At 46.5% G+C, this 60948-nt stretch overlaps 1 protein-coding gene and 1 non-coding gene across 3 annotated transcripts; one reads left to right on the top strand and one right to left on the bottom strand.

Annotated features, from left to right (window-relative positions):
- The first annotated feature begins 15021 nt into the window (after positions 1–15021).
- arhgef3 (Rho guanine nucleotide exchange factor (GEF) 3) lies at positions 15022–60741 on the top strand. 2 transcript variants are annotated; one of them, XM_036531325.1, is made up of 11 exons: positions 15022–15261; positions 19246–19308; positions 47600–47707; positions 49961–50131; positions 51469–51531; positions 52228–52324; positions 52670–52746; positions 55996–56253; positions 57220–57390; positions 59813–59999; positions 60245–60741. In XM_036531325.1, exons 1-11 carry the CDS (start codon positions 15229–15231, stop codon positions 60571–60573), a joined length of 1557 nt encoding a protein of 518 aa, XP_036387218.1. In that variant the 5' UTR covers positions 15022–15228; the 3' UTR covers positions 60574–60741. The 2 variants fall into 2 exon arrangements, with proteins under 2 accessions (XP_036387218.1, XP_036387217.1); XM_036531324.1 differs by lacking the exons at positions 15022–15261; positions 19246–19308 and adding an exon at positions 39510–39783.
- trnag-ucc lies at positions 24420–24491 on the bottom strand. The gene has a single exon. It is a non-coding gene; the product is annotated as a tRNA-Gly (tRNA).
- Positions 60742–60948: the final 207 nt, after the last annotated feature.

The following is a 60948-nucleotide window of genomic DNA, read 5'->3' on the forward strand; positions in this document are numbered from 1 at the left end:
GCTGTTTGGGTTTTACATTAATGTTTGGAAAAAAAGCAGAAAACCCACTTTAATTAAGTTACTCTGTTATCATGGTCTGAGCAGCATGTCAGCTGATCCGCCCAGGCGTCCTCAGCCATGGCGGATGGAGGGAGGGAGAGAGGGAAAGGAGAACAGATTCATTAATGAATCATCATGGCGACGGCACTTCGCCACAGTTGTGTTTCTGATTCACCCCCAAAGGTCACGATTGAGTGATTGAATGATGAATGAGAACTAAACGATGCCCTTGCTGTTTTGAATGGACAGAGGAGATGATACAAACACTTCCGATCCACACCTAGAGAAGATACCAGTTTCTTGTGTGTCAGTGTCAGTGCTGTGGCTGTTCTCTTCTTCAGGGTGACTGTTCTGCTTTGCCAATATGAGGAATTGACAGATGTCGTCGTCCCTCCCCCACACACAGACACACACACACACACACACACACACACACACACACACACACACACACACACACACACACCATGAAGAGGGAGGACCAAACCAGGGGAGCCGTTTCAGATCCCGCCCCCTCTCTTGTAAATAACACTCTGGTCTCCCTGCTTTGTTCTGCAGCGGGGGCTTTTTGTGGTCATGCTGAAACCCAGCTCTTGAAGGTGTGTCACATGATCCAGACGGAGGCTTAACTCTTAAGCACAGCTCTTTTCATGTGGGGGTTCACATGTGGCAGTGTTTACGGTGCGTTTAAAGGCTGGGGGGGGGTTTCTTAAAAAAAAAAAAAAAAAAACGAACAAAGTGTGTAATTAAAGGACGAGTCCCCCTAATTGGTCATGGGTTCTGGCGCTGCAGGGCCATCCAAGCTGGTCCAGCACGCCCATATTGCCATCTCCTAAGAGCACGACGGCATGCACCAGGTCCTGTGTGCTGTCCCTGTTTCACATGACCTCAGCAGTGTCCCCCTGCTCTCTCATTCTCCCTCTGCTGTGTTATTACCGGGGCTGTGAGATCACCACAACGTGATCTACTCAACCGCCACCCTCAGGCTGACCGACCCTGCCATTCTTGGAAGTCTGTGCGATTCGTTTGTTCCTTCGGAATTATTTAAGGAAACCCATGATTTGATTTATTTAATCCCCAGCAATTTATAGCCCCCCCCCCTTCATCTTTCCTAGACATGCAACGTCTTTTAGCGCATTGGCATGCTGCTGCCATGGCCTGTTGCCTTGACAGCGCGTTCATTCACTAAGACGCTGGATTAAAAATGTGGGTGTGATCGTCTCCTGTGCTGTACCTGACACCTGAGGGCCATAAAATGCTTGTTACATAATAAAAACAAACTGTTCCCATCCAAAGATATGTTTTGATGTTGCGCCTTGTAATTTATTTGCTTAGAGTGTCTCTGTAACATACCAGTGAACTGTAGCAGTTGGCTGTAATTTGGTTCTATCGCCACTAGGTGGGGTTAGGGGTCCAGTAAGACTGGAAGACTGCTACCGAAGTCCACTGAGAATGTAGATATTGAAAAGCTTGTTCACCTCAGATGGTGCAACTTGAAAGGGTCTGTTTTGTTTCTCCCCCAGCTGACACCAAATGTATCCCTATTTTCAGCAGTCCTCCTTCGACAATCCATTTTCTGGACACTGTATATTTATGATATCGAGACCATTTACTCTCAGTTACACAAATTCCGAGGAAGGCTTTTAAAATCCGCTTATCTCATTGTTGAGTGCTTTCCTTAAAACAAATATTCACTTTTGCAAAAAGCCATGTGTAAATATTATTTATCTCTATGAAATGTTCCATTATCTTACACTTAAGGCAGATGAATGTAATCTCAACCTGAGGAAAGAAGACTGCCGAACACAGGATGAGAAAACATGACAATAGTATGTAGGAACACTGGAGCTGTTTCCTGAGGCCCTGAATCTACATCTGAATCTCTGTTGCTGTGGAGTGGGGCTCATTAGGGTCAGTCCATATATGGCCAACTTCCTGTAAGAAATATTCTGAAGATCTGGCTGGCTGTGTTATAATAGGCTGATTGCTTATTCTAGTGTCAGTTTTTAATTTTTCTTCCGCTTCATTTTTCATTTTAGCCTCCTCTTCTGCTGTGGAAAGGAGTGACTTGGCGTTTCAGCTGAGATTTTACTTCTCAGCCCTCAGTAGAGGGGTTTTAAATGGATTAGCGTGTGGCTTTTTCTGTGCTGGGGATTTCGCGCTCCGCGGCGCTTTCCAGGAGCCGTGTGACGCGCTGCCTGCGGCAGGACGCAGGGCGCAGACCGGAGCCCTGACTAACGCTGGTGACAAACGCTCATGCATCCCAGGGCCGGGACATCAAGCGCCGCCGCGTGGAAGGAAGTCCCGCTCTGACTGCGCCTCACGCTTCCTGTGACACACACCGTCGTGGACGCGCCCCGGCGCTCAGCTGTCATTCAGTCACACAGCTCTCTCTCTCTGCAGGGCGGCTCCTTCCCTGTATCCCAGGACTGGCTAACGTGCAATGCCCCCCCCCTCCCCCCGATCCTGAGCACCCGGTCACCAGCTGCAGGGTGTGGGACAACAGCAGATTATGAGCGCAGTTCTATATTTCGGCAGAGCACCGCCGCCCTCTGAAAGGCCTGCATCCGCCAGGGCGGTCATTGTTCTGGCCAAACTGCGTGAGGTGGTAGCTGGGAGAGGAGAGTAGGGGAGGGGGTGGGAGGGGGATTTGGGGGCTTTCCAGTCGGGCTATCCCAGAGGATGTGAGCTATCATCATCGCTCGTGTTAAACCGGTGCCTCTGCTCAGCGTGAAGTTACACGAGAGTGCAGAAATCCCACGGGACGACATGCAGGAGATTAGTTAAGGGCTGAGTGCCCGTCAGGCTCGCCCATACCTTCGGGGGCTCTCTGAGAGCAGATAAGGAGGTGCGCTGAGTTCGCCCGGGGCAGATGGAAACTGCAGTAGGCTCAGAGATAGCTGGGTGATCCACTGTGTTTTCAAAAATTTTGTTTAAGTTTGGCGTGTGTGACTTGTGGCTGGGGCGGGCTGGGAGAGCGGTTACAGTACGCCAAACAAAATATTTCAGTCAAATGCATTCTTGCCTCCCCACCTCAGCTGTACGGTGAGTGTTCTGGTGCACAGCAGCTGTCTTTGTGCCACCCAGGTGGTGGTGGTGCCTGAGGTGTGAGCTTACTTTTCCCGCGCCGTAAAGCATTTTGACATCCACGAAAGTGGACGTGGAAAGAAATTCGCTGTCGTCGTTGCTGTTGCAATTTGTTTGTTTCCAAAGCGTTTTCACGCGTACCAGGTTAGCTGATGTTGCGTCTGTGGTGTCTTGTATGGGCTTATCTTTAGGTGCAAAGTCCTACCCCTGTGCTCACCATATGTTTTTGAGAGGACAGGGGCTTAGTCGCACACAGGCATGTGTATCAGACAGGACAGGAGGGCTTACCTCATACGCATCTGCGCAGGGAATGTAGAAAATGGTGATTTATCCCGGCGTTCGGTGTGCCGCGGCGGAACTGGATGGAGGTGGAATGCCGTCACCTTGGTGACCCAGATGGATCGTTCGAAGAATCTGAGAGCGTGCTCCTCCCCTCCGTCGAGGGGGAAGCGTAGAGGGCAGGGCGTTGACGGGTGAAGCTCTGCAGACGTGCCTGACTGAGCCCAGGGTGCTCTGTGGGTCTGCTGCAGTGTCTGTACCTGCAGCTGATTTGGTGCAGCTGAGGCTGGGCTGGAATGCCAGAATGCTGAGCGTTCTAGGTGTTCTGGTCTGCAAGGCATTCCTCTGCACATGTGCTTGTGGTGAAAGCTGGACCCTCCATGTGTGCATCTGACTGGGAAAGTAAGAAGCCATCCATCACCACACAGGAGGACCAAAGTCTTTTGCTGTGAGAAAAGTTTTAAATACTATGATGTGTACAAAATTACTACTTATGGATGCACTTTTGGACATCTGGTTATGGCTCTGCAGTCATGTCAGGAAGCATTTTTGTAATTTCCCAGTGCGCTTAGTTTAGGCCTACGAGTCCAGTAATGGCTGCCCCAAATTACAACTGGCCTGATTGGCACACTGACCCAGACCTTTTAAACATCAACATCAAAGGACTCTCCTAGCTCTCTGACCTTTCCGATGACTCTTCTCACAGGCTGTGACTCACTGTGCTGTGTAAATGCGCATTGCATTCCCTCGTGCCTTTGATGTGTTCTGAATCACCACCAAAATCATGACGTTCCCAAACAGTCCGCCTTCACCTGTCTCTGTCAGCGGAGCTCCATTAGGGGTTAGAGCCATTAGGGCCCTGTGTTTATGGAGATGGAGCTGGAGGAAGCTTCCCCACTGTGGTTAATGGAGTGTTGAGGCCAAAGTGGCCTTCTCTCTGGCTTTTCCCTAAACCCTCTGGTGAATGCGATCCCCTGGTGCTAGGTTTGCCTAGACAGGTGATCTGTGGAGGAATAATTCCGTCCTTTTCATTTCCTCTTTCTTCCTTTCTCTCCCCAGGCAGATGCTGCAAAAAAAGAGCTCCTTCTCTCTCTTCCCGTCGACCAATGGTTGGGCCTTCCGAGGGGTGAGTGGCGACCCGAAACACCCGAAACCTCATTTAGACTCACTAATGCTGCATGTGAGGCTTTTTGCCTGTGCTTTGCCTTGTTTGTGTGGAAAAGGCCCATTGTCATGTGAATACACATACACGGACACACAGGAACACACACACACATACCCCCACGTACATATACACAAACACACACACATGCATATACAGGCAAACACACACATATACACACATGCAAAGAGAGATGCACATGCATACACACACACACACACACACACACACACACACACACTGAAGCGAAAGCGTAAAAGCACTGAGAAGACGAAGGCGAGAGTGTGCAGGACAGGGAGGCTGGTTTCCTCCTTCCTGTTCCTGGGTCTGGCTGAGGGGGCGGTGAGGGCTCTCACTGCCCAGCCAGGCCTGTTTCACAGAGGAAGCAGCCCCCTCACATAGGGGCAAGCGGTCCAGCAACATGCCGCTGCTCCTTGGAGACACCTGTGGGGTCTTGCACCTCTGACCGCAAACACACAGATGTTCTAAGAAATACACTAGCAGAATGTTTCGGTCTCACACTGAGCGGTGGTCTGCTTTTTCAGTTTCGTTGCATATCATGTTTGTACAGTTTTGGCAGCGTGTAGCCTTTTAGGCCCAAGGCTGTAGCCATGTTTGGACCACACAACAGCGAGCTGATGGCTTTTTGATTATTTGACTGATATTGATATTTTTGCTGCCATGGCTTCAGTTGTGTGGTGCTCCGTGTTCACTGGGAGGGACTGCCGTGAGTAAATTAAAGACCATCCATGCTGAGCTAACTCTCGGAGCCTGTGGGAGGGCCCACACGCTGTGTGTCCATTTCAGCTCTGATTTTTTTTTTTTCCTGCAGTGGGTTGCAGTGACCTCACCACCATTATCGCCCCTGTATGTCCAGCAGAATGTCCAGCTAGGATCCCTCCACTCAATTCCTTCACCTTGGCAACGCTTGATCAGGGGGGTGGGTGATGACGGCCTCGGTGCCGCTGGTGGGCCATTGAGTGCTGTTGGCTGTCAGCTGGGGCCGCTTTACTGCCTGTGATTGTCACCATAATGGATGTAATTGTGGGGGGGTGGTCCTGCTGGGGTTGCTATGGTGACGGGCTGTGTTGGTTGTGGGTGTAATTAGGTTGTGTGGCCCCTGGGAGAGCGTACTGTTTACAGTAAACACAGTCCTTGTGCCGTGGTACGTCTCTGCCTGCTACTCATTAGCCCCATTCACAACGCTGCCCTAACGGGGAGGAGCGCTGAGCTTCATTCAGATGTTTTTGGTAACATCCTCTATCCCGCTCATTACTGCCTATGAGTGCTCCTTGTGTGGTGCTTTCAGGGCTCCACTCTCAAAGTGCAGGCGTGAAAACTATGATTCCTGGAAAAATCGTGTTAGCCAATAATTTTACAAACAGTGAGAAATACCATTAGCAGCAACGTGATGACAGAAGTGTGCCCTAAAATGAGAGGATTATTGGTTACTGTGATGTAATGGCTACGCTCAGTTTGCCATAGCAACGCATCAGTTAGTAAGCCCCGTTCTGAAAACCTCTTGCTTTGAAATGTGCTCTCTTTCTCATTGGCTGAGGAAAATGTGCTCTAGGGAGAGGAGTACTCGCTGCGTTGCTCTTAACCAGCGATTTCTTACAATGATGCATGCTCAAAAATGCTCATTCGGGAATGTGATGTAGGCTTTTGTTTCCAAAAACTGTCCCCTCTGTACAATCCATTATTCCTGTTTTTTTTTGCCAGGAGTACTGATTAGTCCAATAAACTAAGGCGTTTGAGGGAAACCAGAGCATCTTGTGAAGGGGAGACCGCCCTGGTTGAGAACACCACTCTATGGTAGTGTCCTCTCCGGTGATTTGACCCAGAGTCGAGGGCACCCTGGGCAAAGGCATCTCTCCCCTCTATGCAACTCACTCCTCTGTGACGTGGCTTCAGGCTCCTAAGAGCCTAGCGTGCTGAACCCTTGACCTTCTCACACACCAAATGAGGATTCCTCACATTTTCCCTGTTGCCGCCAGAGCCTGTACCAACCGTGCCGTGTGCCAAGGATGTTACTATGCTTGCAGTCTGCTTTATTGTTATAAGGAGGGTTTTGGAAATGATGTCACAAGAGAGAATTGTAAACCAACTTCAGGTATGTGAGGTACACATCCCTGCTGCCAGTTTTACGCAGAGCCGCTGTGTTCTCAGAAGGCCACAGGCGTTTCCTCAAGCTGCAATGCCTCAGAGAGGCTGCAACCCAGCCGTCTGAAGAACGACTCTGTCAAGCCTCTCACTGGACGTGAACATAGGAACAGAGCGTTCTGCTTGTGTCAGGTTGACATTGGACCGAGGAGCGATGGAAGGGGTGTCACCGGCGGGGTCGGGGCTGAGTTATTGCCCACCTCTGACACGCTGCTGTTCATTCTCACACACAGCGCTTGCATGGGGACTCCGCCGCGGCCCTCGGGAAGAACACAGTGTAACAGGAAACACTTCTCACCTCAGAGCACCACCCGGGCCAGCAGGCTGGAGATGTCACTCCGTGTTTTTGACTCCCTACTTTCAGTGTTCTTATTCAGTATCATCTTACACTTCTTCCCCTCTGGAATGCAGTTTTCAGCCTCTGCGCTAAAAAAAAATGCACACAAGCCTCTTTCATATGTTTTTTTGCTGTCAAGCCTTAGGAACTCTGCTATGTATTATGAGTAGTAGTAATGAGAGCAGTGTAGTCATCCTAAAAATTTTGAAGTCTGCAAACACATCATTCATCAAGACCACATGTATGTCTATGAAAGATCATTGTAGCATGCTGACATGCAGGAAGTCTTCAAAAACCTAATGATTATTTATTGAATGTCCTCCTTTGAGAAGATGCTGTAATCAGACATAAGCCTAAACCAGGCCTATTTTCAGCTCCTCCAGACCCTGAGAACAGCAGGAATCTCAGGTCTCCGCCGGCATTGGATTCTTTCCTGCTTAATTTAGATAAGAGATCCAATCCCGTGTGTCCTCCTGGTCCTAATCAGTTAAGAGGAAAGTGCCTGTGGGAACCTGGCCATGGCAGGGCTGTTGCCTCTTGATACTGTGGCCCACATCTGATGGGGAAGAAACGTCTTCCAGTATCCAGCCTTGTGTTGACTGATATGGCTGTCTTTATCACCTGTGCAAGCATTAATGGATCAGCTGACAGCCTGTGAGTGGACCCAGAGCTGGGTGGAGGACACCCCTGCGCTGACGCTCCAGTAACGTCACAGACAGGGTGTCCTGGGGAAGTCCCGCCCACATTGAGGGAGTTCAGGGTCTCGGTTCCCTGCCCCCCCCCCCCCCCCCTTGCAAGTCCTGCCCTCTCGTGGACCTGCACATCACACCGAACCCCCCCCCCCCCCCAGTGTGCGGGCCGTGGCCAGGAGCAGACACTGAGTCTGGCCCAGCGAGTGGCCAACACAAACACACGACGCCTGCCTCCCCACACCCTGAGATCAGCAGAGGAATCCGGGACAACAGTAGAAAAAAAAAAAAAAACAACTCAGCTCATCCTCCGGCTGCAGGTCTCTCGGCCCTCCACTGAAACCTGCTGACTGCCAGGCGTGCCAGAAGCACGGCATTCCTGATACCCTGCAAGGACAAGGTTTACTAAAGAGGCAGCCTGCTGGATGTAATATTAAGCAGAGCCCTCAAATGGTTCTCTGCTAATATACACTCAAATTAAAGAAGGACAGCCATATGTCCGTGTGTTATTGTACCTCCTGCCAAAGTGTAACGTTGAGGCAATTTATACCGTAACATTTGGATGGGTTCTGCCAAGGATTTCACATTTCTCATTTAATAGTCCCGGGCTGCTGTAATATGCTCTTATTTCTGTTGTTGCTCAGTGCTCAAAATCCTGCACTTTAGATCATGTTCAACAACACAGCTTTGAAGAGACTTATACAAAGCAGAAAGCCTCCTAGCACTATGTATACCTTTTGTGCCTCGTAATTAGCTGAGCATTAAATAGGGCTCGAATATTGCATGTGTACTGACTGCGTTGGAGGAGCTTTTTTGAAAGCGGGTGAAAAATGTGAAGCTGGAACATGATGTTTCAAGGCAGGTTTTTAATGATCAGCCCTCATGCCTCCTGGCCCTGTGTGTCTACACTCTCTGACAATGTCAAATATTCTAGAAATGTCGACCGGAGACAGGGTCTCAGATACTGTGCCTTTGAAGAGATATCAAAGTGCTTTATTGCATCCGTTAAAGTAGTGAATCTTAGAAGCAGGCTTTTTCTCCCAGGATGAAACCTTGAATTAAATCAGTAATTACAGGCTTGGAGAATGACGAGATCTGTTGTAGCAGCCCGCCTCTCTCCAAAGAGCAGAATCTCCTAGCATCTTCAGTGGCTTTCTGAGGCTCATATTGTATGTAACTTTACCGAGTCAGCACACCCTGGCCAGGTAGTACTTAAATCAGTCTGTCAGTAAGCATTATGTTATTATCTGAACTTGTACTTTGTAATTGGTGCCTGGTGTTTAAGTTGTAAAATGCTCTTTGTACTTTCATCTATTGATGCTCTGTCCATCACCCTGAGGGGGGGGGTCCTGTCAAATAAATAAATTAATAAAAGGAACAGTGGTATGAGGCTGTGGAATCCAAGTTCCATAGTCTGTGCCATGCATAAAAATTTCCATCTATGAGTGTTGAAAATATTCAATACTTATCCCCCCATCCCCTCAAACAAAGCAGGAATGGTAATGAGTTTTTCTGCATCCAGGGCACCTGCCCGAATCTTGCTTATTGTTATTTATTAGATTAGCTGACCCCTTCAGATGATGCTGGAGTGAATTGTACAGCTCACAGTTTACATAATCACCTTAATCCATATTTCTCTGTCCTACAAAATTGAAAAGTATGCTAAGCTTGAATCTTGGTGCTCCTCACTCTTTATCCCTGAAACAAAATTGTGCTGGTGGCCAGCATGGTGCTTGTGCAGTGGTGTGTGCAGGATGGTGTTGATGTTCGAAGCATCACCTCCCTTGACCTCTCCCGGCGCTTATCTGGTATCCTTCTTTCACCCGCCTCAGCCAGTAACAGACACACAGAGTTTCCGTCAGCTGACGAAGTGAACCCTCGCAGAGCAATCAGAGAGGCCCAGATCAATATCTCTCTCTCAGCTACCAGGGACATTTTTGGAGCTTTTTTTTTATTCTGAACAATTTTTTGATTGCAAGTTTTTTATGCGTTATTGTTTCTGGGGTTTTGTTTTGGTTGGCCCGATTAAAATCGTTCCAATGACTTTGCTAAACACTGGTTTACATTGGCAGCTGTGAGCCGATGGTATCAAGGGCCCATTGTACAAGTGGCCCAGGGCAAGTGCACGGAAAGCCAAGTGCAGCACGATGCCGGCTGGGAGATGTGTTCAGTAACAGAGCGCGGCCTGTGGAATGGTTTAGGCAATGCGTTCACTCTTGGAGTTCACCTGACACTCTGGTCAGGTAGATGCTCTTTGGTAACGGGCAGTTTTCAGAGCCTATTGTCATATTCTTTGAGGCATTTTAAGAGAGGTTTGCTTTTTGAGTACAAATCTGCAGTTAAGTGGTGGGTTTTGCCAGGATTATATAGGGAGCTGGTGGCTCTACATCACAGTAATGTCTTAATGAGCATTCCCAGAACTAATGGAGACGGATTTAGTTACACTGCAGTTGCCTCTACCTTCAGTTTAGCATTCAGGTCTTTGGAACTGCCTCTCGAATTTGAAAATTTGATGACCCCAAGCCAAGCAAATGAGGCTGGGTTTCCTTCACTCGTCAGTACAATACAGCACTTGGCAGATGACTCAGTCCTGTGATTAGCAAGGCAGACCGTCTCTAGGTCTGTCTGTGTTGCTGCAGTCTTTCCGTCAGCTTGTAACGGACAGTGTGTCCATTACACCCACCTGGCTTCTCATCAAAGCCTTTTGTCTAACGAAACCCTGGACCTGACCTTAACCAACTGTTTTGCGCTGTTTTTTTTTTTTCTAAAAAGCCCTGTGGAAAAGCAGCCAAGTTAGTATGAAAAGAAAAGCATTAACCTCTCTAAAAGATGCGATATCTTTAACAAAGGCTGAGTTCTCGAAACAGATAAGCCCTCTAAGCACGCAACATCTAAAATATTCTTACTCAGGAGCTGCTCTCTGCCAACATGTGACATGAAAGTTAGATATAAATTACAGAGGAAAAAAAAACGAACTTCTCTTTGGGGCCTGGGGAGTATCTGCCTCTTCTAGTCATGTTGTTTCAAACAGTGTGCAATGGAGGACATCGAGGGAAAGGAATCATTTTTGCTGTTAATGTGACAGACCCATTTTAAATTAGAGTATACATCATTTGCTGCAGTACTGTGTGAAAAATTCAGTTTTTCTCTGGGGGAAAAAAGGCACAACATGCACTATATTATACTCCTTTACCCATGTGGGACACCACAGATTTCACAAGCAAATGGGACAGTGAGCCCTTTCAGTGGCAAAAAGAGGTTCTTTTTTCTAGAATAATGCTAGGTTTTGGTGATGGATTAGGGGGAAAGCATAAGATGAGAGATCACGAAATATCTTTTTTTTACCTTGCATTATTTGCAGGTTTCCTGCTGAGCCCTTGTATAAGTTATCACTTCCCTGGAGACTGGCTATGTACTGAGGTTTACGAGTACTTTCCACCCAGCGGTGTTCAACTGCATCCTTCCTGAGTTTACTTACTCGCTGGGTGTGGTCTATCTGACCCCTGCCTCTGCATGAGGTCAGCGATGAAGGCTGACCTTTGTGACATCACATACAATGGAGTCAATTCCACTGCAGCATACAGTCCAGTTTCTACCTCCTGTTGCGAAGTTGTTAACAAAAGTTGTTTCCTGATAGGTGGCTATGGAGACACACTCTTTTGACCCATTCGCTTTACCTGGTCCTGTTGTCATTCCACAGATTTGTCAATGAATTTAAAAACCACAGCTGTGGAGGTCGAGATAGAGCTTTAACACACTGAAGCCATTGAATGACTCACAATTACAAAGACGATTGGCCAGACTGTTTTAGAGGCTGTAGCTTAGGAAACCGGTGCTCTGTATTGCTCTGTCTCCTGAGTATTTATCACTGCAGCGAATATGCATATGCATGATACTAATACCAGCTTGCAGGGGTGGGAACAAAGGTAAGGACAGCACAGTTATGCCTGACATCAGTTCGCATTTATGTTCATACAGTCAAGCCGCCTCTACTTCAAAGGCATAGCATGGCATTTTGACAGGTGATCACTCCTGTGGCTGGTGGCTCGGATTGCACGTTTATGTAATATTTTGCACAATCATCCCGTCTTCCCTGGGGTTGCACTGATATGGCATTCTGAAGACAGCGCGTTGTCGTGCTCTCTTCCTAGTCTTGAGTAACGCTGAGCTAAAGAGTACTCTCCCCCCCTCTGGCAAAAACAAGACCATCAATCACAAGAACGTTCTTAATTCCTAACTACGACTCTGACACTCTGCTTACAAAATACCATGTTGTCCAAGTAATACTTTGTTTCAACCGAAGTAAACAGATGTTGCAAATAGTCATAAATCAAGTTAGTAACTTTCTACCCAATAATATCTATTAATAGATTTTCATCTTCGGGCAACCATAGTGGCCTAAGAGGCACTTGTGTGCAGCATGGATCACATGAAGGACACAGGGACCAAGCCCTCAACAGTAACGGAGCACATGATGTTGGTGCGGTTTGAAAGTGGTCTATGGAAAGAGAAGGTCACAGAGATGTTTGTCGAAGAACATCAACATACATCAGAGGGTTCAATGTCTCCCTTTGTTCTCTCTGACAGTAGTTCGAAATGTGGTGAGTGGTGATTCCAGTGGTCTTCCACATACAGACCCCAGAGAAACAGAGGTGTTTGGCTCCTAGTGACGCTTGCCGATTTTTTTAACAGATCTCATTGGGATATATCATATTGTGCGCTCATCATAAATACTGTTTTTAGTCATGTCTGAAAAGGTACTTTTCTGTTCCACCCTGCTCCTGCCCACACTCGCTCATTTGCTCACTCACACATTCACACGCTCACATACTCATGCATGCACACATGCACAACCACATGCATTTTGGAGCACAAATAACCTGAGTGTAGGCTGTTTTCTGTAATCAGAACTGGAGACTTCCTAGTGCCGTTTCGAGTGAACCTTGGAACTCAGTCTGCTCGCTATGAGGTTCAAACTCAGAGTTCTAAAGTAGATTGTGGCTTTGAAAAGGAAGATGCACCATTGTTTTAGGCAGATATTTATCTGGAAATCAGATTATGTGTTGAGTGGCACATACTTGTTTTTTTTTTTTACCAGTAGTTGTTTTACTGCTTGTGTACAGCTCTGGCAAGGTGGTTTTACATTTTTAGTGCTTCGATTTTTCTGGGAAGAAAAGTGTGGACTAACCTGAATAAAGAAGGTGTTCTGGGGTTCAGCTTTGTGTTTTTCTTGTATCCAGGAAATGCCTCACGGAAGTCACTTTGTTTCCAGGAAATGTGATTCACAGGGGCTTCCTAGCTTCCTGTTCTCACAAGCAAACTCTAAAACCAAAAACATTGTACTTACACCGTTAATGAACCATGACGCTTTTCAGCTTTTCCAAAAGAGGTTGTAATGGATGTACAGGGAAAGTACTGTTAAATACATCAATTTAATATTAGCCAGTAGATATATTTATAGAAATATTAATTAATAAGTGCATAAATTATTCATAGTTCATGAATCAGATGAATGATTAATTATGCCAGTTGTACAGCTGTTAAACCTTAAGACCTCAGTTTTAAATGGTATTTTTTGAACATCTAGAGTAACATTTCCTTGCACACATGACCTAGGGTTAACTTCCTTTGATTGCGCTTGTTGTGCTTTTTATGTTTTTTGATAATGGTAAGATTGTTCAAGTTCAAATCCTCTATGAATGTCAAAAAAGGAAGTCATATGGTTCTTACAGTTGTTAAATATTGTAGAAAATGCATTAATTGGTCATTTGTGTGCCTCAACACAAAAAATAGCTTGAATCAGTCTGTATGTGTTAAACTGGACACTCGCTGTATTTGTAATAAACAGTTACGCTAAGTTCCTTTGTCTCATGGTGAATAGCCATAAAGAGTTTTGGGTCTAAGGAGAATGTTTCTCCCTTTGCTGTTACTGATGGGAAGAAAATGGATGCTCAGAAAAAAACTTCTGAGCTTTTCTGGTTCCCATTTGGTTAAAATTCCATGGGTACCATTCCATAACCATTTCTTATAGTACAACAATATGTGACCTCCACAGTCTGCAGGAAAGCTGTGTTTTAACAACCTTATCAACTGTACAGTTTCTTTATACAAGAAAATGAGGAGCCAACAGTGAAATGAAATGACCTGAGACTGCGAGAGGCTTCTCCTTAGGTTAATGTAGATGGTAGTTACTAAAGCATAAACAAAAAGCTTTAGAGTGATTCGTGACTGCTTGATTTTAAAATCTATGTTAACGCTGAGCTGACAATATCTAATGCTGTGTATTGCTGTAGCAGCCTGTTTCCAGTCTCCACAGCATGGCTGCAGTGCCGTGCAAAGCTTGGCACTTGTAGTAGAACTGTTCTTCTCTACACATGGCTGCTTTCACCTCATAAATATCAGCCTCACTGTTTGCTGCACCTAAATTGCCTTACATTATAGGGGGTTGGGATTAGACCAAGGTTCACCTGGTTTTGAAAATCCCATATCTCGTCATTTATTTTTTGAGGGATTTTATCACCTTTGCCTGTCCAAAACTGTTTATTTTACTTAGATAATGTGAGCATTTTTTTTTGTAGTCAGGCCTCGGTGGCAGAACAGTATTCTGTATCACTCCTGCATATACAGTATTTCCCTACACTTGACTGAATTACACTCTTGGTTAGAGATTATCCCTCATACGCTTGCTGCAGACAGTATCTCCCGGCTATGTAATTAAGGCTGCCATTAGTCTGAGCAGACGATGGCATGTCCTTTTTCGTCTGGTTATAAATGTTTCTGTCGTCATAGCCATCTCCCGTAAGCGTCCTCCACATCATTTTTCCCACAGGCCGATTTAACTGGTGATGGATGACAGCTACGCTATCGTAAGACCTGTCCGTAGAATGATGACTTTTCAGAACAGAAATGACGTTCTGCGTTTGTGCCTTTGGAATAACCCTCACGAAACGTGCAGCTGTGGCGGACTTTGCGCTCTCGAAGCAAGCGGCCTCCCAAGTTCTCAAAGTTCAGTATTGACATCAAGCGCAGCTAACAGAGCCCATTGTGGGTGATGTTATCTGGAGAGAGAGAGAGAGAGAGCGGCAGAACTTCTCTCTGGAAAGGGGAACGCCTCAGCTCCAGCACACACACACTCTCTCTCACACACACACACACACACACATACACGCAAGCACACTCTCTCTCTCTCTCTCTCTCTCTCGCTCACACACACACACACACACACAAACATATACACTCCAGACAACAAAAAAAAGCGAGGCTGTCTGAGACAGCAGCCCCAGTATAGCTGCAGCTGAGTTTCCCCTGCACATCCTGTTGTGGAGCAGCGCGGCTGCAGTCAGGACCCGCCGCCCGCTCCTTCCCAGGCCCCTGTGAGCGAGGACAGGGCCCGGCTCTGAGACGCTGTCCCCCCTCCCCACGTAGCGGAAAGAAAGACACTGACGCGAGCGGGAACGTCCCAGCGGTCCCTGATGATGGGGTGCTGCCTCTTCGTGCACCACAGGGTGAGTGAGGAGCAGAGGGGGCTGCGCTCGGGCAGGGGGGGCAGCGTCACGGCTGGAGGTCCAAGTCGCATGCGTGCGGTTACGTCTGCGTCTGTGTGTCTCTCAGAGGAGCTCTGTCCGTGTCCCTTGGGCCAGTCGTATTTGGAACTGGAGGTTGCTCAATTGTTGGTGTCTTTACTCTATTGATTAGGTGTTGTTTTAAGAGTGGCAAAAAAAGGTGTTGAGCTTTTCCAGTCTGAGATGATGAAAGGATATTGACTGGTGGCATTTTGTGTGTTGTGTGTTTCACAATTACTTAAGAAGCTTATGTCTTAAGACTGAACCGCCCTTTGCACCATGGCAGGGACTGAGCAAAGGATGAGCAAAGACCGTTTGCTGGCTGTAGTGAGCTTTATTGATCTTTTCATCAGGATTCGCATCTAATGAAAAGCATAAACTTAAATGCTAGTGCAAATAAGTTAATGTAACATTAGCTGGCCAATAAATTGGTAAATTAAGGTTACGCAATCATGTAATCATTTTCTTTAATGCAGTTTGCGTGCAGCGCTTGTGACAGAATTACTTAATAGTCTTATGGACTTGTGTGCGAAACTTGGTGGGATGGAAAAAGTCCATCTCAGTACATCATTTTTTGTCTGAATTTATTTTACAGTTTTTACCATAGTCTCCCATTGCTGCTTCTGCATACCCTGGACAGGTCTTCCCTCTCCTGTAAACAGTAGAAGCACAGGGTATTGTCATGGTTTCTTATATAGGGTTCATTAAACACACTGGCTGTCTGTTCCACAATTTAAACAGTGGTATTAATTATAATATAGCGTAATTATGATGCATTATCTGCGTATGCATATGTGATAGTTTTATTTATGCAATCAGCTATGAAGCAATGTTGAAACATTGCTATGAAACATGTTATGTTATGTTTTTTCCTGTTTGAGGGTAGCATTCAATTAACACTTAATGCAGTCTCTTACACAGTTGTCATAAAATTCTACTGTGCGTTCATGTTAATATGTCAACTCTGCAAAAAATAGCTGCCAGTACATTTTTGGTTAATTATCATGAGTTACTGAAAGGAGAGCAGGACAATAGTGTATTTGTGCATAACTGAACATTTTAATGGTTATTACTGGTGGCGTATTTGTGTGTGTGTGTGTGTGTGTGTGTTTATATAATTCCTCTTCTGCTCGGGTCTTCCTCCTTACAGCTTCTGAGAACTACATGTGTTGCTAACAAAGGTGTCTGTTTACTTTGTGTAGTATGGCAAACATGCTTATTTCCTCAGTCCTGGAGACTGAAAAGTAGCATCAGTATTCAGTCCTGACTTAGGTAGCTATTTGGACAGTGGAGTAAAGGCACCATCTGCTCTCTGTCAGTGGTGAAAGATTCAGGTCACCTATAGTTCTGAACAGGAAGTGGTACGCTGGCATGCGGCTGCACCTGCTGAAGATCACTCCTTCTCGTTGCAGAGATCAGCTCAGTGAAACCAAAAATCAGTTACAATGCTCAGCTTTGCAGTGTGAAACCACACTGAGAGAAACCTCTTCTCACTTAAAATGTATTAATATTGTTTCATTTCTTCTCACAGTATTGTGTTCATCTGTGTCTGCAATTAAGGCTTCAGTTGCATTTTCCCTTGAACTTCATGTTGCTATAAAAACAATGACTATTTTCCTTTCTCAGAAGTAAGCTATTGTCGGTGTCTGGCTGAACCACATGGGGGTTGGTGCAGATGTGTTTGTAGGAAGTGTGATCTCCTTAAGATATGCAGGTGTATCTGCCTGTTCCCTTTAATCCCCAAGACTCAATTCATTAAAACTCAAAACACAATACTTCCTCAAAAACACAAGATAGAATACAAAAAAAGGCTGGCCTCCTGTGAAATATGCTGTTAAGGGTGTCAGTATTTGAGGGCATCAGCAGAGGGTTCCATTGTCCAGTGATGTAATTTGTGAATTAGACCACATCCTCAGAGCATTATGGGAAGTGGCCATGTTTGTTTTAAGTGGAAGCCTGTCATTAGACTTAATTTCCCACAGTTCTTGTTGATTGAAGTGTCTCCCATGGCCTAGGTACTGGCGTCATTGCATTTGCATTCATGTATCGCAGGTCCCATTGCCATTATCACTGAGTAGAGCAATCATTTTCGTAAAGAGGAGAAACAATTGAGTTTGTGATGCGCAAGCCGCCGTGCATGCTGCACACGCATACATACGTCAGTGCTCTTGAACTCCTCACCTGCATTTAGGACGTTTGCACCTGAGGGAAAACCTGGGGAGTGTCCCAGTTACTATTGGTGAGTCAGCCTCAAGAGCGCACCCAGGGGTGTCTGGGACAGAGAGGTGGAGCTCTGTGACGGACTGCATGGATTTCTGCCATCGCCTCTCTCTGTGCACTACAGCACAGTCCAGATGCCGGTACTCCTCACCTTCCCTTCCACGCCATTAATCTCCCAGCAAAGCAACGGCAGAGATGGCTATCTGTATGATATGAGTCACCTCTGAATCCCTCTCTGGTTTCACTCTGAGTGAGCTTAGGCAGAGGCGTCGACTCCCAAAGCTGTAGTGGCATGCAGATCATGCTGTTGCCTCCACCTCTTGTCTCCAATAGTGGGTGAATTCTGCCCCATCGGGGGAAGACACACAAAGACCCACACAACGCTCACTGGGAACAGTGGTTGTCATGGAAAATAAGCATACTCATAGAAAGAATTGCTTGCTGAAACCCATGCATGGACTAAATTTGCAAGTAAAGAAAAACAGCGGATGGTATCAATTTAGATAAACTGGTCTATTAAGTGCCCTTAATAGCAGTAATGTTTGTCTAAACCACAGGGGAGAAACCTAAGCCATTAAAAGCTCCAGTGATTGGTCATTAATCTTGCAGGGGGAAATTAACTCACTGTACACTAAGACTTTGATTAGGTCTGGAACTCAGACATATTCAGTAGATTATCCAGACCCTGGGTCTTTTTGTGAGCCTCCAATGAGACCAAAGAGATATACATGCCAATTTTAAGTTTCGGTAGCCTTTTTTTTTAGCCTCAAGCAAACAGTAATAAAATTTTGAAGATGATGTTGTACCCCAGAATTTACATTAAGGAATGTTTTGGACAACAAACATTCATAACCAGGATGGAAGTCCTGTTTTTTCCTTCCCACAGAGTTTATACATTATTATTCCACACCACCTCTCTCTGACTCCTTTTCTGTGTGTGTGTGTGTGTGTGTGTGTGTGTGTGATTGTGTATAAGACAGAGAGAGTGTGTGTGGGTGTATGCAGATGTGGTTAATATATTCATCTTGTCATTCTTTGTTTTACAAGTACTTGTTTGTTTCTATGCTGGAATGTTAACCATTGTGCAACAAACTGAGCTTATACCAATAAAAATGAGCTTCAGCTTTTGAATAATAATGTAATAAAATTAGTGTGGCGTTTGCACAGCAAACACAGCTCAACATCACCAGTTTGGGAGCGGTCAAGCAAGGCCACTGAGTGACATTAGTGTGACCTGCTGTTCACTTTGCTAAAAAAAGAAAATCAATGTTTGCGGCCTCACATCGCTTGATTTCTTTCAGGCCTCTGCTGGCCCGTTTCAACAATGTTATCTAGTAGCGGAATGTTATTGAGAAAGTAAGAGGCTGAAAATATCTAGGAGCTATTGAACCGACAGATAAAAACACACAACTCTGGCCGGTTGAGGATTGTACGGTCGTGCCAAAAAACGATCAGCGAGAGAAGAATGTCTGCTCAGTCCACACTATGCTTAATCACGCTGGAAGTCTTGGAAACGCTCCCCGTGTGTTGACATATTCTGCACGCTTTTAAAATGAATGTGTTGGCCAGCATTCTCCATATTGCCTTGCAGGTACCTGCGCTTCTTGGGAATCTTACTGAGGGCTCTTGAGTGAAAAGGCCGCCAGCAGCTGTTTAACACAGAAAGGTGTTTGACTCGCACTGAGCTCTTTCTCTGTGTGTTTGCAGAAGAAACGGAAACAGAGGAGAAGGGATGCCGACTCCCTCAGCCTGTGCAGCCTGGACATCAATGTAAGTACAGCTCCATCACTGGGCTTCATCTCCTTCTGGACGCTCACCTGTGGACAGATGCTTGCACATTTCCTCCGATTTAACATTTTGGGTCACGGGCGCAGAATTCTGCCCGAGTGTCTTATAAACAGGCTTAATTGCTTTCCAAAGTGTCTTTAAAGGCAGGTGAAGGCATCGGGTTTTTAATATAAAACGCTTCAATACCCACAATAGTTTGTGCTTGGCTGTCAATAGCAATTTACAGCAATTTATAGAAATTTACAATGTGAAGCATTTGGAAATTGCTGAAAGTTATGAGCAAATTATTTGCAGGTTACCTAAAGAGTTCAAACTGGTACAAAATCATCATCTTTTAGATTGAGTCCCAGGTTTGTGTTTATAGTATTTATAACAATGCGTAATATGATTGCCTTTGTGTGGTACATATACACAGAACCCCTTCCAATTCAAGTCAAATAGGCAATAGGCAAATTAAATCTGTTATTTTCTGTTCAGTTCTAATCTAACTGCAGACTATATTTCCTCAGTTCAGGCCCTACCTTATATGCTCTACACACCAAAAAAAAAAAAAAAAAAACACAGGAAATGGCTGTTTCAGACATGACATCTCGGATAAACAACCGGTTTTTTTCCTCCATCAGCTCCGTTTGTTATTTTTAACGTTTTGAGTCCCATCCAATCCCAGCGCCGCTGCTGATTGCTGTTTATCAGCCAATGGGCTGTAGTGCGAGATGGACAAGAGAGGCTGATGATGGAGCGCCTTCGCCTTGCACAGCCTTTATTAGGACACACACACGGACTCCAATTTTTCTAAAGGTCAGGCAATTTACATGGCTATTTCCCTCCCCGCTCCGAAGCTGCCGTGTTCCCACACTAAATGGTAGATGCAATTTCCAGATATTAATAGAGCCATCTTTTTTTTCATTTTGTTTTTTTGCCTTTTTTTTTTTTTTGAGAAGTTCAGAATCCTGGTTATTCATTGCTTTGCCTATGGACACCTAACCAGTCAATCAGAGTGCTGTTCTCAGCTGAACAGAGAATCTTATAGCTTTATTTTACTGTGAGGATTTGACTTGAGGAGAATGTCTTTCGCTTAAGTCTTTTGGTCTCTGAGTTTGAACGCGTCTCGTTGCAACACTGGCAGGACACCCCCCACCTCCAACCTTTTTTTAAGGCAGTAGTCTATGGGCGGCTTCTGGAAGTGGTTGGCAGGAAACTGTTTTTTTTTTTTTTTTAAACAATAACGAGGAGGACACCACTGTTTAAATCTGAAGTAATATACACCCAGTTTTCACCAGAATGTCCCTCGGTGTAAATGAGCAGGTAAACAAGCTGTAGATAAGGGCAGCTGCTAAGCCATGGAGCAGATGGGTTCAATAAATGGACCAGGGCTAAGAGGTGGGATTCATGATGATGCGTAGAGGATTAATGGTGTAGGATATTGCTCCATTAAACTTGGAGCAGAGAACCCCCCCCCCCCCCCCCCCCCCCACTAACACATTCTCATCTGGCCCATTTAAGTCTTAGACGGCAACAGCTGCATCTTTGTAATTGATAAACTGGAAAGGACAGGCATTCCGTTCCTGTGATGTATGACGTAGGACATGCAGGTTTATTTATGCATGTACATCACAGACCATACTATAAGGCAGTCCTTTCTTACATGAAATTGCTCATGGCTTACATTTCTCCACTATAGTCATCCTCCTACAGCAATTCCATTTTAATATAGACCCAGAGTCGGTCTAACTGCAGTGTGCTCTGCCCCTGAGGAGTAAAAGCCAGTGCTTCGTTTTTTAATGACTTGCACAATATTGCATTTGCCTGCTGCTAAAATAAACACAGTTGTATTAGTATAGTAAAAAGTTTAGATTTCTGAATTTAGTTATTCAATGAACAACATGCATTGTGGTTTAGAAAGAATCCTGGCTGCAGTCTCCTAATCTTGGATCCCAACAAGAGCATTATGGTAAGGGAACACTGTGTTTACTGTGTGTTTTTACAACCTTTTTTAGTTTTAATTTCCTTTCGGTGCATTCCAGTCTAACTTAATTCTGTGCAGCAAGAGTATACATTAATTACATATCCGCTTTATCACAACATTACCAAGAGGCTGGAATGCATGCCAAAAATGAAAATGTTTGTGCGATATTTTTAGCACTGTGCACAGTGCACAGACAGAACTGGCAGTACAAGCACTGTACAACCAAGTACTATCTGCTGTTTGGTCAACAATGACCAACTGAGATCTCAAATATTTGTACAAAAAAAGACAAAAACTACTAAATGAAGAAGCTTATTCAGGAGCCTGACTATTGAATGACAACTTTTTCTCCAAAATTACTACCTTATGGACAGAACTCTCCTCTACATAATAACAGCTGGGGGGGAAGGTTCAGCCTTACCCTAATAAAATGTTATGTGTCTCAAAGTAAACAACCTAACAATGGAGATGCTGAAATTAGGAATCTGAAGGTGGAAGCTGAACATTATGATATTTACATTCCCATATCTCTGTGTACACTTCTATGCCCAATGGGTTTAAGAGGAAAGCTACCAGAAGATAGACCAGGTCTGATGTCAAGCGAGTGTTCCCAGTGACAATAGCTTATGAGTGTTGAACTCCCAGCATGCCTGGACAGAAACACTGTGGAATCTGCTTCAGGACTTCTTCACCCAAGTGTTTCGGCAGCATGAGGCCGATGGTGTGAAAGGCAGGATCAGAGCTGCTCTGAGTGACAGAAAGGAGAGGGACAGTGATGGATGGATGCTTCATCACTGGGGTCTGGAAATGATGGGTGTTGGGGCTCAGGTCTGTCGTGCATTTGTACAGTATCTGAATGAGACAATAGTACACTAGTACACTCTGATGTCACTGGCCATTGTTCATGCTGGACTTCGCCCTCACTTAGCAGATGACTCAAATGGCCAGATTAGTCAGACTAAAATATTCTTTTTTCTATTTGTCTCATTGTGGTTGCAAGCCATTGTTTGTTCTGGGGTTTTCAACGGGGTCATTTTTTGTCATTGGTTTCGCTGGGATTTGATATTTCCTCATGTTATTCTGAGCCAAATGAGGAAAGGGCTGCACACTCATAGTCCTTTATGAGAATACCTTTGAAGACATTTGTACACTGACCCAATTTCACTCAGTCAACCACATCTGTGCCAGGTTCAGGCTGGGGTGTTCGGTATGTTAGCATTTGTTTCCTTTTGTCTGAGTCTTCTCACCCAGTTTGATATGTTCAAACATTTTGGGCTGATGTTGTTCAAAGTCAAGGCAAACTTGAAAGGATGGACGATTTTGCTTTCCTTTGCCTTTGCTTTTCCTTTACTAGTTCTGGTCCAATAATGAAAATTGAAAACTAAAATTCAAGGCAGTAGTTGTGGTTCTCAATTTCAAAGTAAGGGCAGTTGCACACACAATTCTTATTTTTAAAAATTGAATTTTAGTAACTTTATGTTGGTACAGATGTAAGGACTAGTGTTTGAAACAGACAAGAAGCAAAACTGAAATATAAACTACACCTCCTCCCAAGCATTTACGCAACTTTGGTTTAATGTTTACCGTTTTAAATAAATGTTTTTCATTCAGTTCATTAGTAAATTGTGTAAATAATATACTAAGGTGTAAGTAATGAAAATCATGAATGTGAGTGCATTCCTGTTGTTACATTACAGCGTATATCTTGCTGCCACACCAGTTGCTTTGTTCTGGTCTGGAACTCTGTCCTCAGAAAGGGCTTTGAGCCAGCAGTTAACATCTGCCCAGACAATGGTTTGATTATTGAAATAAAGCTTTTGAGTGGTTATTGGTTACTCCCACAAATGTATAAGATGAGATAAGACAAGAGGGTTCAGGGCTCCAGACTGCGACCATTTTTGTAGACAGTGTGACTAAATTTTATAACTAGGCGTTTCAGTGCGACTTGCAAATATGCCCCCCATTATTTTTTTTAAATCATCGTTGTATACAGGGCTCCAGACTGCGACCAAAAGACCATTTTTTGAGAGTGTGCGAGTTAAACTTTCTCATGGTCACATTAGTGCGAGTGCATGATGATCATTAGGCTGTTTTGGTGCCCTTCCGGCATTGGGTACTGCCTTAGCCATTGTGGTTGAAAGTAGTACTTTTTCTTCTTCACTGGCTCAGTCGGTCTCTCCCTGCCTGCACTTTCATCATCAGGTGATGGAATGCGCAAAGCAATCCATTTAGCTGTTCCAAAGATGAAGTGGTCTGTAGCTGATTATTTTAACCCTTTCGCAAGTAACTTATTTTATGCTATGTAGTGCGTGTGTTACGTTACATGGTTCGTTATATTTTCATTAGCGTTATTAAGTTTCTCATAGTTTTCACCACAGCATTTGCTATATTATGTTAAATTGCTGTTTCCTCCAAGCTAAAATTAGCTAGAATTTTTCAGATCTCGTATTCTAATCGCACTGGTTTTAGCATACGCGCTAAATGGCTAATCACACCAGTGTGACCACATGCACGAAAGGGTTAAAAACGAAATGAAGAGAGAGGAGGAGGCTTTTGGAAAGGGAGAGCCATTGAGAGGTCCACACTCAGTCACAACTGATGATGAGAGTGCAGGTGCAGGCAGGGAGAGACCGACTGAGCCAGTGAAGAAGAAAAAGTAGCAAATATCAAGTCTCGAGTCACTGTCTTTACATCAATGCAAAACTAGAGTATGCAAATTAAGACAACTATTCATCAGCATGCAAGGTCATACCATGCTGTACGAAAAAAAAAAGGTGCAACCAAATCATGTGCTGGTGCGACCAACTGAGAAAGTTGGTAGCATCAGTGCTACCAGTGGAAAAGTTAGTCTGGAGCTCTGGGGTTGTATTGTCATTGTCCAGGACAACAAAATTACAGTTGCTACCCCGTGTCTGACAGGACAACATACAACACGACCTTAAAATCAACAAGAATGTATGCAAAATGTATAAAATATGAGGAGTGTATTAAAAAAAATCTGTGCATTTACAGGAACAATCATCAAGAGTATGTAGAAATGTCCATGTAATACACTTGAAATTGTAATATAATTGTAATGTACTCCACAACTGTTACCCTAAAATCTCTGTTGCACGCATAAATTGCTTGCGTTGGCCGGGAATCGAACCCGGGTCAACTGCTTGGAAGGCAGCTATGCTAACCACTATACCACCAACGCTGCACATAAGTATCAGTTTAGAAAACAATGAAAAAAGACTATGAGACTTTATGACTATAAAATGCATATAAAAATAAACATAAATATAACCACTATATAACTGTACAATGCCTGACTAGAGACTTTCTAATGAAAAATGTATTTTGCCCCTTGCTGTCATAGAGTCTTACTTTGATTTTGCTTTCATCATGGCCTTGTTGTTGGTGCAATGTGCCTTACACTGTTTAAATGTCCTTTTCCAAAATTCCACAAGTTTTATTCCAGAATCTGCTTACATTTTCCTGTTAGAGGACATTGTGTCAGTGTGTAAGCACATTTACATTTATTGCTAGCTGCTTCGTGGAAATGATCCGTTTTGCTGCAGGGCTGGCCCTCATATTAACCTTGTTTAATTACAAGAAGAGGGGTCAGTTAATGGCATCCCCTGCTATTAGCCGGACTGTCTGCTGATGGGAAAATAGGAGCTAGAGAAACCAGGGACGTACACCCCACCCTTCCCTCCCCGGCCCCCTGATATTTAATTTTTCTGCCCACTCAGCAAAGTCCTATTGACAGCTTCACATGGGAGAGCCATGTGACCTGCAGCCTTCCCCAGCATCATGCAGTGAACATGCGAGCGTGGGTACAGTAAGGAGTGGGTCAGAGTCTGGGTGCGGAAGGCCTGGCTGTGGGACTGTGTAGGGAGCAGAGCAGGGGCGGGAGAGAGGAGACACGTGCCTACTTGGCGTCTGTTCAGTTTTGTGAGTGACCAGCCTGGATGGAGGAGGGGGGGGGGGGGGGGCGGCTGTAGCAACAGGGGCTGGCATGGGTGTGGGCAAGGGGCGCTGAAATGGCAGCTAGTGCTATTGTGTTTCATGTCACTGAACGTTTGTTCCCCGTTATGAGAAAAACAAGGTATCGATTGCTATCAAGGGCAAAACATGTCGGCAGCCGGCAAGTTGCGTGACGCCTTTAAAGAGTGCTTGTACTGAGCCAATTAGTGTTCCCTCCAGCACAGTACTTGTTTTTAGTTATGAGGTTGCATCTGTTGCATCTGTAGGACACTTAATGAGAGTGGAAATAGCAAACCCTGAATCCATATGGTATTCCATTTCAGTCCAAATGAATATGAGCTCTTCAGAAACATGCTGCTTCTTGAGTACCATTGGAATTGCCTTTGATCTGTGATAAACACAATAGGTTCATTACTCAGTTTCATTTTTTTTTCCTTCGTCATCTGAAGTTGACAAATTACTTGTCAAAAAAAGAAAATACTAACTTTACAAAGAGAAATGCAATAGCACTCATCATTCAATTTTTTGCTGTAGTGATTTTGCTACTTCTCAATCTTTGATGTACTAGCTTAAATTGGAATTCAGACCGACCAGACACGTAGCAAAGCGAATATAAAACATAGACCAAACAAGCTACATCCTGCTGTGTTTAATATTTGAAGACAACTTTTGAAAACGGATGAGAAAAAGAAGCATATTCAGGATACTGAGCACGAGGTGAGCAATTTTCAGGTTTAAGCTTGCTTCATGTTTTAGAGGTAAGAGCCTCTATGACAGTTGTGCTTTGCTAACAAATGGATTAACAAGGAAGGCAATTAGAGTAAAAGAATTATAAAGCAGGGATGCAGCATGTCTTGTTCCTGTGGAGGTCATGGCCACCAGCTCTAGTCCACCCCCACCCCCACCCCAGCTAGCCAGCAGCTGGACAGGGTCTCCCGTTCTCTCTTTCACATGTCTGTAAAATGTCTGTGCCCCGAAGCTGTCCATCTGTCCTGCGCCAGTGAGCCCTGAGCAGGCGGGCCACACAGCACCTGCGGGCTTCCACCTGCGACACCTTTACCGCAGCCCTGGAGTTCACCTTGGAGATGTGCACGGTGTGTGTGTGTGTGTGTGTGTGTGAGAGACTGTGCAGCCAAGCAGATGGACTGGCTGGAGGTCATGCAGCAGCTGCTCCGGAAGCCAGCGTCTGTCCTGCAGGAGAGACAGAGAGAGGCGAAAATGCAAACCTCACAGATCCCAGGCACCCCTCGGTTTACCACCACCGGAAAAACAATATTTTATTCACTTGCAGAATATCGCTCCCTTTTGTGGTTCTTGTTCTCGTCCAGTACAGCATCCGTGTCTCCATAGTTGATGTGTCGCCTAATATTGAATGAAGCGCCTGACACATCATCTTTGAGAGCAACCTGTCTTGTCCTTCAAAGGAGTCTTATTTTGTCTTGTCCTTTCTCTTTTTGGGGCGAACTGATCCACATCCTGTGACCCCAAGGTCTGCAGACACCTGTGGGATTGCTGGCCAAGATTTTAGCTGAGTCGTTTGAGGAAATCTCTGAATTCCGGCGTGGGAATTGATTTAACCTGAATTATAAGACTTAAATGGGGTTGTTATTAGAGTAGCAGTAAAGTGGATCTGGCTACTTCTGACATGCACATGCCAGGTCGGTGAAAAGACTTTACCAACACGGAAACAATGCTAATGACTAAATGTTTGTAGAGCAGTCCATAAGCTAGTGTGAAAGTTCAGAAACATTACTGTTGGGTGTTTTTGCAGGGTGAAAATTGTTGTGTCAGACACTCACAGCTGTGGGTAAATACTAGATGTGGTTTGGGAGGAGGTGTAGTTTATCTTTCAGCTTTGCTTCTTGCCTGTTTCAAACACTAGTCCTTACATCTGTACCATCATAATGTATTGTGTACTCAGTATATCACATAGTGTTAGCATAATCTTTGTGCCAACAAAATGTCTGCCATCAGTGGATTAAAATGTCACAAATAGGCTGACTGCACAGTTGGGAAAATACTGTTGAAGTGGATTGAAACTTTAGCCCCAAATTCAGTGGCAAGGACTACATAGTTTTGAGTGTGGGAGGTGATGATTTTTTCACCTTTCTGCTATCCTACGGCTGTGTAACCGTATCCTTGCTAGGGAATGGCCTCTCTCACCCAGGTGAGATTATCTGTCTACATTTGTATTTAACAGGGTTATTGTTGGCCCTCTCAGACGTGTTGAAGGACACAGGGGGATGATGAGTAAAGAGCTTAACACTTGAGCAAGAAACAACAGACCAGGGTCCTAACCACACAAACAACTATCCAGACAAGATACTTCAACCCAGCAATAACAACAGAAACGGCATTAAAAGGAAGTGTGACATTTTAAAAGCAATGTAGGCCAAATCAGTGATTGATTGATTGTTTATTTATTTATTATTTTAATTTTTGTTTAGGGAATTTGTTCTTGTTCCAATTAAAATGGGTCTCCACCTACATTTTTCCAGTTGCATTTTACAAATGCAGAGAGCTGTATCTAACTCTGAATGTGCAATGTAATGTAATGAGCCTGTCTCATTCACTCAGTCCCATACCCATGGCTCCCAAACCAAAAAGGATATAATTTATTTATTCTAGCCTGCCTATTCAAACCTGATTTTGCCATGTGACAAAGGGGTGTGTGTATGTTTAATTTCCATGTAACTTTCTATGCAACCTTAAAATGGCTGAACCTTAAAGCACCGTATTCAAAATCCATCAACTATCCTATCAACTTTGTATGTCTAGCTGTTGTATGCCTGATGTCCTTGTACACTTCATGATTTCTGTTGCAAAGAAAAGCAGAGCAGTTTGGCCTAGTGGTCTATGCTGGAAGAGCCTGGATTTCAGTAGTTTCAGTAGTTACTGTCACCAGCCATCACGTGGACTACAGCTGAGCCAAAGGGAAAGGGAACTTGAGCAGGGCACTGCGGGCGCTCCTGTAAACAGGCTTGTTTTAATAAAAAGCACAGATTTCTCACCCCTGATATGAGTTGCTGTGAAAGAGGTGCTGAAAAGGACCCCCCCCCTCCCAGAACCTCTCAGGTTTCCTGCCGTTTGGCCCGGCCAGCGTTGTGTACGGGACAGGAAGGCGGGCGGACACCTGGCCAAGAACGAGCCCCGGTCACCGGGGAGGCACGCGCTCATCTCGTGCTGCCCCTCACAGCCGCTGCCTCAGCAGGGTCCGCCCTGGGGCTCCCCGGCGCTGATTGACGAGCCCCAAACGTGAGCTGGCAGGCTGCCCTCCGTAGGACCCTGCCCGGGTTAGTGCTGACGGACGGGGATATCGCACCTTGACCTCCACACATCGCAAAGCTCTCACAGTCATCACTCTGGGATTGGTGGATGTACCTGGTTGGGGGGGGTCAGGTGTCACAAGTGAACGGGCAGAACTTTCCATCCAGTTCAGAATGATAGTGGAAATAAGGCAACTTCCATTGATTGCCCGTAGAGGTTATGAGGTAACGTGATAAACAGCCTCAAGTGATACATTTGCAGAGTGGCTCCTTCAGTTTTTTTGTGTGAGATGTTGGGTAGAATTGATGGGACAAATTTAGCATTCTATCAATGGTTCTTTTGCCCCCACAGGTGAACTTGCAATTCACTCCACAATTTTAAAATCTGACTCTTGGTTGAAAAGCCTATCATGCTAGCTGTTAAATTTCATGAGACAGTGTTTCCCTGTCTTCAGGTAATATAAATAAAAATTAACTTTTACAGTCTAAAAAACATCCCTGAGAACAGTTCCACAGGGATGTTTTCAGCAACCACTTTCACAAGTCAGCTAGTTGGAGAGACCGAAATGACACTCAGGATCATATAATTGAATCTCAGATGTTGGTAAGCTTTAAAAAAAAATTTTCAGACCTCTGAAACAACAGCACCTCTATTTTTAGTACTAAAACGGAACTGAAAATTAAAGAGATCGGTTGGTATTGTAGTGACGGTTGCCTGCCTGTCAGCATGTCTATTCCTGGACAGGTGGGTCAAGGGTTTTCTTCCTGTGTTCTGCAGGCAGAGAATGGTGCGTTGGGCTATCCTTCCTGACAAGGAAGCCTGAAATTAGACCAGAGATGGCATTTTATAAATAAACTTGGCCATGAGCCTCTCCCGTGAGGCAACAATGAAAAGCTGGACAGTGTGTGAGCGTCCATCTCATTACACTACCACGTGTGCTGCACTTTTTTTAAGGTAACCATAGGGATCACAGCGGATAACAGAGCTAGTTTGCCTTGGGGTTAGCGTAATTCATTGTGGACTGAATGGGATTTGAATGGTAGTCCTTTGGGAAATGTTTCAAGGAGGGTTCTGCCCTGTTTGTGCTGGGGTCCCTGTAAGATGCGCTGCCTGTATCAGTGAGACTGAATATATGAGGAGGTGCTGATCAGGGCATGATGGGTCCAGGAGCGCAGCTATGTCTGAGGTGCCCATCTCCATGTTGGACACAGCACATGGATAGGGGCCATGCCGCTGGGGGCCTGTGCTGGCTGTTGCGCGTCTCGGTCAACCCAGGGTCAGGAGGAGCTGTGTGCACCTTGTTCCTAGCCCAGGTCCCTGAGCAGATTGGAAATTGCAGGTTATAAAAGCCTGTGTCTGCCGGTGCTGGGCAGCATTCCTGGGCCTAGCGTGCGAGGGTGAGGGATTCTCGGCTGCCTTGCTCATCGTGCCCCGAGGGAACAGATGGCTCTCCTCAGTGTAAACACTACAGGGCCTGTTGCGGCAGGAGGAGGAGGAGGAGGAGGAGGAGGGAGGGCTTGTGTCTGGGCCCAGTCACTGGAGAACTCAGACGCCCCGAAACAGCTCAGCAACGGTTTCTCTCAAACCAGTCAGAATGATGGTAAATGGGCGTGGATGCTAACATCACCAACAAAACTGCTGTCTGGCCTTCAGATGTGAAGTGTGCACGCTGTCAAATCGTCCTCAGGGCTAACTTTTTTTATTTTGGAGCCTTCTGAAAGCTCTCTGAGCTGCAGCTCTACAGGTTATTAAAGCATTGCCTTTTGATGCATCTGTAGCAGCATCATAGGCTTAGAACTGAGTGGCATAAACAGATAGGAGTAAAGAGACAGTCTTATCTATACTCATGGGTCTGTCTGAGAACTGCTTAACTTCACAAGCCAAATGTGGACACCCTACTGATGCAAAGATGGCCGCCCGCCCCCCACATTTAATCTGTGATGCTTTTTTAAATGTTCTGAATTCTTCATCTGTAGCATCTCCCTACCAGTTTGAGGTTACACATGCTTTTATTTCATTGTAAACAATTTTTTTTCGTTTCAGAAGGAGATGAAAGAGGATTTAGAGTAAACAATGTTTTTTTGGAATGGGCTTCACTAGCGTTTGCGTGCTCCTGTCTCCGCCTGTCTCTCTCCCCTCCCCTGTCCCGGTGGGAAGGAGGCCACTGTTTGATAGCACACTGCAGTAAAGGCACCACTGCTGTTAAATGTTGGGCTTTGAAGGCCACTTTACAAAGCTGAACCTTATCAACAAACGGTAACCCTGACCCCCCCCCTACCCTCACACTGCCCCAAAAACTAGGACTACACCCCCCACCCCCTCATTTCTCTTCTTCTCTTTCTGTGGAGAGAGGGATGGACCAGCACATGTGCCCTATCTTCCTGAAACTGATGTATATATTTTTATATCAGATGAGACCCCCATTGTTTACGTATCAAAGAGAATGAGGGCACACCTTAATGTGAGATCGATTATGTTTTTATCCCAAATATATACCAATTTGGTGCACAGGAAGAACTTGAAAGAGTGGGCGGTTGGAGCTTGCCATTTCTAAAGGCCTTTCAACCAGAAGAGTAACCTTTGGCGTGAAGTGCGAACAGTCATTCGGAAATTCATTTTTTCTTTCCTAAATGCTTCAAATTACAGTGCTGTGGCCAAGGTGTTCAGTAGCGTGGCCTAAAAAAAGTTTTGGGAAGTGGAATAATCTAAGAGTAATTAAAATTACATTAGAGGAGAGGAAAGATCCGCTTTCGTTTGTTGGAGTGATTTCTTTCCTTCCTAATTTTGCATTTCATATTTCTTCTGAAATGGCCTGTGCATGTCTCAACAGTAAAGGCCACAGGAACTCTTTTAGGAATTGAGAATGAAAATGGCTGATAATCCTATAAATTCAGCATTTGCAATTTGATGAAATACAAAATGAGGATTTTTGTGGGTTCTTTATCTGCTTGATGATTAGCAGCCTTTTTCAGCCTGACAACAGGGCTATAATTTACGTTCTATGTTTAGGAGATTGAAGTTCAAGAGAAAATTGAGCACTTACATAATATACGCATAGATTTCCAATCAGGAGGAAAGGAAAAAAGTTGTCTGTAGTGCACATCTGAGCTTTGAAAAGCGGGAAGCATTAGGGCTTTATTTCCAACATCAAAGGGATCTTTGGCCCTCCCGTCTCCCTTTTAAAGTAACGTAATACCTTCGTCATCTGGTGCGCTTTGCTCTTTGGCAGCTAAAGGTTATGTCTCCTCTGCATCAGGTAGGAGTAGCTGTTCTTCCATTCTATTAGACTAGATCCCTTCTACTGTCTTTGAAAGCCACTCTCGGAGCTCAACAGAGTATAATGGGAGAGGTGTTGTGCTGTTCAGCCGAGTTCCCCCTTCACTTTGCGCTTCCTTATTCATATTCAGAGGTAGATTATCAGAAAGGGTATCAAGTGCTTTGTCCTGAGGGTGCCCCACTGTGACATTAAAAAGCGCTTCAGCGCAGTGCATAGTCAGTCAGAGGCGCGCTGAAGCGAGCCTGAGCCTTTCTCTGTCCTTTACAGAGAATTGAAGGGCAGGCTGGTGACAAAGATGAGGTCTTTGGATAGAAGAGCAGGTAGGATGATGGCAGCTGGAGCTGTCCTATATTGGTCCGTCACCATGGACACCAGCGGAGGCGAAGAAGCTGTTCCTTTGCAGCAGGGAGATCTGTGCCGTTTCATATGACAGACACAAGACAAAGCATTGGTTGTAAACCACCCAGTCCCTACTTCCCATGTTGCACTGCAAGATATCCCTCAGCTATCAGCATCCATTTTGTTTCCTGTAGCAAGTTCAGCCCCTGTGTAGTGTGGCCCATGGCCTGTGTATGGGTTTTTTTTTTGTTTGTTGTTGTTGCCTCAACAGCAAGGCCCTGTTCTAGGTTGAGACAGAAGATGTATGTCAGTCCTGTGACATACGGTTGTGTAACACTTGAGTCCACTCCAGCACTGATTTTAGTGCAGATGAGCATTTAGAAGTGGAGCAGATAATGTAGACAATGAGGTCCCTGTTCTAAGGTTTGCGTTCATCAAGTGTGTGTATGCGGGTGTGCGCGCGTCATGGGGGGGGGTTGTACCTATGCTGGGAGCTGTCTTAACTCTGAATGCTGAGTTGGTGTCTCTTCCCCAAAAGAAGTCTGTGGTGTCGTCCAATACACATTTAACAGCCACTTCAGACACAAGCTCTACTGCAGCTAATACGGGGCTGGTTTTGTCTGTGTTTGATAGTTGTTGCGTGATGCTATCTCTGTCAGGGTTGTGTTCTGTTTAATCCTCCTTGGAATGACACCCTCCCCCTCCCCGCCCTTGCCCAACAGTGAACAGCTGTGAGGAGGTGTTACAAAATTAACCCACCTCAAAATAACTACAAACACTGGGGTCTGATTCATCTGACTGAGTTTATCAGAGTTATTGCTTTTAGCCTTATTATTGTCTGTGAGAATATATTTCCTGTCTTTGAAGGAAATGAGGTTTCGTAGATATGGAAAAATTCAATCATTATGTAAGAGGGTGTTTTTAATGAAATTATGTGCGGTAGGCACAATCATCGGCTGACATCACAGATAAAGAAAATCTGCTGTTTTCCGTATGGAAAGGGGCCTACTCTAAAATCAGCCTACTCTACACAACACCGACATTCTACAGATGGAAGGATTGCCATGAGTGACTTCATGTTTAAACTCTTGTGAGTGAATGAATGAATGAATTAATGAATACATGTAACGTAATAAATGCATGTAATGTAACGCTATGAATATGCACAGGAGTGCAGAGGTTATATCTTCAATTTGGTTTCCGGTGTGGGTTCTATCTCATATCCTTGCTCTGTAATTTTTACATCATCAAGGGACTTAAGAGTAGTTTATTTCTTTCTTCTTCAGTGAAACAGCAACAGACACTTCTCTAAAAGAAAATCAGTCTTATTTCCATATGGGGAGGTGGAAAAAACTTCGTTTATTCATTGTAACTGTGCTGCAGGTTGACAGGGCATAGGGCCTACTGCTGTATTCTGAGGAGAGTACCCTACCACATAACGTCAGAATTCTCCAGCCGAGGTATCCAGGCCTGTATTGGGGTTGAGCTCTGGTTTTCCTAATGGGCTTCCTTTCCACCAGGCACTTGCACCTGGATTTCACAATGACTCATCATTGCTGTATTTTACAGTGGGCCGTATACAGTAAGCCTCTTTGAAAACTTTGTGTGTGATCCCCAGCTAAAAGGGGTTGTCTGCGGGCCCAGCTGAGTCAAAGCAGAGACAGAGCCTCACTTGGTGATGTTGGAGGCCATAGTGGATAAGAAATGGTGCCGTGAATAAACAGAGGAAGTTCAGGAGTGGAGCTTAATCGGTCAGCTCTGTAGAAAAGTAGGACAGGGTTCAATAAGTGTCATTACCAAAAAGCACTTGAAAGCAAGGTTGTAGGGGTCACTTGGGGGAGGGGGGGGGGGGGGAGAGAGAGAAGGGACCTCTGGGTTTTTATTGCCGTGCTAACATTAAACAGGCCGCCACCACAGCGATGTTATGGCCTTGCTGTTATCACATTAGGCAAGGTCTGACAGAGACCTTAATTCACAGCCTTGTTCAAATCTTACGCTCCTAATCTATGAGGTGTCTGCCCTTCTAATGGCATTTGTTTTTGGCATTAGTCTGAACCTGGCATTTTAAGACTGTTGATGGACTCGTCGTAATGGATGTCTGCATGCTTAAAGAAGCCCTTTGGGAAATACCACACACCAGTCTACTGCAGGTTGGGCCAGTTCACTGTAGGATTTTCTGGTGTGCTCTGTGACATTACTACCAGGCATGTGAAAGTCGGGCAAAGGGCGCAGTGTTAAACCGGATCACATGCTCAGGCTTGTTGACGTTGTTGATAGTAATGCAAAGGTTGGCTGATTGACTGTAAATTGCCCCCTGATTGAATTAACTGTGAGCATAAGAGAGGGATGATCTGCAGGCAAATCGTGCATCTGTTGAGATGCAAAAGAGGCAGGTCATTGGAATTCCCGGGGTACCGGTGGGAGGTCCACATTGTCTGGCTAATGCCCTGTTTAACACCTGCAGCTACGACAGGCCTGCCCCAAACGTGCAAAATGAAATCGCGTCGTTTTAACATTTTAAGTGGCTACTGAAGCTGACAAACTGAAAAGGTGTGGTAACACCTTCCTTCTGTTCACACCCTCCCCCGGTGTGGGCTTCACCTGCTCTAAAGCTGTGATTAGCATGTGCGTACATGTGTGTCACCAATGACCAGTCTCCTCAGCAGGCCCTCCAACGTGGCCGAAACACACAGCCCCTACACCTTCGGGCTCATATCAATCCTCTGCAAGCATGCTGATATGCCTCTGTTTCTGTTGATTTATAAATGAATAGTTTTCCATATATCACACCATATATATTACATTACATTGTTGTCATTTAGCAGACGATCTTAGCAACTTACAGCAACTTACAGTTTTTACATGTTATAAATTTATACAGCTGGATATTTAATGAAGCAGTTGTGGGCTAAGTACCTTACCCAAGGGTGCAACAGCAGTGCCCCAGCAGGGAATCAAACCGGCAACCTTTTCAACCCCACTGTGTTACACTGCCACCATATATATATATTTCACTTTACAATACAGAGGACCTGAGCACTGTTTGCCAATTGTGATGTCAATTTCATCAGCAGTACTGCAGTTCTTAGCCTATATTGTGTAAATGTACCCTAACCCTACTACTGGGAATGTGGATGAGGGCTTGAACAGGAGCTCAAACCACAGTTCCATTCACAGATGAAATGTGTGGTAAAAGTCTGCAAAGGCTGGAGTAGTTGTCATTTCCTGTGCAAACAGAGCACCATTGGGGTTTGAAAGGAGAGCACACACAGCCCAATAAGAAAGGCGAAAAGATAAAGCTGTAATCTGATAGGCAGAGAATGCTGCCTGAGTGTGCAGGATGCCTCTAATTTGCATCCTGATGTGGGGGTTTTTTCTGTCTTCCTGTGCCTCACAAGACAAATGTTCATGTACTCACACACACACACACACACACGCACACACACACACACAGTGTTGCCACTGCAAAACCAGGCTGCATCAGCCGCATAGCCACCCACCTTCCCTCCCTCCCCTGCCTAACCATAACCCTCTAATTAAATCTCCCTGCCACCATCAGGCTAGTGCATGAAGGAAGTCTGGCTGATTGCTTCACTTCGCCCCCCAGGCTTATGCATAATTTAATATTACCGACATGCCCAAGAGTGAGCGCTTTGTGGGCCCACCTGTCAGAGAGTCTGCCTGCGCACTGACCAGGTGAGCCCGGGGTATGCTGCAGTACAGTCTGCAGTCTGAAAGATGAGCTGCCAAGGCTGTGTTCTGTGGCATGCTGCTTGCCTTGATGTGGATGGAGTGTCTGTTTCCCACCTGTGAGGCCCATTCCCCTGTCTATACCTGCCCTGTGTCTACGGAAGAGTCTGTGCTGTAATCATTTCTGCACATTTGCTTCAACAATATAGCCAAATACGGAAGGATTTGATAATCACTTTTCTCTCAGTTGTTGTTATGTATTAAATTACCATAAATGTTGCATATTTATAATAAACCCGGTGTAATGCTGTCATAGGGGATTATATCGCTCAGTTTAGCTGATAAAAGGCAGGCATTGTGTTTGAGATATTGATTGGCAGGTTTTTCATGGTCCACAGAAGTGAGAGGGGCACCATGTGGCTGCCGGCGGTCTTCACTGTGACAGCGGGTGATGGCTCCCCCAAAACGCCCCCCCTCCGCTCTTTCTTAATCTCCCTCGGAACGCCCACCACCCCGCCCAGCGGCGAGAGGTTCTGATGAGGTGTTACATAATTAACCCACCCCAGAATAACAGCGAGCGCTGAGGTGTGAATTCATCTGACCGAGGTGTTTGTCAGAGTTAATGCTCTTAACCTCAGTGTCGGTGAAAATATATTTCCCTCCATTTAAAAGAAAAAAATGAGGAAATGGAAAATGTCAATAATTACCTAAGTGGTTGTTTTTAATGAAACCGAAGTAGGCACAGTCAATGGCTAACATCACAGATAAAGGAAATCTGTTGTCATTAGTTCTGTATGGAAAGGGGAAAAATCAGCCTACTCTGAAACACCAACATTCCACAGATGAAAGGTGAACAGCTTCTTGTTTAAACTCTTGTCAGTGAATATGCACAGGAGTGTAGAGGTTATACCTGCAGCTTGGTAACCTCATATCCTTGCTCTGTCACCCATTTTTACATAATCAAGGACATAAGAGTAGTTTGTTTCTTTTTTTTCCCCTCAGTAAAACAGCGACAGATACTCATCTTCTGACAAAAAGAAAAAAATCTGTCTTATTTCCATATTTCTCATACCCTTCCTCTGTCATTTTACACTATCTAGGACTTGTAGTCCTAGGTGACTGGTGGTGGGCCTGCCTAGGGTACCCTGACATGTGACACCAGATGCTAGACTATGAGGCCCTGACCCACAGCAGCCCCAACACATCAGCCTTAGCCTCATGACCCCCCCCCCCCCCCCCCCCCCCAAAACACACACACACAGCAAATATCAGTGAAGATCTGATCGCTCCTTTCCATCAGCAGGCCTGTGTTGGACATGGCAGTCTGCCTCACTCTTATGGGAAACAGGATGCAATAGCTGAGTTGCTCGCAAGGTATTATTTTTAGGTGTTTATGCTGAATTTCCTGTCCCCTGCTTTAGAAAATAACATGCCAGCATGTCTGTGTCTAAACCACACATCTGACAAGACAGCAGTTCTCAGAATGACGTGTAGGGACGGTCGAGAAGTGTGCTCATCATTTATTTCTTAGGTAGACTGCAACCTGGAAGGATGAGCTGCTGCTGGTAATTACTGAGAAATTGGCTGCTTGGTCATTTTGTGTTCTGTGAGTTCATAAAGTATGGTATACCACAACACCTACAGTGATCCCAATGAGGACCAGATGACAGGAGGTGGTGGTTTGATTATGCCACATCAGTTTGTTGTTTCATTTCCAATTAACTGCCCATAAAAAGGTTATTTCTAACTGGGTCACTGAAAACTGCATAGTGCTGAAATTGTATATACATTGTGAGTGAAACAAACCAGCTGCTACTTTGTGCTTTCATCGGGATCCTTTTGAATTTATTAGTTACATTTGAACAAAAAAACCTATTTTATTTGTTTAAGCTTTCAACATGGCCAATTTCCCCAGACCAAAAATATTAACTACTGAACAGGAAGCTCTTAAAGTTTAACTTGGCTGGGCCAAGAATACTATCAGGGGACCAGTGAATTACAATAGTCCTCAGGTCACATTAGATTGACTTTTTTTTTTTCTCTTTTGTCTTTTTTGGCGTGAGGGAAGGGCCCTCTGGTGTTTTTAAATGGTCAGTCTGGTTTGAGTGACACCTCTGTGATTATGAAAGCCATTGTTTGTTTACTGTCAGAGCGGGACTGGGATTGGAGGCCTGCTCTCCCCCGCGCACTTCCCTGGGCCTGATAGAAATACAATAGCAGGAAGTGCTCGGGCTTGCAGAACAAAGCCCCTTAAAAACTGGGGCCGATTTCCTGCCCCACTGAGTCGGGAGCTGCCACGCAGAGGGAGCTGTGGAGTTTTATTCTCACCTTCAAATGTTCATTAGAGAAGCGGCTGTGGCACCCTGAGCGGAGCAGAATTGTGTCTCTCTCTTAGGATGACCTGAAGTTGTCTGTCTCATTGGCTACTGTGGAAAAAGAGTGAATGCACTTGCATGCATGCACACACACACACACACATGCAGACACACCACCACATACTCAGACAAGAACATACTGGAGTCATTAAGAGATCAGGAAAAGGTGTGCACGAGTTTTAGTGGAAACGAACTGCACTGCGGCACAAACCGGAGAGAGAGAGTGATTCAGGCTTCAAAGACAGCGCCTCTGTCAGACCATCCCTGAAAGAGAGGCCCACAATAGCCCCCCTTTTGGGTTTGTATTGACAACTGGGACTGCAGCTTTGTATCAGAAATATCAATGTTTTGATTAAGCCAAACATTTTTAATTCTCCTCTGCATGAATGTGAGCTCCACTGTCATGCCTCATTACTGAGTGCCTGTTGTAAGTCCAGCTTTTACAGTAACCTTTGACCCTGTGTGCCCTGAGGATGTAGAAGGCTCATAGTAGTAGATTGATGTTTCTAGCTGACATTAGATAAGTATAAACCTGCTTGCTCTTTCACAATGGTATCAGTGCATGCCAGTTTGAACTTGCGAGGACACAAGTTTGTCAAAGTTTGGAAATTAATGCAAGCTGCATGCATACGTCAGTGCATTAACACACACACACACACACACACACACACACACACACACACACACACACACAAGACAAGCCTTAATATAAAATGAGTAAAAATAATTTGCTACCTACCACAAAGACATAGGTAACCAGGTACTTCTATGAGCAAGAGAAAAATATGACAATGTTTAAATTACTACAAAAAGAATGCTTTGAAATTTATTCTGAAGTGTATTTCTAGCGTGACCGTAGAAACACGCATAAGAATCACTGCACAGCCTTGTTTGGATTAGGTTGTTTAAATAATCGCGCTTAGACAAGACATTTACGTTCGCTGTTTTGCCTAGCATTTTACCAACATTTTATCAACATTTATTTTAGCAATGCGTCGAAAAAGCAAACTATTCAAGAGCAGTGTGTGCAATCAAGAGTAAAAACAATCACGCATGTTACTGGGGGGGGGGGGGGGGGGGGACATAAATATTTATTGTAAGGTTGACAAAAGCATCCAATAATATCTACAAAACATCAATGCAAAATCGTGATTATCCGAGTGTCGTAGGTCTTGCAGACCAAAATGATTCATTTGCTCCAGTGCGCGGCGCACTCACCGCCCCGCGGAGTGAGTACTGTGAGCGCTCAGAAGGAGGAGGGTTCTCACAAGCTCTCACTCTCAGTCGCTCACACGCGTTCGCTGCTGGCAGACGTCTGCTCCGCGAACACGAGCAGCTCTCCTGGGCTATGCTGGCAGGCGCTCTATTGTAAGGATCGGAACTCCGCAGAGCTGGCGGGCACCGTGGCCGGGAGACTCGCTATCGACTACCCTGCTGCAATTGCCTCAGCTGTAGCTTCCGAAACAGCCAGCATGGTGGCAAAGGATTACCCGTTTTACCTCGTCGTCAAAAGGGCAAATTGTGCCCTAGAAGTGCAGGCTGTCAGCAACAGTCCAGCTAAAGAAGCGGAGGTAAGTGTGCGGACTCTGGAAGCCTTGTTTCTTTTATTCACAGTATTATAACGCTGCCAAAGGTAGCAGATGAATCGGGAAACTTAACCGTGTTTCAGAAACACGGTTGCCTCAAAGGAGTATGTACATCCAAAACACTTTGCAAGATTTCTGTGCGCTGAAATCTTCGATGCGAACAGTCCAGCATCAGTTCATTGCACTGTGACCTACTATACCATGGATTTATTTATTTATTTATTACAGATTGCATTTCTAAATGGGAATAACTGTCTGTAACAGTTTTGTTTACCTTTAACATCAGAAGCAAAGGCGAGCCTATTCATCGCTGCTGAAAATGTTTTCTATCAGTTACAGTAAGGGGAGTTAAGACACCACATGTTTAATTTTTAAGGGAGCGTTCCCCTTTGTTTGCAAGAATAAGTGATATTTTTTAAAATACACCAAATTTAGGTATAGGTCTTAAACAGGAATAACGTTATTGTTTATTTTTAAGTTATTTTGTATGACTTGGGCTCTGAGCGCACAGTGATGCCACACGAAATAATTTTTGTTATGATTCTGTTTGGTAGCATCGACTATGTACCTGTCCGTTGAGTTGTACAGCTGGCTAACAGTGAAGGGAATTTTACCAGCAATCGCGCAAATGGATTAAAAGTAAAATCAAAATCCATTCATAAATGACATGGGGCGTTCTTTGCAACAGAAAGCGTTCAAAGCGTTGAAATATCTATTTTTAATCTTGTAATCTTGGGTATCAGAGGTGTATGTAGCGTTAATTGCTCTGGCAGTAGATTGCGCACAGTTACACAAGTTATGCTTCTCAACGGAGGCTCAGATGTGTCAGAAGAAAACGGTCTTTACAGGAGTTCAGATGGAGAACCTTACGGCTCTTATAGGAACGGGGGTGCTCTGAGGAGCTTCGGCTCTTGTTGGTGTTTGCATAAGTCTGTTATTGATGCTTTTATCTGGTTATAGTGTCTATAGTCAGAATTGAAAGAGTGTGTCTTGACAGGCGGACAACTCTATGCAGGAGAAAAGAGACACGGTTTACTAACCACCTGCGAACGTGGTTTGAAATGTAGGAAATGTGAATGCACGGTTTTGATTTCCCCTTGTCAGCTGTGGATTTATTGCATTTTAAGATGGGGGGGGCAGTCTGGCTGCAGTGCTCCTGGAGCTCCTAGCAGTCACAGGCAGCAGAGGGGGTCTGGTTAAATATTTAGGTCAGTAAAAACCGACAGACGCATACAGTACGCTAACTTCAAAGAGTGTGGGTTGCATGCTGTGTTGTCTCTTTGAAGGATGGCTTCTGATTATTCACCTGAAATACAACCACATATCTATATGACTGTGTATCTATATCACTGTCTCCCTCCAGTAACATTTCTGCTTATTCAGCTGTCAGTCTGTTCAATTATTATATTATTCATATGAAATGCATTGCAGTGTCCAGGTTGCTAAGAATCTTGTGTATTTGTAAAAGTTTCTAGAACTTTGCCAATCCTTTCTTTATTGTTTGATTACCTACGGACGAAGTACTTCATGGTGACATGTCTTTTAACAGTGAACCCCCCCTCCGTACACACAGACACACACACACACACACACACACACACACACACAGATTATAGGTTTATTTAGCTTGACACAAAGAAAGGGGTGGTCTGAGGAGTTGTCAGAGCACATTCATGCCTGTCAGGCCGTATGGGACCGTCATTAACCCCCTCCAGCCCTGGAAAACATCTTCCTCAGTGGTGTCACTGTCTGATCACAGCGTTACTTTACATTGCGACTCTTGCCAAGAAACATAGCAACTGACTCTTAAAGCCTGGCTGTAAGCACTTTTAGCAACAGCCAACACAGGTGCCATGCAACTGTCTTGTGAGTGATCAAAAAAGTCCACTCCTGTTAAAGTAAGCTCTGTACAAATTTGTGTTGTCTGTGAGGATGCTGACAGCTGTTGATTGATTTCAGTTTTGAGACAGAAGGCCAACAGGGGGGTGGTAAGCAGTGGTTTCAGGTATACCTCTGCTGTGCTGCTCTGGTCCTGCAGCCCAGCCTCTTTGCCAGATAGTAGAAATGCAAAGCTGTCTCCAACCTGTTGAATGTTAATTGCAGCAATTTCCTCCCATCAGCTTTCCCTTCATTGACCATGCAGAGGTCCTGTTTAGGTCTTGTATTTTTTTTTCATTGCTAGTTGGCTTGTGAAGTCTCCTGTGGATTTTAAGGAGGACTACACAAGCTCCTCCAGGACTCTCCAGACAGAAGCAAAGGATTACAGATGCTGTCCTGACCCAATGCTGGGCGCAATTCATTTTCCTCCCACCCTCCCCAGCACATCCTATACTGTTGTACCAGATTGAGGCTTGCAGGAAGAGAGGGAGGTATCCATGGTCAACCAGATGCAGATGCAGTCTCTTATGTAGCAAGATCAAAGCTGAGGAATACTGTCTATTCCCTGCTGGCTTGTCATAGTGCCAGGAGAGCCAGAGCGGGATCTGGTGGGATTTAGGCTGGGGAAAAAAGCATGCTTTGGTGCTTTGCGAAGAGGGAGGGAGGGAGGGAATGCTAGGTGGAACATTTGGAAATACATCACACTTCAGTGACAACACTTTGGCCAGAGGCCAGCTGCTCAAACTGGTTTTGTTAGAGAAAACCGCCTGTGCAACATCCATATCATTATGCTGCTTATCCAGCCAGCACATCTCAGGGTTGTAAATGCCACAAGGACAGATTGTACTCATGCCACGCTTTCAGCGGAGAAAACAAGACGCACTCCTGAATGCCGCCGTTGTTGTTCCCCGAAACCAAACCTCAGTGGCGTCTCGCGTCCTGAATACAAGGGTCCTGTCTGATTCACAGCGTGATACGGACTGTCTCCAGTGGCTTCCTGGTGACTGCGTTCTGAGAAATACACCTCCAAGGCCACAAGCGCCACGAGGAGGGACAGTCACTCTTTTTTTGTGATGTTTAAGCCATCCCCTGCTCCGGTAACAGGACCGCACACACAAAACGAAGGGCTCTTGGTGTCAGGAAGTGCAGTAGACTGGTGATTTGTGACTGCGTAATCTCTTAGTTGGCAATATCTCTCCCAGGATCTCCTGGGTTTGGAGTGAGAGTTCTTTCTCGCTCCTTAGTAGTCTGCTGACCTTCAGGACCCCCAGAGAAGCATCGGCTACAGGAAAGTCCGTCTCACTTGGAAAGGAGCCAGATCCGTTCCAGACAACACAGCGAGCAGCGCCTGAGCCAGTCTGAAAGCGCTGGTGTCTCCTTCCCTGTGGTTTCCACACCGTGACTGCGCTCTGATTCACCACCCGCCCAGACTCCCCTCTCAGCACAAACGCACTGCCTGGAGTCACATTTCCTTTCGTGGTCCCTCTTTCATGTTGTTGCGAGGACCCGTCTTCTTAAATCACGCTCCGAGACACATCTGTTCCCCCGCTACCCTAAAACTGTTGCTCATTTCCGTGGGGACATGTCTGACCTTTCAGCATTTGCAGTAGCCTCATCCAGCTGTTTCTGTGTTGGCCTGGATGTGGATAATTGTTTACAAAAAGGTTTCTTTTTTCCTGTCATACTCCACCTCACAACTTAAACATTAAAGTGCTGTCAAGTACCGTCGGTTTCTTTCCATTGCTAATTTTGTGGTGAATGAAGCACAGTTAGGTATGCTTAAAATAACATGCCCTATATGTTCCACATTAAGAGAATGGTTTAGTCTACTTGATTTATAATCCTTCTGGTGGTGGATTTTCCAGAGGTGAAGTCGATGGAATTTAAGATTTCTAAATCTGGTTAGGTAATACCTGTGTGAGTGAAGGAAAGGTTTGCCATGCTACAGAGCCACACACACACACACACACACACACACACACAGCCCTTCTGCGCTTTATTACAGGGCATTAACAGGCCCATTAATAAACGTGACTATGAGAAGAGAGGGCTGCCTGCTCTACCTTTTGCAGAAAGCGCTGGGCTGGGATACAGCAGATGGATTTCACTCTGGGGTCAGTTTGCTGATGTCTAGCAGGTTGCTACTCTGTCATAAAGGGGGGGGGGGTGTTGTCTACACAGTTACCGAAATCCTGCTGAACTACTTTTTGGGAAATGGCAATACATATTGTCCAAAAGAAAGGATTCCAGCCAGAAAAATAAAATATTGGTAGAAAACACAATTGTGAAAACCTAGACTTTTTGGAAGGGGTTCAAGTGAGTTGACAAAGGAGCTGCTCAGGGAGAAGACTGGTGACTCACTCAGGTTTATCGCACAGTAACAATGGAGTGGCCTGGCCCTAGAGGCTTATGTAAAATCTATTTGGGGAAAGTTCCACAAGTCTCCAGCACAGAAACTCTGCATTATTTCTGGGCAGCAGTGCCCATGCTGGCTGTCCATCATGATGACAGGGGGGAGAAAGTGAGAGATGGTGGGGAGGTGCCTTCAGGCAGGCCCAGCCATTACATCTAAATTTAACTGCCGTGACCTGCCATGGGTGTTCTCACAGCTTGTTCCTTAAACGCCTCCTGTGATTGGTTATTTTGGCAAAAACAAAGCGCCATTTAAAAAAAGGAACTGTCAGAAATCAAATTAAGAACTTCATGGGCTTTAGTCCATGAGATCCATTTTGAAAGTGTTTGGAAAGCCTTTGCTGTTGCAAACTAATAACCAGTGCCAAGTGTTCTCTTCGGGGCAGGCAATTTTCTTCTTGCCATACATTGTTTTTGTCTGTTCTGCTTCCCCATCTTATGTAAACACTGTTCTCCAGCGCCCCCTCCTTGTTCGTATATTAGCTGTGTGTACATTTCAGCTCCTTGAGTTCTCAGCCCAGAGCGACCCAAGGACCTCATCCAGGGTCACTCCCGTGTGCTTTTATACGGAGATACAGAAGGCAAATGGAAAAGCAAATTAGGAAAAGTCTGTCCAATCCATTCTATTGTGTGCAGCTGGCAGAAATTGCCGCTGTTTATGCCGATAGGGTGTAGAGTAGTTGGATCGGTGTACTAGTGTTGAATCAGAGGAACAGTGTTTCGCTGTGCAGTTTTCTCAGGGGAGCCACGGTATGGAAATGCTGTGGGCACAGGCCAGGGGAAGGTGTCCTTGAGCTCCTGTTTGATCCTGGCGGGGGACCACTGAGCCGTGTTCGCATCAGCGCGGAGGTTTATGATTGCGCGATCGAATGACTGCCACATATGTGCATCGATTTAATGCTAATTCAGGGCACCCAGCTGGAAGGCATGTTCAGCCCCACATCGGGGGATATTGAGCTGTGGATGGTATATGCGCATTCATGCGCGAGCGGGCGGCCGTGTTTGTGTGTGAACCGTGGCAGGTTGTACATGCAGTTTTGCCTGGGGAAGGCAGAGCTGATCTCTCATGGCGGATGGCCATCAGATAAGCTGTAATGACCAGTTTAGACATAGATGGAGAATGTGTTCTTTTACCAGTAAGTGATTTTTCACATTGAAGAATTTCCCGCTGAAGGAGGGCGCAGAGTTATGTAAGCATGTGTGTTAAGGCTGAGTCCCATGGCTGTTCTGTGTTTGCTGAAGTGTGGATCGTAGACAGCTGATGCTTCTTGATTATGAAAAGCACAGATTGAGCAAGCATGGTGATACATGTCTCCTCTGCACTATATGCTTGCTTAGGCTTTCCCATTGAGGTTCTCGTTTCACCTGGATAGAGGAAGAAGCAGAGGTGTTTGTATGTATGTGTGTGTGTGTGCGCGTGTGTGTGTGAGCGTGTGTGTGTGTGTGTGTGTGTGTATGTATGTGTGTGTGTGCGCATGTGGGAGATTGAGATGGAGATAAAGTGTCTTAGAGGTGAGGGGTGTCTGTTGCATAACACCAGGATGAATGCATGAGTGATGTGGCTGATGGATTAGAGCCTGTGTGTTGGTGTGGGGGGAATGCAGTTTCAGGAGGTTATCTGTGCTGCCTGACCCTGACTGACAGGCCATGGGTTGCCAGCAGATACCAGATCAGGGTCAGATTTCAGGAGAGGGGCAGAGAGGGAGAAGAGAAGTGGTGTCTGTTGAACTGCTCCTTACATAAAGAGAGCATCTGCTAGCAGGGGGGGGATCAGAGAGTGTTTAAGCGCTGTTTTGATAGTCAGGTCAGCCCCTGGACACTTGAGGACCTTGTTTGATTTGTATTTTCCTCCAGCAGGGAACAGTGTATGTGTTCAGTTACGACTCTATCCTCTACCTGTTACCAAAGTAAAACAACAGCATGTGGCACATTTTCCTTTAGCAAGTCAAATATGCAAGACTTATTTCATTGCTCGTTTGCATTCTCCATCATCATAGTGCATCATAGTCTTGCTTGGTGATAATTGCACAAGGTGAGCGGCACACATGATGTCACAGAGCGTTGTGTTTGTGCAGGTCCTGTGTCCTGTAGCTGAATAGGACGAAACATGCCTGGTCTAAACCTGCCTGCTCTCTGTCATGTCTTCACTCAGAATGTATAGAAAAAGAGCCTCTCGTTCATTAGCTTTACACAAATCTTGTATTTTTAAGTTAAGTTAAGTATGGGGTGGTCGAATAGGGTATTTTAGCACAACTTTAAACATCCTCAAGGGTTACTGGAAATCAAATTCAAATAAATTTGAACACGTTGTCATGTTTGGACTTGTGTTAAAATGTGGTGGCCACTGAATGTAAACAGGAGCTACAGTGCCCATTTGTTTGAGATGAAGAGGAAGTATTAATATAAAATTAACTAGAGGGCATGAAATGGAATGTGTAATTACAGAGCCAGTGCTGCTACCTGGTGACTTTTTCCAAAGCTACATAAGGGAGATGGAGGGTGTGTCAGCTCACGCTTGCAGGTTGTCTGGCAGTGTGTGTAAGTTGGGGTTTTTGGGGGGGGGGGGGGGTGTCTAAAGAGGGTCTGCTCTCAGAATACCGATCGGGCAGCTGCAGTGACATCACACCGGGCTCTCCACAAAGGCAATGGCAAGGAGAGAGAGCGAGAGAGAAGGAGAGAGAGAGAGAGAGCGAGAGAGAGAGAGAGAGAGAGAGAGAGAAGGAGAAGGGGAGAGAGGAGACAGACGCGAGGGGAGAGAGACAGAGAAGCAGCTGCTGCCGCAGGTCCTTCAGGTTGGGGATGTGTTACTCCGGCATCGTCCAGCATGTTTTTCCTGTCTGTGTTCGTTTCATGCCAGGAATGGACGATGTTGCTAAGCATGGGAGACTGTCCGTTATTGCCGTCGTGCTGATTTGGAAGTGATCTTTGTGCAGCGTGAAGGGCAAGCCTGAACTCTACATGCTCTAACCTGCAGGAGTGTCTTCAGTACCAGAACAATATTTTCTGATTCGGGAAAATTCAGGGCTGCTGCGTTTGTTTCTGGACTCCTGGAAACGCTGTCGGGATACCAGTTTTTTTCTGGAGGGGGAACGGCGTTTCGGTAGGGCAGTCTGTTTGCGTAACCTTGACGATGGGGGAGACAGGATGCGGAGGCTGAAAGCAGGGGTGTTGGGGTGGGGGGGTCCCCTGGGTGCTATACGCGCCCTGCACTGTAAGGACACCTGAGCTCACATGGCCCGGGAGCAGAGATGATGGGGGCTAGCGAGTGGCGCCGAGGTCACGCAGGCCGTCAGGACACCCCGCTCACTCCCAGCAGCTTCAGCCTCTCGCTGCTGGCCTGGTGCAAGGGTCCCATGGAGATTGTGAGAAAGAAGGTACCCACCCCGACACTAGGGTCAAGGGTGTTCTTAAAGTGTGTGTGTATGTCTCTGTGTGTGTGTGTGTGTGTGTGTGTGTGTGTGTGTATGCGGTCACGGTATCTAACCATGTTTCTCTCCCCTCTCCTCTCCAGGAGCCCAGTAACAAGAGGGTGAAGCCCCTGTCCCGGGTCACCTCTCTGGCCAGCCTCATCCCCCCGGTGAAGGCGGCGCCCCTGAAACGAATTGGGCAGACGCTGCAGGTACACACATTTGGTGCTCGACAAATGCTGTGGGATCAATGCTGTAACTATGTCCACAAATTAAGATGACTGGTTGCCAGTGATTATTGGTCAGACTCAATAAGCGGATTACCTATCAGCCTCTTATAAAGCTAGGCTGGTTGAATTTTAAAGTTCAATTGTAAGTTGACTGATGATGTAGATGAAAAGATTTTAAAAAATACATGTTGATATTGGAAAACCAATATATAGGTCCTACTGCTGGCAACACTGCTTTTTACTGCAGGATAATTCTGCAAATCCTGCTAATGCTGTATTGAACCAAAGCTGCACTAAATGAACACAGTAAATGAAAGCTTAGCCCAACACACACATAAACACACATGCACATACAGGAATATGAGTAATCAGCTGTTTTACTGAGTTGCAAAATTGTTCATGCATCACCTTGAGTGTCTCAGCTTGCTTAAATGATTGACTGGAAGTGTTGTGCACCATCAATGACTATCTATAAAGTTATGTAACGGCGCGATGGCCCAGATTCCCAGAAATCAGCTGTTGGAGCCCTTTTGTTGCTGTGGAAGGGATTGCCATGTGTGGGGCTCTTTTAGAGAGGACGGTCAGGTGATTCAGCCTGCAGATCAGTGTGCTGCCCTGTACAGGGCAGTTTGCTGTCTGATTGGCTGAACACACTCCCAGCGGCAGGTGGCGGTGCGTGTGGGGGAGGGGGGGGCACTGTCTGCGTGCTTGGTTTGCTTTTGGAGGGCGATCCCCGTCCGCCTGGTAGGGAAGATGCCAATTCTGCCAGCGGGTTTTGCCAGGGAGTGAGGCCCTGTCCCCTGAGCGGGAAGTGAGAGCCTTGGCTCGGCTTTGCGGGTCTGGAGTCAGAGCCGCGTCTGTGTCGCTGCGTAGCTGGGTGTCGGGAACAGCTGATTCATCCCCCATTAGCTGGGGCCTGGCTTTCCCAGCGCTTTCACACTCTCTCGCGCACAGACTGGACACTCACCGGCTGCTCTCTCACGCCCCCGTGCATGAGCCCGAGACCAGGCGGCCCTGTCTCCACAGATAATCCCCTGCCTCAGAAAGCACTCCCTCCTGCTCCCCGGGAGCTGTGTGTGTGCATCTGTCCCTCTTCCCCTCTATCCTTCTCCTTCCCTCTGTGCAGCACTTACTGTCTTTCTTTGTTCCTCACAGCTAGAGAAACACTCAGTCCTTTCAACCGAATCCTTTCTGTGAGGTTCTCACTAAGAGGAGGTGGGTGAGGAAGTGTGGTGACAGTGTGTGCGTTTGAATTTATTTTGCCGTCATTTTTGACCCCTCCGCCCCCGCAGTTGCTGTTCTGCGAACTGCAAGCCCATGTGTCATTGACCATTAAGGCTGACTCAATCTTGACCATGAAAATGAAAGAAGAAGGGATGGCTTCCCTTCCCTGGAATAATTGCTTGTCAGAAGAGCAGAAGATTACCAATGAGCCATAATACAAGTGTATGCTGTATTTAACGGCTTTGATGTATGTATGTAGATTCAAGTTTTCTTCAGCAGGCTGTAACATTCCCCAGCTATCCCCGTTGAGCCATGGGCCAAAAATATGACTGGGTTGGTGCTGTTAACAGCGCAGCACTAGTCACAGAGGAGACACAGTAGGGGGTCTCTCTCACACCACCCCTCCACAGCCTGTAAAAGCCCAGAGGGTTGGACAGAGAGGTGTGAGGCCTTTACTTTGGTCCCCACTGCCCCTACTCTTTCACGGCCATGTTGTCCCTCTCAGCATGGTGGCCTCTGTGACCTGCGCCTCTCTCCCAGTGTCCACACGCCTCCCCATGAGCTGCAGATAAGCAGCCGTGGGCGTGACCTGTAAACACAGCATCCCCCCCCTGTCTGATGCAGGAACTCTCTGATGAGGGCTTGTTTGGCATTCCTGGAAAGCTCATTAGTTTTGCATTCGGGACAAATCAGTCTCTTTCCAAAACATGGCCGCCGGGCCCCTCTGATCTGACTTGATTGTAATGTGCACATTTCGTAATGTTTTGACTCGCCGGTCCCTTTCCCTGTTATGAGAGATGTTTTGTTTGATTAATCTGGGGGGCATTATGGGAACGGCCTCACCCTGGCATTTGATATGTCCTGCGGTGCAGAGTAAATTAGTCATGAAATCAGCTCGGTAACACCTCCTCCTATCCTATCCCGTACCAGTCAGCTCCTGCTCCCTGCTCACCCAAACTCTCTCTCTCTCTCTCCCTCTCTAACACCCCACGCCCCCCACCCCACCCACAGCGTTCCATCAGTTTCCGCAGCGAGAGCCGGACGGAGGCGGCCCCGCCGCGGCCATGGAGCCGGCACGCGCCCCCCGCCATCACCAAGCGCCGCGACAGCAAGCTGTGGAGCGAGACCTTCGATGTGCGGCTGGGCCAGATGCTGTCCTCCAAGGAGATCAAGCGGCAGGAGGTGAGGCCCCCACAGCGCCCCCTGCCACAGAGGAGGGGTCAGCACGCGCACGCAGACTCGTTCCTTCCTCATCCACCAGCAGTGACAGATCTGTAGGATTACTTCAACCGTTGTGCAGTAGCATACGGAAAGTATCTTAGTGCTTCAGCTGGAGGTACATCTTAACAGGTTACAAGTAGATATGTCTATTTTTATCCTTTTTTTCTGGAGCCGTTTCATTAATTACGGAACAATGCCCTTGTGTGTCATTTGCTCTGAGAGTTCAGAGTTCTGGTTTATTTAAAACAATGTTTGTGGAAAGAAGAAGGATACAGCCTGACAGTGTTTACAATCGGGGATATAAATATTGAAGGCTTTGGCAAAGCATGACTCGTCCAAGGATGTATCACCTAAATAAAGATGTGGAAGAGGCAGGGTAAAGAAGGGCTGAGAGTGCAGTGAGCAACGGCGGCAAGAACCCAGAATGACACGGTGAAAAACGCTACGCTAACACACAGACTGCAGGGTAAGCACTGGCGGAAAAACCGCTGTTGACTTAAGATTGGCCAAGAGGGGAGAGGAATAAAGGTTCCAAAAACATCACTGCTGGCTGTTTAGCTGGTTCTCTTTCAGTCAGGAGTGCATTTAAGGTGCAGGCACTATGCAGTTAAAATAAGTGTGGCCCATTTGGAGTGTTACAGCCTCCCCCTTTAAAAAAAAATGTAGTTTCCTGCCTGGCCACACAGACTTCAAAGTGTTGTAGACATGGTGTGGACAACAGAGTCCAGCTGTCTTCTAGGAAGTATTGAGTTCTTTGGGGTCAAAGGGCTTTGGCTCTCTGTATGCTTCTGCTCAGTTGTAGGTAACGAGGGGCTCTTATCGCTAAAGCAAGCCTTTTGTTGCATTAATACTTCTTTCATACCCTTTGATCGAAACTCATTTAAGTTGGGCTACTTTCTGATTGCTCTGACACACTCATCAAGCATAGCCCTGAACTGTGGATTGATTTGCATGTTTAAACAGTCCGTTTCTCCCTTGGTCATGACGATAAGCCCATGACCTATTTTCAAACCATTGATTTTTCAATAAGCAAATTCAAAATAGTGCAATTAGACTTGACATCTTGTTTTCCCCTGTAGAAAGGAGAGTCAAACACTCCTTTTCAACACTGCTGTGTTTTTGTTTTTTTTTTTTTTTGAGAGAGGCGCCTGGTCCCAGAACAGGGGTTTGAGGTGACGAGCTGTTGATCCTCACTGAGAGATGTGACAGAATGGAGGCCGTGACCTGACTGCCCTCTCTCTCTCTCCCCCTCTCTATCCCCCCCTCTCTATCCCCCTCTCCACTCCTCCCCCTTGCAGGCCATCTTCGAGCTCTCCCAGGGGGAACAGGACCTGATTGAGGATCTGAAGCTGGCCAAGAAGGTTAGAACCTGCTTTTCCAATTAGTATCGTCTTCCCTCCTCTCACGGAAAGTGTGAAGGCTGAGTTATTTCACTCATGCGAGAAGCCCAGCTCCAGTGTCCCAGCACTCCAGCAGCCACACACAGAGGGCAGGGCGGGGGGGGGGTGCTGGGTGCAGCGCTCAGATACCCACCCTGTCATGCTTTTACAACACCACAACGTGCTCCTCTGCTGTTTCTCCGACAGATGTACCAGTTAAACGTTTGCTTTGTAGTTCTGCTGTGTTTAACTTCATCAGTGTCATGTGAATGAAATATCTGCTGTGTCTTGTGCTGATGTTTTAGGCTGAGCATAGCTGCCTTTTTTAGTCGTGTTTGGGGTTATTTTGAGGTGGGACTGAAAGGGAATGAAGTGATCCCTGCTAATGCTGGCTGTGTTGTTTATATGAGAACTCCATTTTGGCCCATAGATAAAAATTTTTGTATCTATTAAATGGGTCAGGAGTTTTTAATTGCCCATGTTTTAATGCAGGCAATACTGAATCACTGTTAATACAGCTTGTAATCGCTAACAAGTTCCCCTGGGTCTTCCTGTAAACGTTCCATAATTGTAAGGCTCTCAAGCACACTCCAGTGGATGTGTCAGCAGACCAATCCTTTGTTCCCAGGAAATTAATTCCCAGTGGTGCTTGGTGTAATTAGTATGGTCTCTCTCCAGGCCTACCACGACCCTATGCTGAAGCTGTCAATCATGACTGAGCAGGAGCTCAACCAGATTTTTGGAACCCTGGACTCTCTCATCCCACTACACGAAGGTGAGGATGGCATCCTGTCTGCAAAAACCCAGACATGCACACTTTCACACATGCACACGCATAGATATGCGTGAGCAAGCACACAGACTTCCACACATGCACATACACTCATGCATACATACATGCAGAGCCACACATATACATGTACACACACAAATACACAAGCACACGCAACTGCAGTACTCTAGATGAGAGCAAGACCAGGCTGATTGAAACACACGCACACATGCTGTGTGAGGGAAAGCTTGTCAAAGAGCAGAGTTTGAGGCCGGGAGCTCTCTGCTGGGCAGGGAGTTTTTCCACCCTCGGGACTGTGTGTCTGAACGAAGCCTTTTCCGCCCTTAGATCTGCTGAGTCGACTGCGAGAGGCCAGGAAGCCCGACGGCTCCACGGATCATGTGGGCCACATCCTGGTCAGCTGGGTAAGAGGAGCTGCACGCTGCTCCCCTTCTCTCAGTCCTCACACCGGCACATACACACACAGCAACACCCCACCGGGTGTCCTCAGTCATTCGGTGCCTTTAACCCGTTTCCTGGCTGCTCTGGGCCGACCGCTTCAGGGGTATATCCCCGTCACATCTGGTGGTTGGCCCCAGATCTGCTTGGTATGGTTGGTAACAGCCTCTGAGAGAGGAGCTGCTCTGGGAGGGAGCCATGCGGGGGAGCTGGTATGATTTGGGGGGGGGGGGGGGGGGGGAGCTACTGAGAGTGAAGCGCTGGGGAGTAAAGTCAGTTTCAGCTGGCGCTGTTGCCCTGGCTGCTTTCACTCAGCCAGGGATTGCCTCTGTACTGCTTTACTGTGCTGAACACTGAGAAAGACCTTTCTCAGCAAGCCCTGGCTGCTTCAGAGGTTTAAAGGGGGGGGGGGGGGGGGGCGGCATGTGCGGGCGGAGAGACCCGGCCTATTAATCACACTCGACAGGGCTGTCGAATGTTCTCTTTTGGAGCGGGGGATTTGTTTGTATTGGTATGTGCTGCGGGCCAGATGCATTGGCGTTTTTTCTCTTTGGCCGTGTGTTTCTGAGGCAAATCGAAAATGAACTTTCTGATCTGATTGTGCTTCTCTGGCAGATCTCCTGTTCTGGGTTTGTTATTCGGTCACGGAAGCACTGAGGCAGTGCACTTTCCTTCAGTTGCCTTTTTTTTTGTCTCCTTCCAGATGAGTTATACTGGAATCTGGTAAATCTATAAGGAGGATACCCTCAAATGGCTGTTCAACAGCAAAGTCTTCTAATGCCCTTCATATATTCCTGTGTATATTCACTAGCTGCACCTTTGATGTGTCATTTGGTTTGCATTTTCTTTCTGTGAAAGCTCTTCCAGAGTAGTGCAGTTAAGCCGTGGTGGGGCAGATCACAGAGGAGGAGTCAGAAATGAGCCCCCCTGTCGCTGTGTGTGACTCAGGCTCTGCCCTCCAGGACTGATGACGTGGGGAACGGCGTAGAGCCCAAGGCCTCAGAGGGTACATGTGGGAGGCAGGGATTACAGGGGCACCCCCCTCCCCCCTCATGAGAGCTAACAAAAAGGAGGCTGTGTGGGAGAGGGCACAGGGACCCTGGGGAGTGTGTCATGGGGGCAGAGGTCAACACTGCTGGGGGGGGGGGGGGGGGGTGGCAGAGGAGGGGGAAGAGGGCACCCTGCTGGACTCTGACCTTCACGTGGCAATGAGGTGTAGGGAAGTGAGAAGGATGCTTGAGGTGACCCCCTGTGCTGTACATGCTGAATTTATGCCTCCGAGACTGACAGGAGCATAAGCTCGTCCAGGTGTTCAGGTCCGTTGTTAGGTTCTCGTGATACAGTTCACTCTCAGCACCTTGTCCTCCTCTTCACTCTCTGCCCCGTCTGCTCACCCCCACAGCTGCTGTTGACACAGAGGCTACTTGTGATGTTCAATGCTAACCTCTCGTCTGGGCGAGACAGGCTGTCCTCAGCGAGTACATACAAGGGGATGTATACTCAGGGAGAATCGGCGCTGTGCAGATTTATGAGAGCTGGCCTCTGGAGCAGCTCCTTATTGAACAAACAGGCAGTGGAACTAGAGAGCAACATCCTTAGCAGATTCATCACTCAGTGTCACAGCTTTGGTTGGATATCTTTTTTTCCCTTGTAAAATAGGACAGCGGCAGTGCAGCACATTAGTAAGGAGCAGAGCTTATAACTAAAAGGTTGCTGGTTCAGTTCCCTGCTGGGTCACTGCTGCTGTACCCTTAGGCAAGGTACTTAACCCAGAGCTGCCTCAGTAAATATCTAGCTGTATAAATGCATAACATTGTACAAAACTGTAACCTGTGTAAGTCGCTCTGGATAACAGCATCTGCTAAATGACAATAATGTAATGTAATGTAAAGTAGTGTAATACTGTATGGTCAGGAGATGGAATCAAATTATGCTGGGACCTTCCCCAGTGGCCAGTGGGATACAGGTGGATTCTGGGTGCCCTGAGCTGGGTGTTTGAATATCGGTGTGAAATTGGGTTGAGCAAACCCTTCTTCTTGTTTACAGCCGGGGATTGTGGGGAACGGCGTGTGCCTGAGGAGGACGTTGGGTGCTAAATCAAGGCGCCTCTCCTACTGAACTGTTTACGCGTCCCCAGCTGAATCAGTCTCCTCCATGAACCCTCACCCCCTGCCGTTCATATGCCAAAGGGATTGCATAAATTCTCTCCAGATGCGGCCAAGACCAACTGCTGTGAAGCCGTGGTCCTTGAGCTAAAAAGAGAAGCAAGTTTACTCCACGCAAGCACCGGAGTTTTGCTTATTTCCGGTTGTGTTGACGCATCCTGCGTAATATACGGTCACTCATGAGTGGTTGGGAATGTTTGGAGTGTAATAAATGATTGTATTAGTTCTGCGTCTTTGTATCTGAAGATCTAAGGAGATGCTGAGACCGGTTATGGAGAATCTTGAAGGGTGACCTCATATTTGCTGATCTCACACTACTTCAGAATGTGTCACCCAAGCCTAGATAGTGATCTTGAGCCAATCTCCAAGTTCTGTGGAGCTCCAAATGTGACACAAGGAGTCATCCTCTCTGTTATTGTTGAGGTCTAAGAATAGCGTTTTGTGACGACATCCCCATCTGAATAGGAAATGAGTCGGCTTCGGTGGGCAGGATCATAGTGAGGTCTGCCTGTTTCTATGGCGTTGGGATGCACCAGTACAGGAAGTGGTCAGCTCCCAGTCCCCAGGCAGGGATCTGCAGGGGTCAGCGCCTGCTAGCTCAGTGTGATCTGAAGGTGCTCGTGTGGTTCGTGCCACCAGTTGGGCCGTCACCTTCTGCTCGTCACCCATGCTGTGGCCATGCATGGCGCTTTGCTGTTTCCCCTCCAAAATCTGCCTGGTCTGGCTGAGTGGCATTCTTCCGCCTCTGACGTGTGACAAACAGGATTCACACAAGGGCACCATTGATAGTGTTGTGTTCCGCAGTGCCGGGTTGTGGTGGAGGGCTCGTCTCGTAACGGGTTCCTGTTCTACTAGTAAACATGTGGACAGACAGGTCTTCAAACGTTCTATGTTAAAATGACTTATGATAATGGAATTTGTTTCTATTTTTAGCACTCAGGCAGGATATCTGGTGATGTTTTATGCTGGTTTCAGCAGTATTACCAAACCCTGCAGCTTTGTATCTGGTGGGCGGTTCCTCACCATTAACCCCTCCCCCGTCTTTCCCAGCTACCCTGCCTGGACTCCTACAACAGCTACTGCAGCAACCAGGTGGCGGCCAAGGCGCTGCTGGACCACAAGAAGCAGGACCACCGCGTGCACGACTTCCTGCAGCGCTGCCTGGAGTCGCCTTTCAGCCGCAAGCTGGACCTGTGGAACTTCCTGGACATCCCGCGCTCGCGGCTGGTCAAGTACCCGCTGCTGCTGCGCGAGATCCTGAAACACACGCCCAACGACCACCCCGACCGGCAGCACCTGGACGAGGCGGTGAGGACCCTGGCGCTTTTCTGTCTAACGTTTGTCTGGGACACAGTCAGCATCCGTCTCCCTGTAGTGTTAAGTCAGTCCTGACTCCTCAGGAAAAATCGCAGGCTGTGTCAAGTTCCGGTGTCACCTGCCTTGTCAGCACTGGACATCAATTCCATGAAATGCTTTCATTTTTCCCCAAAAAAGTCAAAACTTAGAAATGCTAGTTGGCTCTCTGATCCCAAAATGACCCTAAAGTAAGATGAAAAGTAAAATGAAATCAAATCTCAAATCTGTATTGCACAGAACCAATTGGATGAGAATGAGACACTTATCGTTGAAGTGCCATAACTTGCCAAAAATGCAGCTTTGGGTGTTAGTTCTGTAACACCTTGGTTACTTAAGCTTTGATACAAGTACTGACATAAAGTAACTTATTAGCTTTAATGGAGAGGCCTGCTGGGCTGGGTAGCAGTACAGTAGGACATGTGCCGTCTGCCCAAAGGCATGAGAGACTTGGATCTAACCTGGTCAAACTGACTTTGTTTCCCGCCAGCTGATGATAAGTTGAGAAAACCTCTCTTTGACCTGCCCTGTCCTATCCCAGCTATTACTCACCAAGGTGGAGCTGCTGTGTCTGTCAGTACAGTGAACCCCCAGGGCAGGCCCCAGCAAGCAGCCAGAGCCAAGCTGCTGATGAGTTGCTGTAGTCAGGGAAAGGGGCCTGTTAGCGCCCTGCCCTGCCCTGCTGCACCAAGGTCACCCTAACATGGCTGCTCCTCTGCTGGGGCACGTTAGCCCTCCGTAGCCAAGCAGCGGTTTGGCATTTGTTCAGACAGCTCTAGGGGTCAAGAATACAAGAAATCCAGCCTGCCCGTATGAAAATGTTTTCATAGGCTAAGGAGGCAGGGGCTGCAGTGGTGTTTCCCCCCCTTCTCCCCATCTGTCCTCAACTGTCCTGACCCCTCGCTGTGTCTGCTACCCCAGATCAGCATGATCCAGGGCATTGTGGCAGAGATCAACGTGCAGACGGGTGAATCCGAGTGCCGCTACTACAAGGAGCGCCTGCTGTACCTGGAGGAGAGCCAGAGGGACCTGCTGATCGACAGCTCCCGCGTTCTCAGCTGCCACGGGGAGCTCAAGAACAACAGAGGCGCGGTGAGTGTCAGTCAAAAGTGTCAGTCAAAGAAATGCAGTGTCGGGAAAAATCTGAAGGGTACCAGTTGTATTGGACAGCCCTCTGGTAAAAGAACAAGAGGACGTCCCAAGACCACTTGGGGGGCATTGAGTAGGAACTAAAAGAAATGAATCTGTTGTGAGGAGAGGAGATCTGCAAAGGACAAGCAGAGCTGGAAGAGAATTGTGGATGTCTTATTCTCTGCAAGGAGCAAAGTGAATGAAAGAATGATGAATGGCCAATTGTATTATGTGCATTCTGTGTTAATGGTGGCTCTACAGTTTACCCCTGAAAATTCACTCCACTTTCCCGCCTCCACAGAGACACTTTGGCACTATTTGGTGCTTAAATGTTTATGTGGGAAAGCACTCTGTGGCCCATCCAGCCCCCTGCGGTCACGCCACACTTTCATTGTGGTAGTAAACCCAGTGACCCCGCACCAAGCCACCCACGCTCACAACAAAGCAGTAGTTTTAGGTGTGAGAGCCCCTGCCCTTTGACCTTTCTCCATTTCAGCGGGTGTGAAAAAACACGATGAGAGAAATGTCTCAAGCAGGAATGTGTCCTGTAACTCAAACCCAGAGGTTAAGTGCGAGAGGGTCCTAGAGGGCCAAAGTCAAATCCTTGTAAACCTCCCAGATGTCAGGCCGGTTATTGGTGGTTATGTAACGCGACGGCAGGATCCGGCGCGGGATTGGTCAGCGCGGTGCAGCAGAGGCGGGCCGGTTGTAAACATCGCCAGGCAGAACGCGGAGAGTTGTGCAGGTGGAGTCATGAGTCATGAAAATGCCTGGGGCACCACAGGGCGTGTAGCTGTTGCAAAAAAAAAAGAAAAGAAAAAGATGAAGGATTTTCATAGCCATAAGCATGTGTCCTCCCAATCTGCACCTGTAATTAAATTCTGCATGCTGTGCTATACTCTGTGTATAGTACAAATGTGAAACACCTGGCTGGACTTTGTGTTGGATGATTTAAGACTTGGTCACTATACACTGGTGATTTATTTTAAGATTTTGTGAGCAGTTCCCATCACTGCAGGTTTTTATCAAAATGCGTCCTAATCACAGGGAATGCCATTACAGAGGATTATTAATCACTTTGTGGTGAGGAGCCAGAGCTACGGGGAATACCTTTTTAAGATGTGAGGACCAAAAAAAGCCTATAACCTTATTGTGGCTGAAACAAAAAACTAATAAAACCTTTGAAACAGAAAAGGAGGACAAGATAAGGGGATTGGTGCATTTTGTTGCTGAGCTCTTTTGAAGTAGTTACCAAACAGGGAAGTCAGACGGAGGTCAGGATGACTCTGGTACCAGGTCTGTGCTCTGTCTGGATCACAGAGTGTTGGGTTCTGGGAAAGCCTTCCCCCACATCCAGTCCCTCTGTAGCAACACCTACACACCCTGCATGGCAAAGAGGTGCTGCCTTACAGGAAACTCACACACACCCAAACACACATGCACACGTAGTCTCACACACACACACACACCCAAACACACACACACACACACACACACACACACACACACACACACACACACACACACACACACACACCCAAACACACACACACCCACACCCACATGCAGTCTGACACACACACACCCAAACACACACCCACATGCAGCCTCACACACACACACACACACACACACACATACACAGATGTTCAGGACCTTTCATGGTCATGCATTGCTGTGCCATTCTGTATTCAAAAAAGATATGGCTTGTAGGGCTTTAGAATGTTCCAAAAATACCCTGAATAGCACTTATCAAAATGGAAATATTGACAGTAGAGAAACCCCCCCCCCCCCCTCTCAGGCGGCAGCCAGCTAGTGTCCTGCGTCAGCATTAACATATGCCTTACGTAACATCCCTGGATCATTCCAAATCCCTACCATCCAACTCCATCACACTGTTTGCCAAATATTATTCCTGTTATGTCAAATGGTGTTAGTTTTGTATACATACATAATCTTCAAGTTTAGCCCTGACTCTCAGTGATCTGCGAAATGCCAAGATGTTCCTATCTTTAAAAAGAAACTACTTTTTCTGTAAAAAAAAAAAAAAAAAAAAAAAAAAATGCTGATCACCTCTTCTGAATGCATTGGAAATACCCAGATCAGTGCAGTACATTGGTTTTATTCTGCTACCTAAATTTCCAGGAGAAATGAACATGTGTAGTGTTGTGGTCTGGGGAGATTATGTAAGAGTGCTGTACCACAGCGCTGGAGCCAGTCCATTTATATAGCTGTGTTATTAGATTTGGCTGATTTTTCTTCACGCAGTTATCCAATCGAGTTTTGCTGGAAGCGGATCTTGATCAGGCCCCAGTGTCCAGGCCTGGACGGGAAAACCCTCGATCCCGTCGCTGACGGCTCTGTTGTCTCTTCCCCTCCGCAGAAGCTCCACGTGTTCCTGTTCCAGGACGTGCTGGTGATCACCCGCGCCGTCACGCACAACGAGCAGCTGTGCTACCAGCTGTACCGGCAGCCCATTCCCGTGCGCGAGCTGGAGTGGGAGGACCTGCAGGACGGGGAGATCCGGCTGGGTGGCTCCATCCGGGGCGCCTTCAGTAACAACGAGAGGAGTGAGTGTCTGCACCGAGCCCACGTGACCCCCCCTCCCCCCCATCGCGCAGTCACTCTGGAAGCTCAGGGGTTAAATTACATTACATTACATGCTGCCGCCGTTACCCCTGGGACTATTTCAGTTTTGGTTCCGTAGCCGTGGTTCATTGTCCTCAGCTAGGTATTGACTCTACCACCAACAGAAAGGCCTGATGTGTTTAACTGGCGCTAATTTCTCCCCTTTCGTCTTCTCCTCCTCCTCCAGCCAAGAACTTCTTCCGGGTGACGTTCCGCAGCGGGGCGCAGCTCCAGACCTACTCCTTCCAGGCCAGCGACACCTTCAACAAGCAACAGTGGCTCAACTGCATCCGGCAGGCGAAGGAGGCAGTGGCGGCAGGCGGAGTGACGGGCGGAGGAGACCCCGACCTCCCGCGCTCCCCCCGGCCGAGCTCAGGACAGGTGGCCCCCAGGCCGGAGAGCATGGAGCACAGCGACAGCGAGGTGTCGGACTGTAGCATGGACACCAGCGAGCCGGGCGCCGACTGCCCCCAGATGGAGCACACAGACTCGAGCAGCACACCTGCGGAGGTTTGACCTCCGGGACAGACGCCCTCCCCAACACTCCCCTTTGCTCAGAAGCAAGCCTGTACAGTATTGGAAACCCCACCCCGGAGTGGACTGCAGTATATGGAAAGCACTTCTTCTTCCTCCTCTGTTTCCTTTGTAGAGTTTTCATTCTCTCTCCTTTTTTCCACTCTCTCTCTCTCTCTCTCTCTCTCTCTCTTTCTGTCTCTGCGCTGTCCCTCTCTTTCCCTCCTCGGTGTTTTTCTGATAGACAGTGGTATTGCCTGTGGCAGTTTGATCTGTGTCTTCACGTCTGTGTCAGGACGCCTCCCCCCCCAGTGTTTTTGGGGAATACGGGGTGGCAGCGACAGCTCTCCAGGACAGGGTGGGCTGGGGGTCACTGTG

This window comes from Megalops cyprinoides, chromosome 6 (assembly GCF_013368585.1).
Source record: "Megalops cyprinoides isolate fMegCyp1 chromosome 6, fMegCyp1.pri, whole genome shotgun sequence".
Classification (NCBI taxonomy): Eukaryota; Metazoa; Chordata; class Actinopteri; order Elopiformes; family Megalopidae; genus Megalops; species Megalops cyprinoides.

Bases quoted from the DNA above. Each gene is read 5' to 3' on its own strand.
- arhgef3 (XM_036531324.1), top strand. From the start codon at position 39,685: ATGGTGGCAAAGGATTACCCGTTTTACCTCGTCGTCAAAAGGGCAAAT. The intron at 52,747-55,995 runs GTAAGAGGAGCT...CGTCTTTCCCAG, and splicing joins GCCACATCCTGGTCAGCTGG to CTACCCTGCCTGGACTCCTA. The intron at 60,000-60,244 runs GTGAGTGTCTGC...CTCCTCCTCCAG, and splicing joins CTTCAGTAACAACGAGAGGA to CCAAGAACTTCTTCCGGGTG.